Source organism: Ambystoma mexicanum, chromosome 2q (assembly GCF_040938575.1).
Source record: "Ambystoma mexicanum isolate Mex_15411 chromosome 2q, UKY_AmexF1_1, whole genome shotgun sequence".
Classification (NCBI taxonomy): Eukaryota; Metazoa; Chordata; class Amphibia; order Caudata; family Ambystomatidae; genus Ambystoma; species Ambystoma mexicanum.
Genome location: NC_090924.1, coordinates 1,444,088,832 through 1,444,160,920, shown reverse-complemented (window position 1 = coordinate 1,444,160,920; position 72,089 = coordinate 1,444,088,832).

Genomic DNA, 72,089 nt, shown 5'->3' with positions numbered 1-72,089 from the left:
AGTGCAACAGCCATTGATCAATCTTTGATTATCCTAGTGAACGGTGTATCTACAAAAGACAAAAGGATTTGGCAGCAACTCTTTGACTTATACAAAGTTAGAGAAGCCCTGCAATATCTTAAAGACAACAATGAATACTACAAAGAAATAAATATTGAAAAAAAACATGAGGGCAACCACTGAAATAATTCAGGATTCCTCACCAACTGGCCAATTTGAACTTCTAGATCCTACTACAGCCTCCAATATTTTAGACCACTATACAATTCAATGACTGCAGTCCAAAGACACCATAGACGATGCACTAGAAACATATGAAATGTGGCAAGCCAAAGGATCTCTAATCAGCATGTGGGAAAAAAGTGTAGAAGCACAAGCCTTTCCTCTACGTTTTCCTACTGGAAAAGGTAGAAGGTACGATGAAAGTTGCACACAAATAACAGCATAAGAATACCGATCTTTACAAATGTATTCTGAAGACCCCAGATTCAGACAAAACATTGAATACATATTCCACCTGCTCTTTGAAAGTGAACTAGCAACTCTATGTTACGGATGTGTACACACATTTGAAACAGGTTCCAATTTTCAAAACATGTCTGTTACGCAGCTACTTCAAAAAGTGCAAGGGAAAGATTAAGTTTTACAGTCAAGTATTACAAATCTCTTGGAAAACATGTGTGGTACGAAAGAATACAGATTCCGACATCACGCAGATGTATGGTATATGCTACGCAACCTTGGCTAACCCACATGGTTTGTCACTTTAAGTTGTACAGAGTATGCATGGGAAGACTTGCACGATTTCCTACGCATAGCAAATGAAAATGAAGCTGGAATAGACATGAAAACACCAGGATAACTCTACTCACTTGATCCTGTAAATGTATCAAGGTACTTCCATCATAGCTTTATTACAATGCTGCACTTCGTTTGTGATAAAACACTTTCTCCCCTTCTCACTTCTTTTGGAGAAAAGAATATCAAGCCAGAGGAGAACCACACATCCACATGATTTGGGGGATTAAACATGCTCTTAAATTTGGCCGGAACAGTGATACAACTGTTTTGCAGTTCATTCACAAATAGGTCACTTGTAAAATCCCTTCAGAAAGTTCTCATAGCGACCTACAAGCACACATTTTGCAGTTTCAAAGACAAAAGTGTGGCACGTATTGTCGGCGCAAATATAAAAATAAGGGCAAATACTACACCAGATGTCACTTTGGTTTCCTAGAGCAGTTTCAGCAACAGGACAATTAAACAGCTTCATGTCTTCTGTTAGGCACAGTGTGAAAGGCAAATCACCTAAGAACACATACTGCATACAAAGTACCAAAGCATCAAAGTACATCATTGATTACAATGCCCAATTACCCAAAGCAGAAAAAACAGAACTGAAAGACCTCTGGGATGACATATCATCTCACAAAACAATGTCACAAAAATTGTACATCTTTGGCATACAAATGCTCTCCCATAGGGAATGTGGCTTCAACGAATCCACAGACGGTTTAACCGGCACAGCCTTGCATGGGTAATCTGAAAACATAATCTGGCTAAGCCTTGGTCCTGCTGCATCCAGCAAAAGACTTCTCAAATCATACCAAGACTAGAAACAATAGCCAAAAACCATCCCAACAGCCAGGACATTGTGAAACTCAACTTATTGGACGGTGTGCAGTCAAAAAAGTCAAAACAATGAAGTCGAATGTCAAAAATGTCAAAAAAAAATGTAGAAAAAAAGTTGAATGTTTTATTTTTATTTATATGTATTTTTTGGGTTTAGTAAGTAAAAAAAGGGTAAAATAAAAAAAATACAAAAAAGGGTGTTGGGGAGGAACCCCCATTTAAAAAGAAAATGTAATAAAAAAGAAATTCGACTTTTTTTCCGACATTATTTTTTCTATATTTTGACTTTCGACATTATTGCTTTTGATGTAATGACTATAAACCTTATTGAACACATACTACCCAAACAGGAGTACTGCTTTGGAAGCCTTGTGCCAATACCACATATCCCAAAAATTCTCATACAAAAATAATATTAAACCAGATGAGAAACAAGGTAAATACATATCAAAGGTTGTGAGGGCAGCCTGGTTAAACTTACCAAACGCAGACTGATTAATCATATGAAGCTATCATTTAAAACTCCTCACCATAAAGAACTGTACCGCATAGCCCTACTGCAACTTTTCAAACCACGGAGAAAAGAAGATTTATTAGACACCCATGTCTCCTATGAAGATGTTTTCAATGCAAATGAAAGCACTATAACAGATATAAACTTTACGCAGTACAAAAACATGTTGGACAATGAACATCAACAAGAAGAACTTCAAGCCCATCTAAATATAGACACACCTGAGAGCAGTGAACCTTCTCTGACAGGAAGCCAAGAACCACTTGGACAGCTACTCATAGCAAATGAGGCAGAATTAGCCATGACTGAAGTAAAAAACACCATGTGTCAGAATGAGCAATCTGTAGAAGACTTTGCTCTACTGAAATCACAACTAAACAATGAGTAGCGTAACATTTTCTTAGAAGTAGCTAAAGACATTGAGCATGGTTTGCAACACGAAACTAAAACTTGTAGCTGTCAAAACCATAAACCTGTACTCCTATATGTAAGTCAAGCTGGTTCAGACAATGCATTCTTAATAAAAATCATCAGCAAGCTCCCTCAACAGTTGCCAAACAACAAGCTTTCAGCTGTTGTAACTGTCCCCACAGGTTTAGCTGTCTACAACTTATGTGTTGTCACTTTACACTGATTGCTACTCCTTCCAGTAGAATAGCAAAACAAATTACACTACTACAAACTTTCAGCAGAGGCTGCTATTGAGCTACGGAGAGTTTTGAAACAAATGAAAAGGCTCCTAATAGATGAGGTGAGCATGGTCTCCAACCTAATGTTGGCTTTGATTCACTGCAGATTGCAAGAGGTTCTTAAAACTGACTGTGACAAACTCTTTGGAGGAAACCATGTTATTGTTTTTAGAGATCTCCTTCAATTAACACCAGCGAAAGGTGAACCTATTTTTAAAACCTTAGGCCACAAACTGTGCCGTAAAACTCTTGGCAGCATAGGAAATGCAAATCTGTGGCAACATTTCCAATACAGAGAACTAACTGAAAACATGTGTCAGTCTGCAGACCTCACCTAAGACAACATTTAGAAAAGCATTTGGATTGGTGTACTATCTAAGGAGGCGCAGTCCATCTTAAATACCAGATGCATCCATAAGCATAACACATGTGCTACTGATGTCGTGGAACAATTAGCACACACACATGTAAACTGTGTCCTTAATGCCAACTCTAGCAAGTTGTGCACAATTCAATGAAACAATGCTGAAAATGGAAATGTAACTACTAGTGCAAATTTACTCCACAGACAAGCTGGATGTGCACGGATTGACAGTACCTATGTGTCAACAAGCCACCGAACAACGAAATAACTTTGAAAACTCTATCTCTAACACAGCTGGTTTGGAGAAAATGTTAACATTCTGTTTAAACTGTAGAGTAATGCTAAAGTGTAACCTTGACATGGAAAAAAGGTTTAGTTAATGAAGCTCTTAGTACAGTTGTTGGCTTCCAGACACACCCACGATGCAACAGCATTTAGTTTGTCATTATTCACTTTGACAAACTCTCAGAAGTTAAAAGGATAAGATGCTCAACAGCCCAATTCCTTCTTTTCAAAGACTTGTATGTACGCAGAGAAGAGTTATCTTTGTCTCTAGCATTTGTAGTCACTATTCACAAATCACAAGGTCTAACCCTAGATCAAGCATAGACTGATATTGGCAGCACAGTCTTTAAAGAAGGCTTGATTTATGTAGCACTGTCATGCCTACGTGCACTTAAAGGACTATTTCTAGTCAATGTTGATGCAAGTAAAGTCAATGCTGACATTCCTTGCTTCGTAGAATACAATAGACAACGTGCACTCACACCCATCTCAAAATGTACCTTGTTCTTCATAAAGACAAACTTTGTAAAAGAAAACTAGTGCAAATGCAACTTCTACATGATCTCCCAACAGTATCAGCAAAGAAAATGAAAGCAGCTGGTACTCCATCTATTACCACAACCACAGAAGGATGTACTGAAAAGGCAAATACATACCGATCTGCACAAAGAGAACAACCTCTTCAAAGAAACCACATGGACTTCCATCAAATGTCTCAGACACAGAACTTTCTGGTCCATTCAAATTTTCCAATACAACTGGTGTAAATTGCTATGCAAATGTAGCAATCAATGTTCTATTCCAATTTCCACCAATTGTTGAAAACATTTACTTAAATGGTGCAGACCAGTTGTGTTTGCACATGCTACTTCTTCACAGACATGCAACAAACAATCCTGACAACACTTACAGTGTTTCTGGAATAAGGCAGGAATTGGACTATTGTGCAGGAATGGTCAGATTCACTAAAAACACACAACAAGAAGATCCACAAAAATGTCTGATGTACTTACTGCAAGTACTGGAAAGTAAAAACATACCCGTAATGAAAACTTTCCGATGTCATACATCCAGAAATATACAGGCCCTCTCTGCAGCCATGTGATGCATGAACAAGTCCCTAACAAGCATAGTGTGTATGCATCTATACCTAAGCGTGAATCCATTCAATTTCCGCAACTCATACAAAATGCAAACCATAGAATAATATGTACTACTTGCAATTCTGATAATCATTCCACCTTACAGATACAATCACATAGCCAATACGTAATAGTAATACTGTTACAATACAATACATGGGCAAGTATCACTTGGCAAGAAAAACTTCACAACAGTAGGCATAATCTACCACACAGGTGCCACAACCAGTGCATGTCACTATACTGCGTATATTAAAAAGAAATGTGGATGGTTTGAATGCAATGATACTTCCATTACTCTGAAGCAAAGATTACCTGCAAATCTTGCAAATGCCTATTTAATATTAGTGAAACCAAAATGTACTCACAGATCTACAAAAGTAGAATACTCTACTGCCTAATACCCACATCACAAATTTAATTGGAAGTGGAAAATAACCTTCTTCCCTGTGAAACTGGAATAACAGCATACAACAACTACCCAAGAAAGACACCAATTGCGCTACTATACAGCCTTTTCCCCAATGACCCAATGATTATAGTCACAGAAACAACCTTCAGCAACCACAGTGCTACAATCATACCCTCAACAACTTCCAAACTATCATCAGTTAGAATAAGCCAACAGGTAGCTAACTGCCCCTAAAATTCTGTAATATTACTATGCAATACCACAGTACTTGGAAAAAATCAACAGCAACCAAACGCATAAAGAAATACTGCTAAAAATAGGAAACAGATAAACAGAATATGCCAACTGGTATCTAACTGCAACCATTGCACCACCACTTCCAAAAGGAAAATCATACACCATTTCAAGTCCTCCTTCTGCAACAGTTCACCGTAAATAATATTCCTGTAAATAGTGCACACATCACTAAAACAGACTATGCAACATAACAACAAATATATATATCACAGAAACAACAACAATAGAAACAACACACTAATATTGTTTCCTACATAGTACTTAAAAAGAAAAGTACTGAGTATGAGGGTCTACAAACTGTCCTCAATAAACTCTGAAACCACCAACTAGTAGAATAAGGCAACAGCTGTCTAACAATGCCCATACCAATGCAACAAATATGCAAATACATGTAAATACACCCATAGTGCTGCAAAGGCACTTCACAATAGTGAAAAATGTAAATCTTCCAACAAAAATGAACGTGCTTCAAAACATACCCTGCTAAACTGCAAAACTGAATATGCCAACTGGTATCTAACTGCAACCATAATACTTCAATACTATTTCCCATTCCTACACAATTTGAAATCCATCATCAAGAATGAATGTTTTTCTGAGGAAAACCTTCAACACTTGTTAAGTATAAACAACCAACATACACCAACTGTCATCTTACTGCACCCACAGTACTACAATATAACTTGCAGTGGTCAAACTGCCAAAATCAACCTTCAGCAACCACAGTGCTACAAACATACCCTCAACAACTTCCAAACTATCATCAGTTAGAATAAGCCAACAGGTAGCTAACTGCCCCTAAAATTCTGTAATATTACTGTGCAATACCACAGTACTTGGAAAAAATCAACAGCAACCAAACGCATAAAGAAATACTGCTAAAAATAGGAAACAGATAAGCAGTTAGAATACGCCAACTGGTATCTAACTGCATCCATGGCACCACCACTTCCAAAAGGAAAATCATACACCATTTCAAGTCCTCCTTCTGCAACAGTTCACCTTAAATAATATTCCTGTAAATAGTGCACACATCACTAAAACAGACTATGCAACATAACAACAAATAACCAGAGAAGGTGTTTTTTTTTAATCCTGCATGATTGTTTTTCCCCACAGACCCAATTATTAAGCGAACAAACAAAGGAACTGAGCACAGTACACATGTTTAAAGCATAGTACTTGTGATGTACTAATTATGAGGGTCCACAAAGTATACAAATGTCTGCAATGCAATTAAATACAGCATTATGAAGTACCTACCCTCGCATGTTATGTTTTCGTTTATCACAGAGAATGAAACGATTCCTCCTACATTTCCACATATCATACAACAAATCTGCATAGGGCCTTAACAGTACAAGCAGTGAGTATACAATTATTGGTGTCATACGTCTTTGTAATCTGCAAATTGCTTTCTGTACACATATTTTTGCAATCCATATACCAGTATCACAATGATGAGTGAATTGCTATATTATACTGGAGTGGTTGTGGCCATGGCCTAGACTCTTGGGTGCATGGCCTACACTATACAGCCTCCAGCCATGCACCCAGGACTCTAGGCCCTGGCCACAACCACCATGGCATAACACAGCCATGCATGCAAACATCTGTCCACTTACCACAAACATAACACAGCCACCTGAGCCATATCCACTTCAGTTCACATACTATTAGAGTACTTCCAGCTAATGAACAGACTCTCTGATGCATGGCCTCTGCACCAAAGACTCTACTAACTGCCCGCAACCAATACATGGTAAGACAGTAAACTACTGAACAATGTGTCCGGTGGCCACAACCCAAACACATAAGGCACCCACTTGAAACCCTGTCCATTTCTGTACACATAGTATTCCAGTATGTGCAACCAGTCAGCACACTCTTGAGTCAAATAAGCCAGTCTCCTGAGGCCCTGTCCACTTTTCTACACATACCAATACAGTACTTCAATCTGTGGGTACACTCTGGAACTCTGGAGTGCATCGACTCCGGCAATGTACCCAAGACTCTAGTAACTGGTGTAAAGGCTCACTCCCCGACTTATCAATACAAAATTATAAAGTATAACACATCCCAGTAGGGAATGGGACTAGGAGAACAGGATGCAAGATTAATAAGTCTTTATATAAAGTTGGCATCCAGAGAACTCTGCTGCCTCCAGAGCACTCTGTCAAACAATACACGCACATGGAATAATAAAGTAAAACAGCATCATTGATGAGGGTATTACATTAGACAGGATTGGTTGGGGAGCAATGTTACATACTTTTCCTGTAGGCGCTGCTTCTTCTGGATATGCTGCCCAGTTTGCGGGAGGGTAAGCTCCAGGAGGTCTAGCTGCCTGTGTCCAGGAGGGGTAAGGGTTAGGTCACGGGGAGGTAGAGTTGATACTAACTAAGCTGGAATGAGAAATTACCACTAGAAATGTAATGAATAACAATCCTTAAAAAACATTTGAGTAAATCTTTGCAAACCTATAAATTGCATTGACATGATTACATCGTCTTTCATTGAGACTTTTTTATGAGACACAGGGCTTAGAGGTCTTGGACCTCGTGATAACCTGGGAGCCTAGGTGGGTCTTAGCACATCAAGACAAGTGAGGAGTATAATGACATGTTAGTTTTAGGACACAATATACTGTGACAGAGGTCTGGGTTTAGTGGGGGCGCTCGAGGGTGGGCCCCACATCAGGGTCACACATCTGGTACATTAAGAGAATACCTTAGGAGGGCACAGGGTTACATTGACATTAATTTTCCAACAGCGGGGGTAAGAGGGTAGGAGCAGTTTTATGGTGATGGCTGAGTTACAAGTCATGGTTCGAGCCAGTTCACACACAGGACAGTGATCACAGAGGAAGAGTGAGGTGATACATTTCACTATTTGTTTCAATTATCCCCGGCGCATCCATGAGAAAGGGATTTGTGAAGCTTTCAGACAGTGAAAGAAAAGGTGGGGGCCATGAGCGCACTGTGCACGGCGCTGCAGAAGGGAGAGAAGCCTTTTTGTTGTATCAGAGTGCGGCCTAGTCCAAAGATGCAGTCAAGGGCACACAAAATAGAAGCCAAGTGTATCTCGCAATAGCCCCACCTATGCTGATGTTAGCATAAGAGCAATGGAGGCGTCCCCCACTAGTGTGTGAGCAAGTGGTCCATTTTGTGTAGAACGTATGAGGGGGGCCCAGACGGCCCTTCACTCCCACACACTAGTTACAATCACCACAGCATAACACAGCAATGCACCCAACAATCTGTATGCTGGCCACAACCCACAAACATAAGCCAGCCACCTCAGGCCCTGTCCACTTCTATACATACAGTATTCAAGTATGTGCAACCAGTCAGCACACTCTTGAGTTCAATAAGCCAGCCACCTTAGGCGCTTTCCACTTTTCAACACATACCATTACAGTACTTCAATCTGTGGTCACACTCTTTTTTTTTAAATAACACGGATTATTATTTTTCCAATAGCAATATACAACATACAAAATACAAGCCCTTACCACCCACCCACTCCCCCGTCCCTCCCGCTGACTTGTCTGGACCATATAGTTCTTTTTGTCGCTTCATTCGTCCACAACTGTGCACCTAACATTGCATCGTTGTGCGCACCAAATTTATTCCCATTTGTTTCTGCCCGTTGTCTGTCAGTCCATTTCCTCCTCCCACTTTCCCCATATCTTGCCAGCTTTGGCTGGGCATCCCCGTGCAGTGTATAGTCTATGTTCTTTCGCTGCACAGATGACCATTTCGGCAGCCCATTGTGTCAGGGTCGGAGGACCATTGTCCCTCTTAATTCACCCCAGTGTATTAGATTAAAAGATTCTTTACCACTTGTTCAGATCATTTTCATCCGTGACCCCTAGCAAAAGTTTCACAGGTATCAATGCTTCTGTGCGTCCCAGGACCCCAGACAGTTTACGACAGCATTGCGTCCAGAAGGTTTGTATCCGAGGACATTCCCAGATCAAATGGAAGAAAGTACCCTCCCCTTCCCGGCACCTCAAACAGTTGGGGTCCGAGGCTCGTCCCCATCCGAACATGGCAACACGTGGATATAGACTCGGTGTAGTATCTTAAGTTGTACCAGTCTGATTTTGGAGTCTATAGCAATCTTGCGTGGGTGCATGAGTACCTGGATCCAGTCCTCTGGTTCCATGAGGCCCACGTCCCTCTCCCACTCGGTCTTAAGGCTGGCCAGTTCCCGTGTGGCAAATGCATTTATAACTTTGTATAAGATTGATGTGACTTTGGTGGGAATGAATTGTGGAAAGAGGTTGCGTTCCACGGGGGAGCACTCTGGAGCATCGGCGAGTGCCAGTCTATGACCATTAAGGGCATGCCTAAATTGCAAGTAGTGGAAACGCTCATTTTCGGGAATTCCGAATTTTTCTTTCAGTGCTTCGAATGAAAGAATGGAGCCATCCTCTATTACATCCTCAACTGTGGTTATCCCTGCCGTGATCCAGCGGGTCTTTGTTGCAAGTTCCCGCACTTCGGTCAGCATAATTGTGCCATAGCGGTTGCTCTAAGGTTAGATTATTCCCTCAACCAATGTGTGTATATACCTGCCTCCAGATAGCTGCAGTGTGCACGGTTGTGGTTTACGAAGGGGTTCTGGGGAGGTTCTGATATAATATGGCGAGGGGCGGGGTATCCTGTGCGACGGACATTTGCACCCTGATATGTGGAAGTTCTTGGGTTCCATGGAGGAGGTTGTTCACTACCTGCAACTGTGTGGCCCAATAATAGGATCGGAGGTGTGGCAGTCTGATACCCCCTTCCCAGATGGATCTCTGTAGTGTTGCTAATGTGATGCAGGGTGGTCCACCCTGCCATATAATCCTCCTAAGGAGGCGTTCCACTCGGACGAACTCTGAGTCTGTTATTGCATATGGTGTATTCTGTAGTACATATATAAACCATTGAAGTGCCAACAACTTAAAAAGTGCTGCCCTGCCCAGTATTATGAGGGGAAGAAGCTTAAGAAGCTTCCAGTGCCTCACGTCCTCAGCAAAGCGATTGATCAATGGGTGTAAGTTGCTGGGCACATAGGTCGTGAGACTCCCGGAAATCCATATGCCCAAGTATTTGAATCCCTCGACAGGGGGTGCCCTGTGGGATTGCCCAGTCTCCTCCTTTAACTGGAAAGAGAACTGACTTGCCCCAGTTTACCTTTATACCACTAAACTCTCCGAAGGCTATCAGCATTCTGGTCACTATCAGACTTGCATGATCTAGATCGCTCAGGTAGAGCAGCAGGTCATCTGCATAGAGGTAAACCCTATCCTCTCACTCCTCCGGCCAATTATTTCAAATTCCCTGTCCTCCACCCAAACTACTGCTGCTCCTACATGTTTTTACATGTTTTTCTCCCATTTCACAATTTATGGAGGCAGACCCGTCTACGAAGTAGATTTCCCCTTCCCCTTTCATGTGCTTTGGGTGTGTCATCATAATCCCCTGTGTATGTGGTGCAGTCGTGCAGCTGCATGTCTTTAACTGTGCATGCCTCTGTGATGAATGTGGCCGGGTTTACACTTTTACACAGTATAATGTGAATGATAGCACTAGACATAATGAGCTCATTTGCTGTGGCCCTTTGAGTAGTCAATGTACTTTTTGTTCTTTCAAGGATGCAAACAGGCAGTGTTCTGCGTATAATGTGACAGAGCATCCCATCACAATCGTAGAGCTTTTTCCTATTGTGAAAGCGGTGGCTGCGAGAGCCTGTTTGCACGCAAAATGTCCCTGCCTTACTGCATTGGGTGTTCCACTGTAAAATGCCAATGGTTTGTGGCCCAAGGATGTCCTTTGCGTCAGTACGGCTGTCATGAGTGTGCCATTGCAATGCAAGAATAAATAAAATTCATGCTTATAATTGTAGGTCGCGAGAACTGGGTCAGTGGATATTAGTTCCTTGAGTGTGTCAAAAGCTGTGTGCATGTCCTGTGTCCATTTCAAATTGGTGTTTTCCCGCTGTGCTTCCTTTAGCGCTTGTAGCAGTGGTTTGGTGTATGATGCATAGTCAAGTATCCAAGCTTGGCAGTAGTTACACATGCCACAGTTTTTGTTCAATCTCTTTAACTGTATTGGGCTCTTTTACTGCTCTTTTTGCTGCTGCTCTGTCTACCTTGTACCCCTTCTGTGCAAGATGTGTTAACATGGTAATGGAGTGCACTCTGCACTCTTTCGCACCTCTCCCGCAGACTAACAAATTGTCTACGTATTGGATTATGGGACTCGTTGTGTGTATGTTTCCAAGGTCTTCATGCAATATTCTGTTAAAAATACTAGGGCTTTCACATTACCCTTAGGTCTGTCTGCAGTGCTCATATCTTTTTACCCGCCAGTATGAATGCTGTTAAGTACCATGAACCTTGATCGAGTGGGATTGAGAATCAAGCGTTTATTAGGTCCACTACCGTGAAATGACTGGCTTCTGTTGGAATACTACATAGGATTGATGCAGGATTTGGGACAAGAAGGAACACCTTCTGTACTATGTCATTGAGGGGGCGTAAGTCCTGGATCATCCTCCACCCCCCTCCCTCCACTTCTGTACACATAGTATTCCAGTACATGCAACCAGTCAGCACACTCTTCAATCCAATAAGCCAGGCACCTAAGGCCCTGTACACTTTTCTAGACATACTATTTCTGTACTTAAACCATTGGACAGACTCTCGGGTGCCTGAGTCTACTAGGTAGCCGCAAACCGCACAGCACAATACAGCCTACACAAATATCCTCATAGCTCCCTCAGTCCCCACAGGCCATCCCCACATCCTCTGATCCCCCATGATGTTCCCTTGTACCCCCTTCTCAAAAACAGGTGTTGCCTGTTTTGCTTGACTCTTCTACCATGCTCCCCCCAGCCTACTTCTACAGGAGTCTGTCCTGATACATTCTGGTTTCACCATCACTGTTGTGTGGCCATTGCTGGATTGACTTCTATGGATTTCATTGATTCATGGTGTGTCACCCTTTCTCAACTCTCATGCTGGACTTCTTTTGCATCGTGTACTTATTGTGCCCTGAATCATGCTGTTCCCATCTTCATCTTGTATCCTACTTGCAACAAGATGTGTTACTTCTGACTTCTACCATTGTATTTGCTCTCCCCTTTTGCTTCTCCACTCTTTTTGACTGCTTGCTCTCAGTTTACCCCTCCTCTCCCTTTCACCCTTTTCATATCTCCACCCCTACTCCCTTTACTTTCTTCTATGCACTTACTCTATCAGAATTGTCCCTGGACCTAATATGATAGCAACCTCCTCTGTCTCTTCCCCCTCTCCTTACTTGTTTTTTTTTTCCTCCCCCATCCAGCACTATCTGAAATGACATCAGGCCTATTACGATATTCACTTGTTTTTTTTCCTGCCTCCCTTTCTGCACCCCTCTCCCTAACCTTTTGTTTTTCTCTGGCTCTACCAGAAATGTTGTCAGGCCTAATATGGTATTCATTCTCACTCTCCTCCTCCCTTCCTTATCTATGGCTTAGCTCTTAGACTATCTTAAATGTCATCAGGCCAAGTGCAATAGTTAATTTCACATCCATACTGTTCATGGCCTGTAAGAATGTCAATGTATTTTCCCTTGTTCCCTCCCTTGCCTTGAAGTGCTTTGACACACAATGTGTATAGGTGCTATATAAATAAATGATCATATCATAAAACATCATCTACAATGCACTCCCCTACCCTAATGAAGCCTGCCTGCAGTCACCATATAAACTGCTGGCCCGTAATCCTACCCGTGAACTGCTGAAATATCCGCGGACACCGTGGACATGACACTGTATTCTTCAACCTAAACAAATACATCATATGAACCATCTTTCACTCATCCACCCTTTGCAGCCCCTCTTCCCACCACCAGATGCTCCAAAACTCTGCAGATACAAAATGGCAGGGTTTTCCAAAAATTATGACGCACATCACGCATCCCTCCAGCCAATCAGCAGGCATGTCGGGTGTCTGCAGACAACACGTCGCCCACTAGGCCATTCAGTTTCCTGTCTGCAGAGTGAACAGGGAAATGGGTCCGCGGACCGGACCCAGATATCACACATTTTTGGGGACCTACATTTTACCTGTTTTTAAAAAAACGCCTGGACGGATTTTCACCAAATTTACAAAAGCACACTTTCAGGACCAGGCTGCCACTCCTGCCGCAAATTTGGCCTAAATCCATCCAGCGGGTTGGGCTGTGGGCGTGAGCAAAGATTTTCTCCATTCAGTATATACAATAAAATGTTGGGACACCCATATAACTTTACCTCCCCTTGACAAAACCTCACCATACTTTTTTAAAGATTAGTGAGGATTCGTCCAGGAGGAGTGAAGTTTTAAGCTTACCGAAAAGTGGTGAACCACAGGCCGTATTATATATATTCAGTAAACAAACTTTGTTAAAGGGATGTTATGGTTAAGTTGTGCTACTAAAAACTTATGAAATTCAGTGAAAAAACTTTTTTCCAAATAAAACCGGAAACCCCTGAAATTCACCAGTTATGTTAAGTAAGCTAAGCAACCATAACTCGCGCCACCGCCATGCACTACTAAGACTAACACCCAGGACATCAAAGATGACATAAGAAATGTCATTGATGACATCACATGTCTGGCTCACTCTTTTTTCCTTTACTGACATATCTAGGCCACCTGTTTTTTTTCAGTAACAGTTAGGAACTAAACATTCAAAAAGTACTATATTTGTAGACTTAAACTTCAAATTTGTTCTTACAGTAATTCACTTAGGGTCCTCTCACATCATATGAAACATATACATAGTGGAAAACAAAGACCTGAATGCTTTGTGTGTATGAAGATAATCAGTAAGGTTATCAACACTTTCTTATAGTTTATTTTTATTTTTTTATTACTGTACTTTCACTGGACATATTTGTATGTGTTGTTGTCTGTTTGTGTTTTGTGTGCAATAATGTAATAATGTACTAAATTGTTTTTTTACGTACTTATTAAATGTTTACAGTATGTAAAACTCTAATAAGAAAGTATTTATAATTTTAATATTTAACATGGCAAGATTATTAATATTGAATCTCCATCATGTTTGCTGCACACTATGCCTATGTTAGTACATGTATACCCTATCATATTGGAAAAAACTTCATTATGCAATGCTATTTGGATTAATACATTGCTTAATGCACTACGTACCTCATGATATTTATTCCAATGATCATTGACACTTTTTTATTAACATTACAATAAGAATCCCTTGTACAGACTTTTCATGAAAAGTAAATGCACATGTGATGTAATCAGTGATTTCATCATTTGTGATGTCATCTTTGATGTCCTCGGTGTTAGTCATAGCAGTGCACGGCATACCATAACTTGAATTTCAGGGGGTTTTCGGTTTTACTTGGAACCATAACGTCCCTTTAACAAAATTTTTTACTGAATTTCATAGGTTTTTAATAGCGAAACTTAACCATAACGTCACTTTTACCAAGTGTTTTCACTGAATATAGATATACATAGTATGAATTTGATAGGTGTTTACTAGGATTCCCTTAGTTTATACACATGTAACATAGAACATGCTGAACCCCCAGCTAGTGATTTTGATGTCCGCGTACTTTGCGTATGTCCGCGGATGGACGCAGTCAACATCAACACTATCCAAAACTCAGGGGGTATCTTACATTGTTGTATCATGCAATAGAAACACTGAACAAGTACAAAAAGCAGCACATAAACACATTATATGTAATAATACATAAATAAGAAGCGGAACCTATATATGTAACACATCAACCGTCCATTTAAATAGCATATACACCAGAATGGAAGATACCAAAACAAAATATATATGCCTCCAACATAATTACCTCACAGAAACTGCACAGCAAAAAGCAACAGCAGACCTACACAACAGTAACAACAAAACTTACCAGAAACTAGTAAGTAAACTTCATGTTTCTTATATATTTCTAAACTTTCTGTATTAGGAACACTAAAAGTAATATTTTTTTTTTACACAGAAATGTCCAGTACTTTGGAATGGCTGGAAGAAAATTTCCCACGTGATGAAACGTGTGAAGACTGTGATACTAATGGTAGACACAACACTTCTCTATATAACCCAATTAATAACCATTACTTTATGTGTGCTTAACCCATTTTCACAAACAGTGAAAATAATATACCAAGAGGGACATTAGAAAATACTCTGCAGCGAATGGAACAAAAAATGGATATGATAATGAAAATTTCAATCATTTAAAACATTTTGTGGAGGATCACATAAAAGAAAACATTAAATATCACTGTCCCACATGTACCTGTTCCCACTCTCCAAGTCCCAGTCCACTATCCCCAAACCCTCCCCACCAAGAAAAACTTTATGATGAGACTTCCATCCGTTCATCCCCTCCCATCCATCATCTCCAAACCCCTAATTCCCCTGTATTTGTTCCAGTTTCTGCTTCCCCTCTCTTTCATACATTTTATATTTGTGTACAATAATAAAATATTATGTGTGTAGTTACTTTATTCCTATGTGTCGTATTTTTTTTAAAAAGGCAGTTAAAGGGTCCGCGGACAGTGCGGGTGTCTGAAATGTCTGCAATTAACCAAAATGGAGGTGTCCTAAGGACACTATACCTGTCCATACTGTCCGCAATCAAAATGGAACTGTTCTTAGAACACAACGAAATGTCTGCAATTAACCAAAATGGAGGTGTCCTAAGGGCACTATACCTGTCTGTACTGTCCGCAGTGAAAATGGAACTGTTCTTGGAACACACTCGATGTCCGGGATGTCCGTAATTAACCAAAACGGAGGTGTCCTAAGGACACTATACCTGTGCGTACTGTCCGCAGTCAAAATGGAACTGTTCTTAGAACACACTCAATGTCCGGGATGTCCATAATTAACCAAAATGGAGGTGTCCTAAGGACACTATACCTGTCTGTACTGTTCGTAATTAAAATGGCCGTGTCCGCAGGACACGACATCCATGTGCATGTCCATAATTATTTAAATTAAAGTGTCCTAAGAACATCCTCCTGTTCGCAATGTCCGCAACCAGAATGGATATGTCCATAGAACACTTATCCCGTCTGCCTGTCTGCAATATTATGACTCACCTTTATCTAATTCAGGGTCTTCGACACTGTCCGTAGAACATCTAGGCACATGCCCAGCACACCCATGAGTCCTACGAACACTGCGTCTGTCCGTAACTGTCCCTCACACATGTGTCGCACTTTGAATTAGTTCAGGGACTAGAACACTGTCCGTAGAACACCCGCACGCAGGCGCACAAATGATCATGCACACTTGTTGTCCTACGGACAGCCTTCCCATTCGCGAACGTGTCTGCGATGTCATCATGTGACCGCACCCATGCTGAGCTGTGTCCATATTTGCAGACACTGTCCATGCCCCCGAACATTTTAAAAGTTTTTTTTGGACAAGCTAAGGTATTTTACAGTAAAAGTTCACCATTGCACATGTACCAGACAATGTCCCTAGCGCACTACATACTTTTTGGAATTTTTTGAGCCCTTTCTTGATGTTCGATCTGTCCGCAGACAGCGTGGGTGACCGCGAAGTGCACACCTGCACCCCTATATAAGGCCATACCCCAGAGCTCATCCTCATTCTTTCTTTCTACTTCTGCAGATTGACCTGCTTTTGTTGCCTTTGCTGCTCTTGCTGCTTTTGCTTCAACTAACCTGATGGCATCCATGGCTGCTGCTGCTCCTGCTGGTGCTAATTATACCTCAGCACCACGCCCACCCCCTCCACCACCACCACCTCCCCAAGTGCCTGCAGAGGGGAACAGGCGTGAAGATGCAGAGGACAGGGATGAAGAGGATGAAGAGGATGAGGTAGTGGAAGTCCCTACTACCAGCACTCGCCGTGAGTTTTGGGTGTGGTGGTTATTTACCACTCTTGATGGAGTGCCAAAACCTTGTGCGAATAAGGTGGTCTGCAATCAGTGCCACATGGTGCTGAGTCGTGGAAGGCCTTGTTCGTATAGCTTTGGTACGGCATCAATGAAGCGACACCTAAGGTCGTTCCATGGTGGGGCTATTCGTAAGGTTGTACCTTGCGATAAACATAGTAGGTTGAGTTCCTCTACAGCATCCTCAGTGTCCGCTCCTGTCACCACAAGAGACACACCTGTGGGACAGCACATCCCTCCACCTGCCTTGCAGGCCATTCATGATGCTGTTGATCCTTACCTTTGAGGGGCACAATATTGTGTATGTACTGTGATGCAGTACTCTGCATGGGGAGAACATTCAGAGTGCTTTCGAGACTGCAGTCAAGGAGCATGAGAAGGTCTGTGACCTACCTTAATAAGGCCTACCCTACATCTTCCTCTCTGCACCTACCCTTCCTTACCCTACTGTCCCCTCCATTCCTTGTGTGTCGTATTTAAAAAACCCAAGAAAATAAAACAACAAAAAAACAAAACAAAAAGGCTCTTTTCAGAGCCGCCTTTCACATTTTAAAAATAGAAGTGACAAATAAATAGTCCAGGGCCCTGTGCTTTTTTTTTAGAAGTCAGTTGACCGTCCGCGGACATCTCTAATTTTTGAGAGGCTGCCCTATTAGAACTATTGCACTTTTTCTCTGAAAGGAAGTGGTGGCTCTGAAAATAACCTTTTGGTGGTGTTTTTTTTGTGTTTCAAAAACTTCAAATGATTAACACCTACTGCAAAATGTATTAATGTAATTCCAAAAAAGGTTACAATGCATTTTGTGTATTTCGCAGAAAAATCTGATTGCCAGCATAAGTAAGGGTACTTGATCTCTGTGAAAAATGTATGTGCTACGAAACATAATATTTTCATTATGAAAATAGCACATGCCAACATACTTAAAAAGGCACAAACAGCCTTGTTGACATTGCACCTCACTTTCTCCATTTGTGGACCAAATGAAGAAGAACGCAGCCACATTTGTCTCTGTGCAATACAGGGAAAAATTACTTGGGAATTTGGAAACATGTCCAAGACCTTCTCAAGTCCTTCATTCATTGCAAATTGCAAAGACATTGCAGTATCTGAACTACGAACAACAACTTAGAAGAAACCTAGTCTTCCATAAAAAAAAGTAAGTACAATACTACCATAATGTTCTAACTGTTACTCAAACACACTAGAATGTTAGTATTGCAGAACAAACAACTGTTTTAATTCTATACCATTAGATTTAGTATTAGTGCTTCCCCTCAACACTAGCTTACTTTGTATTGTCATCTGAACCCCAGTATAGTAACACACAAATACAAGAATAGCCTATCCAACTTGTTGTAGCTGGCCATTGCACAATCACACACCTCCAAATACATCCTTACCATCATACTCAGACATTCATGCACACAGCACACATACATTGCACAACAGCCCAACCCACACTTTCTTTTTTTCTCAAACCGACCCCAAAGAATGCCTACCAAAAAGCAACTCTGCAGCAGTCTGCATCGTTGTGTGAGACAAGCAGGAAGTGTCTCTAAACTCCTTGTGATACCGCAGAGCGGTGAGCGGAGCTGCGAGCCTAAGGTGCGAGCCAGTCTGCAGCAGCCGCATCGTTGCGTGAGACAAGCAGGAAGTGTCTCTAAACTCCTCATGATACCGCGGAGCGGTGAGCGGAGCTGCGAGCCTGAGGTACGAGCCAGTCTGCAACAGTCCGCTGCAGACGCTGAGCCGAACCCAAATGGAGCCAGAGGTCCGACCCTTGAAAGTTACGAACAACTGTAACAGCGTCCCGAAGGACTTACAGCCGTTAAAAATGGCAAAGTCGGGGGGAAAATGAGCCCGGGAAAAAGAAGGAGGAGGAGCAAATCAGACTCGGCATCAAGACCATCGGAAATCCCCTCGATTCTTGACCTCCTATCTGCCACCCCGGGGCCAACCCATTTAAGTTCCAACACATGGCCTGGCAAATAATTTGAGAGCAGAAAACACTACCAAACCTGAACTTCGTGGTCAAGCGCCCGATGCCATGTCCATGTCGGTGAAGGCACCGCATTTCTCGGCCGCGCTCCCCACATCGATGGAGGAAGAAGCAGACGAGCAGCTGGAGCGTAGTGATCTGGAGGACTGAAGGACAGGAAGCCGCTGGAAGGTTCGCTCGTCTTCCTACGCGCCTTCCTCCTCGCACCAGGCTGGAAAAGCCAGTTCGGCTCCTCGAGATGGAGCTGTGACATGCGCGATCGGAGGACGGGACTCGCCCGACCCATACCGCACGGCTTGCAGCGGGATCGCAAGTGCTCTTGATCCGGAGCAGGAGTGTGGCGAGGACAGGGTGGATATTTCTGACCCGCCCAACCCAGTTGTGGAAGTGCAGCTTAGCGAGGTCCAAAACAGTAACCGGGACAATGTGGGTGTTCGGGTGTCAAAAGAGACAGGTGAGGTCTATACGACAAATGTAATAACTGAAACAATTGATTTGTCACCCCACTGACCATTCTGTGAGGGGGACAGAGGACCTTTTTCCATAGAAGGGGATTTGGTGAAGAGACCTCTACCCTCAATTGAAAAGGGTGACCGTGACCCTAAGGTTTTTAGCGTGCAAGCTATGTTGTATGAATCAGACTACGAGCGTACCAATAACAGGAAAGGGCTGGGCAAGTGCAGTACAAGGCCCCCCCACCCTCGTAGAGAGTCTACCGACAGAGCAATTGTTGCGGATCCCGATGAAGACCCGGAATCAGACGAAGACGGCTTGGAGAGTGAAAATCAAACAGAAGAAGAGCCGGAGGACTCGAATAAGGAAACAGATGGCGAGCAACTCAGAAATGGATTTGGTGCAAAAAGAAAAAAGAGAAATAAAATTAACACCCCTGCTAAAGCCAGGCTACAGGGCCCAAACAAGAGGGTGAACTCGAGACCGTTAAAAGTTAAGCTCTCCCGGAAGAACAAAAAATAATAAAAAGTACCAGAAGAGGTGGAGCAAGGGCAAAAGGGCTCCCCAACCCACTGATGTCATGCTCAGCAGCAGAAAAGAAAACAGAGCACAGAGACAGAAATATCAGAAGCAAAAATGCTGGAAATAGCAATGGATACACAGCCCGCCCAACAAAGGAAAACTGATTCAGTTATAGCCGCAAGAGCCAATCAAGGGCCGCTTCAAGACACCTCTCAGGAAAAAGTCTTTATACCCATAAAGGAACCAGTGACGCTCACGGATAAATCAAAGGCAGAGGGGACTCCAGATTTTGGGCTATCTCACTTAAAGGGCCACCCCAGGGCCAAACTGTTCCAAAAGGGGTGCCAGCTACCATAGAGGAGATACTTGTGCTGGAAGATGAGCAAGAAGAGGGGGGAAACGGGCCCAAGGATCTGAGGACCCTAATCAAATGGCACAGCTTCACCTGGACAAAGAAGATCGTCTGGCCTGGACAAAGCCGCACCTGTCCATGGGTCTTTCCTCCTTAACCTCCACGACAAAAGGGGACTCTTCTAAATCAGACAAGGAAAACCCACCCACAAATTTTGGCTCACCAAGAACGGTGGCTAATCCAGATAGGATTCGAAGACTATCAGGGGACTGCCCAATCTTGGATGCATCAGCTTCACTGAGGAGAGCAGAAAAGAACCAAGCGTCGCCAAAAAAGTGACGCCTCAGTGACATTGCAGTGGCATTACAGAATGAGTCACCAAACAAGAAAGCCGAAATGATTGCAATTATGTCAGCTATCGTCTTAGCTCCATTCTGTAAACTGTATGAAGCGATTAAAGAAAACGTCCAAGATAATACTGCACTTCTATCGAACTTGATGGAGAAACTGGCCCAGATGGAAAGCCGTATACCAGCGACCATAGATAAAGCTTCAAATCAGAAAAGCCAGTGGGAACTTGCAATCCAAGCTTTGGAGAAAAAGATCGAGATGATCGAATCCCGGTCAGGAACTCCAACATTAAGAACAACATGCCCTGAGGTGGGACATAAAGTGTCCAACCGGAATACACAGTGGGAAAGAAAACTGGAAGCGTTGGAAAAAAAGATTGAATCCATCGAAACCCTGAACAGAATTATGCTCACTAAAACATTAGTGCCAGGAGGTGTGGTGGAAGAGGCACCAGCAAAGTCAAAGGGTAAAGAACAAACACTGTTGCGACTCGCACAAGAGAATACAGAAGGAGGCAACCGACCAATGTCCAAAAGACGCAGCCTCAAAAAATCGACCATATTGAAAGGAAATCAAACTTCAAGGTGGACCTCACCACGTCGGCGAAAGTGGCCGCGTGGGGGCCAAACCAGCATGGAGGTCAATCTAATGATAAAAGTTTAGACCCAAGGTCTCGACCAAAGGAGACCGGTTCACCGAGACCACCAAGACCAGTAGATGAATTCCTAGGCTACACAGATTTAATGAACATCTCTATACACTCAGAGAAGGGTCTTAAGGAGATAAGGAACCCGCTCATACAAGCGGATGAAACAGAAAAGTTTCTCGCAGAAGGAGACAAAAGGCCTACTGTCAGGCCCAAAATGGATAAAGGGGGGTCGGTCCAGAGTGAGAAGATTGCAACAAACCGGACTGTCTCACTCAGAGTCTCTTCCCAGTCGAGTGTAGAGGACGAGAGGATCGGGAGTCAAGATTCCAGGACAAGAAGAAGTCCATTTCACGACGTCCAACTGATAAGGCCATCAATCAAAGAAGCCCACGGAAATATGGTGTGGAAAAAGGTGATCATGCAAACAGAAAGAAAGCCATAGAAGAAATGCGTGTTTTTAAGCTTGAACAAATGGAAGCAGACAAAAACTTCCTAATTTTAAACAGACCGACGGTGCTCCAGATAACAAAGAAAATGAAAACTTTGAAAAAGATTAGATCAGAGGACCTCATGCTTGTGGAACCCTATCATAGGGAAAAGAAGGCCAATGCCTATCTACACTTAAAAGCAGTCGCCATTAAACATATAGATGACTCTGCCTATGAAGGATTTGACCAACTGGGTTTCCGCTTGTCGGAACAAAAAAAGGGGATGAGCAGACATGAGCGGGAAGAGGAAGAGGGGGCTAAGTCGAAACGCCAGTACTACTATCGATCAAAAACGGAGGATTTATCTCACCGAAGCCGAGGGGATAAGCGACAAGAGTGGCAGGAAAGACAAAGACGACCACAGTGGCAAGTTGGGGTAGTGAAATGGTCCATGGAATCACAGGTGAGAGATGACTCAAACTCCAGACACCACCAACGCATGAAAGATCAGCTTGATTTGAGTCGAAGATAAGCCCCAACCAATAACAGGAAATGAAAGACAACCAAGAGGCCCCTGGAAGTGGCTAACGGCAAGAGCGCTCTCGGAGGAAATAAGAGTGAATCAAGGTGTGAAGCAAGGCTGTCCTTTGGTGCCGGCTCTGTTTATGGCATTCCTAGGCGACTACCAAATATCGGAAAGCAACATTTGTTCATTCCCTCCTAAAATCGGGAAAACTGAGATCCCTCGTCTCTTGTATGCGGACGACGTCATCATAAATGATCAGACGAAAGTGGGCCTACAAAGAAAACTACGGAACTTGGAGAACTACATTGCGGACAACCACCTGGAGATCAATAAATCAAAGACAAAAATTCTGATGATTCAGAAAGGTCAAAGTAAAACAACGAAATACCCAAATGTGTTCCTGGATAATACCAAAATCGAAGTAGTGAACACCTTCTAATACCTGGGGATACAAATGGACAGTTCCAGACGGAAAAAAAGCCTTCAAAACCAAGTATGGGAAAAAGCGAAATGCCTGACAGCCCAAATGAGAGCAGTCGACCGCAAGTTCGGTACATTTTCCCTCATACCGGCAATAATCTTTTACAAAGCCAAAGTGGTACCGGCACTGATCTATGGAATAGAGGCTTCGTTACACTTCCCACCTAACATCTGTTCGAAAATCGAAGGTCATGTTTGGAAACCGGTGCTAGGCTTACCTAAATCTTCACCTATCCCGGCTATCAGAAGAGAGCTGGGGCTCATGTCTTTGGCATCAACGATAGACCAAAGTGCCATGCGTCTATATAGAAGAACCATCATGTCGGACACGCTACCCATCTACGATATCATACGGGATGAAATGGAAATTGGCAAATGTGTGGCTTTGAAAAATTGGGTACAAGCTAGAAAGGACGATTTGGCAAAAATTGAATGCTCTGAAAAAGACCTGAAAGAAAACCCGATCGCATCAAAAGAAAAATTGAAGAAATGTATTGGATTTGGACCACAGAGAAAGCGGCGGGGTACAAACTTTTAAGCCATCTGCCCCCTACATTTAACAAGGCAAAACAACCCTTGAAGTACTGTGCCAAGTTTCCGGATAAGAAACTAAGAAATGCTATCATGAGAGCAAGATTCAACTTGATACCAACAAGAGAGATCTTAAGGATCAGAGGAGATTTACCCGACAAGTGATGTTGCTTATGTAAATAGGACTCATCTATCGAAAAGTTGAAGCACCTTGTGACAGAGTCTGAAATCAGAAAGAAAAACAGAAACATCTACCTCCCACCGCTGGCAGAAAACCTTTGGATTTTTGAAACAGACAAGTTGTGGAAGAGACTGATATCTGGTGAGAACACGAGATGGACCCAAGCTCTGGCCAAACTTATCGAACTTGCATTTGAGCTGATAACCCGCACTCGGCCCAACGGCGAGAACGCTTTAAAATCTGAAGTACGTTAAAGCATAGAAGACGCCAGAAATTTGTTTTGGCCAGGTCAGCCGGGGTGAGGTCTTTGAACTTTGATGGTTATTGAATGTCGTTTCACGGCAGGACGATCTGGATGATGTTAATCTTTTGACAAAACTTAGTCGTAACTGAGTAAAGTTAAAAATAATTAAAAAAAAGCAACTCTGTAGAAAGCAACACAGATTTAGAGTAAATCAAAATAAAAGGGTCCAAAATAAGCATCCATCTCTAGCAGAATGTGTACAAAAATTTCAAACAAAACAGCTAATACAGTCATTAAATGAAACAAAACAAACTTCCAGAACAGAAACTTTGCCTCTTCTTTCAAAATGTAAAACGAAACAGAAAGTGATTAACACAAATTCAGCTATCACTACTGCTAACACTGCACCTATAAATCTTGATGTAGTGGCAAGTAACCATACCAAAAAAAGTATTTTACAAAAAATGTTCGTCCACAGAGTCCTTCAGAACCTTATAAAAACAGGAGACAAATCATGCACAACCCTTAAAACCTACAGTAGAAAATTAATCTTAGAAGCTCTCATAGACAGTTCAATCCTTCTAAAAAGGAAGTTATTTATTTTAATTTTAAACGAAAACTTCAGCCATGCACAGAACCACCGCAAGATAACATACCCATAGAATCAAACATTTTAACTGTGATATATGGGCTACTTATAGGGGATATTAATTATAATCAATGCTCTACCAACAACCCAAAACCAACATCATAATAAAGTAAAATAGCTAGTAGTGCATTTATTTTGTCCGTGGACAGCTGTGAAGACCGCAGACATCGCAAACACATCAGAGGCACCTACCACCTAAACACATACAGCATTTAACTCATATCTTACTCCCCACCCTCCCCAAGCACTATTACACATCAACACACCCCCCGAAATTGTAATTGTCCCCCGTTCGACACCGCGCTGTCCATGGATGTCCGTGGATCTAAGATGGCGGGTGCATCAAAACAATGTGATGCACCTCATGCTTCACCCCAGCCAATCAACGGACATATTGCATGTCCGCGGACATGACGCAAGCCGATTAGCCAATCTGTGGCCTGTCCGCGGAGCGAACAGGGAAATGTGTCCACGAAGCGGACATAGATATCACTAATTTATTTAGACCGACTTTTTGGTCATTTTGAAAAAAAAAAACCACTGGACTGATTTCCACCAAATTTACAAAAGCACAATTTCGGGACCAAACCGCTGCTCCTACCGCAAATGTGGTGCAAATCCGTCCAGCGGTTTGTGCTATAGGCGTGAGCAAAGTTTTTTCCCCATGCACTCTATGGGAAAAAAGAAATTTTGAGGACCCCTATTACTTTGCCTCCCCCCGGACCATACCTCACTAAACTTTTCAAAGAAATTCAGAGTGGGCCATATACTTTTTTTGCACAGTGTGGCGAGTATTCGTCCAGGGAGAGCGAAGTTATAAGCCAGCCAAAATGTGGTCTTCCTATGGGATTAGCAACTTAACCATAACTACATGGCCGCTACCGCAGACCATGTAATTCAGTGAAAAAACATTGTTAAAGTGACATTATGGTTAAGTTGCGCTAGTAAAAACCTATGAAATTCAGTGGAAAAACATTGTTACACGGACGTTATGGTTATAAGTAAAACCGAAAAAACCCTGAAATTCGCCAGTTATGGTAAGCAAAGCAACCATAACTCACGCCACCACCGTGCACTGCTAAGACTAACACCCACGACATCAAAGATTACATCACAAATGTCATTCATTACATGAAAAAATAAATAAGAACTGTATATGTAAGACATCTACAGTCCAATTACATAGCATATGAAACATATTGGAACATACCAAAACTGATATTTTACACAGAAACTGCACAACAAATATCAACAGCACACCTACAAAGCAGTAACAGGAACACTGAAAAAAACTGGTAAGTAGACTACATGAATTCCTACAGTTATAGACTTTCTTTAGTATGATACACTAAAATATAATGCATCTTTTTTTACACAGAAATGACTAGCACTCTGGAGTGGCTTGAAGAACATTTCCCTGGGACGAAATGAGTGAAAACAGTGACACTAATGGTAAGCCTAGTAATACACATCATTTTATATGTACCTAACACAATTTCTTCTCTTTAACAGAACGTACAAAAAATAAACATTATATCATGTGCTAATGGTACAACAAATAGACACATTGGAAAATCATCTGCAGTGTTTAGGACAAAAAAATGCATCAATTAATGTCAATTCCATTATTTTGAAGAACTTTGTAGAAAACCAAATCATGGAAAAAATTAAATATCACTGTCCCATGTGCACCTGTACCCCTTCTCCATGTCCCAGTCAACCATCCCCAAAAAATCCCCATCACCAAAAATGTTATTATGAGACCTCAATCCCTTCCTCCCCTACCCTACAATCCAACATGTAGAAAACCCTAATTGCCGTGTGTATGTCTTCATTTCTGCTTCCCCCTCTCTTTCATAATTTCTAAAATTTTGTACAATAATAAAGTATATGTATACTGTTCCTATATTTCTCTGTTTTTTTTAAGGCCGTTAGGACAGTGTCGTGGACCGGGATGTACGCAATTAACCAAAATGCGGGTATCATAAGGACTCTATGTCTGTTTGCACTGTCCGCAATCAAAATGGGGTTGTCGGTAGGACACATAACTCGTCCGCCTGTACGCAATTAGGCAAAGTGAAGGTGTCCTAAGGACACTCTCCTTGTCCGTATGGCCGCAATCAAAATGGAGGTGTCCGTAGAACAATCTGTCTGCACGTCCACAAAGTTGTGACACACCTTTAATTGGTTTGGGGACCTGAATTCTGTCTGGCAGACTCTTATGAGCATGTACATCTCACCCTCGGTGTCCTACGAACATCGCGCCTCTCCGTAACTGTCCACTGCACGTGTTTCGCACTTTTAATTAGTTTGGGGACCCAAACTCTGTCCGTGTCTGTGATGTCATCATGTGACTGCACCCACACTAAGGCATGGGGCCCCTGGACACACAAAAAAGTGATTTTTTGAGCAATCCAAAGTATTTCACTGTGAAACTTCATCCTTGCACTTGTGCCAGGCCATGTACCTGGCGATCTGGATACTTTTTGGAATTTTTTTAAATTTATTTGGTGTTCAAAGTGTTCGCGGACAGCACGGGTGTCCGCGTAGTGTGCACCAGTACCCCTATAAAAAAGCCAAACCCCAGAGCATTCTGTTTTTTGAATTCCAGGACAAACACTGTTCCACATTGCTGGATGGAACCTTTCTGCAGATTGCTGACTTTGCTGTTCTTCCTGAGATATTGAAGATGGCAACCATGGCTGCTGCTGCTGGTGCTAGTTCTGCCTCTGCCACACCCCCACCCCCTCCACGACCTCCACCTTCCCAAGGGCCTGGAGAGGTGAACAGTTGTGGAGATGAAGAGAGTGATGAAGAGGATGATGAGGTAGAGGTAGTGGAAGTCCCTACTACTACCAGCCACTGTGAATCCTGGGTCTGGAGGCCGTTTACCACCATTGGAGGGGAACCCAAGGCTCGTGCACACAAGGTGTGCTGCACTGAGTGCAACATTGAGCTCAGTCATAGGAAACCTGGTTTGTACAGTTATGGGACCCTTCCATGTGGCAACACCTAAGGTCATTCCACAAGGCGTCAATTCGGAGGGTCGTCCCCTGCAATAAAAATAGTAGGTTGAGTTGCTGTACAGCATCCTCCGTTTTTGCTCCTGCCACCACAAGTTACACTCCTGTGGGGCAGTGCATCTCTCAAGCTGCCTATCAGGCCATACACAAAACAGTAGATGCTCACCTTTCGAGGGTCACAGTATTGTGTATGTACTGCGATGCAGTACTCTGCAGGGGGGTGACTCTTTGAAGTGCTATCGAGGATGCAGTCTGGGAGCATGAGAAGGGCTGCCCATTACCTGTTTAAGGCCCACCTATATCTTCCTCTCTCCACCTGCCCTTTCTGATCCCTGTGGTTTGTGCCCCTTCCTTACTCTCTCTTCCCTTCCCTTCCCTTCCTTTCCTTATGTGTCTAGTAACAAACAAAAGGTACTTTTCAGAGCTACCTTTCATAGTTTAAAAATAGAAGTGGCAATGAAATGCTGCAGGACCCTGTGCATTTTTAGAAGTCTGCAGACAGTTCGAGGACATTGATATTTTTGGGGTACTGTGCTTTCAAAACCATTGCACTATTCTCCGGGAGGAAGTGGTGGCTCTGAAAAGAGTCTTTTTTCTGTTTTATTTAGGTACAAAAAGTTCAAGTAGTCAACATCTCCTGGAAAAAGGATTGCTATACTTCCAAAAAAGGTTGCAATACATTTTTTATATTTCGCTGAAGAATCTGATTCCCAGCATCAGTAAGATGGACTCCCTCTCAGCGAAAAATGTGTGTGCTACGAAATATAATATTTTCATTGTGAAATGAGGACATGCCAACATCTCTTAGAAAGGCATAAACAGCCTTATTAACATTGTGCCTTGCTTTCTCCATTTGTGGACCAAATGAAGAAGAACGCAGCCACATTTGTCTGCGCAATAAGAGAAAAAATTACTTGGGAATTTGGAAGCATGTCCATGACCTTCTCAAGTCCTTCTTTCATTGCAAATTGCAAATAAATTCCAGACACATGTCTTAAACTGTTCCCTCCACAATTAATTATAGTTAATTCAGGAAAACGCTCTGTCTGTAAAGTAGCACAGAGCGATACCAAGTCCAGCCACTTAATTCCACGCACCCCATACCAGTACACTTCCACATGAGGGAATCCAAGATCTGCAGATACACCAAAACGTTCTGCATGCACCTCCAACCAGTGTATCCATGAGTCTCCCAAAATCCAGATAATCTGTTTTTGAAAACACACAGCCATAGCTATCTCTTCTTCTCTCATGAAAAAGACGACCTTATTAAATCTCTTCTTACACAACACTCCCACTAAACCTTACTGACCAATCCCTAGCTCCGCTCATTCTCATGTGCATGCTTCTCCACCCCAGAATGCCCGTATGTAATACACGCTGCCCGCAGATTACCACCATGTCCGCAGACATGTAGTAGATCTGAGCGTGGTGAATATACATTTAAATAGTGTTCCCCATTTCCCCTTTAAGGTGGGCTCTGAAAAGAGCTGGGTTTTTTTTGCAGATGCCAGACAGACACCTGTTATTTTGTATTTTTTGGGGGGGTTTTTCTTCTTATTTCACAACTAAAATCTTCACATAACCTGTTCCAAAGCAACCCTTACATTCCAAAAGAACATGGCATTTCCAAAAAAAGATAAAGAAACACCATCTGCTTCAAAATAAGCAGCAGTCCTCGAAACAATATTCTCGTTGTTACAGAAAAACATACCAGCTCTTAGCATGAAAGCACACATGCCTCGATTGATTGCACACCTAGCAATGTTTTGCTGAGGACAAAAAACAGAACTGTTGTCCCATATTGCTCTAGGTAGTAATCCGGCAAACATTATTTTCGCATTTGGAAGGATGTTGATTACTGCTTGAATCAACTGTTCCAAATCTGCCAACAAAGTAGGGGAACTCACGTAGCCCAAATGGAAAGCACCATAGTGCAAAACTACCACATGGGGACTGTTCATTCTATGCATATCTCTACAAACTTGGAGAATTGCCTCTGCATTGCAGTCAGTCACATCGCTCCACATCACCTCCACTCCTCTAACATCAAAATTGTTTTCCACATGCCTGCATTGAGAATACTGCTGTAAACCATGGACAAACATTTCTCCGAGCACCAACAACCTGACTTTCTGCACCTCTGCCATCTTTACTACACACACTCTCTTTCTACACAAATCAACTCCATCAACATCGGATTGGATGATCCTTACAGTCCCCTTTCCATGCTGGATTTGCTGAAGAACTCTGTATGTGGCACGCCCTACCCGCAGACAGCTGCGGTGTCTGCGCAGCACATAACTCTTAGACAGCCCTTTTACCCTTTCCACATCACTCTCCGTTCCATTCCCTCATTGGATACAGCTAAGCAGTCACACAACCATTCACCAATGACATCCAAGACCTCTACATCTAACTCCATCATCAGAGTTCTGCACTTCAAATGTACTGTTCATCACTCTGAATACAAGTCTCATATCATTGGAATGTACCTATTACAAAAACTACTGTACAAGTATCGAAGATTTCTACTTACAGCTCTATGCATATCCACATGCATGATTACAAAGTACAGGTATGCATATTTTATTCAGAGTACATGTACAACTCTTATGATTCCATATAAACAAAGTAATGCCACTAAATCTGCATAGCCAATACATGCATGCCAACGCTCTCAATTTAAGTGCGATACTCCCGATTTTTCATTGAAAAATCGCACTATTTTTTACTGTCTCCCCCATAACCTATACATACATAGCAACCCTCCTGATTTACGCGCGAGACTCGATTTTTCATTTAAAAATCTCACCATTTTTTACTGTCTCCTGCCTCAATTAATGCTAATACCAATGCAATCGTATGAGAAAAATAAATGTTCCCAATTGCTGTGGTGAAATCTCCCTCTCAGGTGCTCCCGATTGTTCACATGGCTAGTTATAATATGAAATTATTCAAATTTTTCCGTTCTACTTTAATGAACTATCACTTCAGAACCTCTCTGTTATCTACAACACAGCTGTAAAAAAACAAGTGAATTTCGTGAACTTAAAATTCTACTCATTTGCAAAGTATGTTGAACTAACATACTGTAAATAACATATAAAGGCTACACATAGTGAAACGAAATAAATGCATACACTATATTCAGATATCAAACAAAAATACTACCGCAGAAACGTAAAAATCAACGTGTACATTAACATCAGTGCTATAAACACACAAAATTACTTCCTTTTACAATTGCAGTGAAGACCACTCTCCAGAAAATCAGCAGCGTCTAAACTACAAACAACATGCTCATTCCACAAAAAAAAAGTAAGTACAATACTACCTTTATATTCTTACTGTTCCTCAAAGACATTTTGTGGTTCATTCATGTAATTAGCGCACCAAAAAAACTGCGATTTCTGAACCATTCTGCCCACATATCCCCATTTATTAAACAGAGATTAGCAGGCAGAATTAGCAGTCAGAATGGCAGACAAATACCCGTTTTTTCGGAACACAAATAATATACTCAAACCTTAGAATGTTAGTACTACAAAACAAAGAACTGTTTTAATTTTACACCATTACGTTTACTATTAATGCTTCTCCTCACCACTAGCTCGCTTTCTACACTCATCCGAACCACAATGCAGTAACATACAAATAGAAGAATAGCCTTCCCAACTCATTGTAACCGCCCAATGCACAATCACACACTACCACATACATCTTCCCTATCAAACTCATACACGCATGCACACAGCACACATAGATTGCAAAACAGACCAACCCATACCTTCTTCTTTTTTCAACAAACCCCAAGGAGTGGCTACCAAAAAGCAAGTCATTAGAAAGCAACGCAGAAATAGAGCAAATGAAAATAAGTGTCCAAAATAAGCATTCATCTCAACCAGAGTTTGTACAAAACGTTCAAACAAAACAGCTAATGCAGTCATTTAGCGAAACAAAAGAAGCTTCTAGTACAGAAACTTTGCCTTCTCTATCAAAATGTAAAACAAAACAGAAAGTGATTAACAAGAATTCAGATACCACTACTGCTAACACTGCTCCTATAAATCTAGATGTAGTGGCAAGTAACCATACCAAAAAAAGTATTTTAGCAAAAATGTTCTGCCACAGAGTCCTTCAGAATCTTATAAAAATAGGAGCGAAATCATGCACAACCCTGAAAACCTACCGTAGAAAATAAATCCTAGAAGCTCTCCTAGACAGTGCAATCCTTCTCAAAAGGAAGTTATTTATTTTAGTTTCAAACTGGATGAAACCACTAACAAAACTAAGTACTAAACTAAAAAAAAACTTCTCAATAAAAAAAATAACTTCTTAAATATCTGTGGAGGTGAATGGAGTCACACCACGACCACCGAACCATATTTTAATGAAGAAGCATACAAACAAAACCAAACAAACACAATTGCCATCCATAGCAGTGGACAAGGTTATGAAAAAATGAAGAATACCATTATGGAACAAGAAACACTGCTTACAAAAGTATCCCCAGAAAACTCAGAATTACCTCTACATTTGACTGAAGCAGAACGTCCAGTATACAAATGGCCGTGTACGTCAATGTGTAACATTCCCAACAGTTCTTTCAAATCTTTACACCAGTTCCTCAATCAGTATGTGAAAGGTAAAGACAAAATCAAAATGAAAGTGCTGCAAAATATGGATACCTGTCCAGTGCGCAAATACACAGGACTACAAGGACATTCATTAGCCTGCATTTCAGGACCTATTTGCAAAAGCACCTTCCATGATATCAAAATGATATCAACACATCATTCAACTGTAAGAAAGCTAGTCTATAAACTGTACTATGCTAAACGTCCTGCTTTAGAACTAGCCAATTTAAATAACACTCGTCTACATGGTACACCCACAGACCTACAAGAAGAAATGAACCGTATCCAGAGAAAATATTTTGGAAGTGAAAGCCACTTACAAAATGCAATAGCTTTAGAACAGACTAGCAACAATTCTCCACATGGCAACCTTCTACTACATACATACAAAAAAGAAATACTAAAATTTAAAAGTACATCCGCTGTAGTACCAAACCATGTGTGTGTGTGTTGCCGCAGACATTTTTACAAAAGTAACACAAAAACTATAGACATAACATACAAAATAGAAGACAATGAAGATTCCAAATGGTTTGAATTAGCTCTCTACCTTTTAGCAGAGAACAAATACGAAATAAGTGACCCCTTAATACTTTGCAGTTACTGAATTACAAAACTTGACAACAACCAAACTCCTTCATGTGCTATCACAAATAACAAATAACCCCTGCAACAACCAAACTCCTTGACATGCTATCACAAATAACAAATAACACCTGCAACAACTCAATTTGTATGAGAGCATCATAATTCAAACCGTGCACCCATTTCAAGCAATAATACGCCTTCAACCAAAAACAGCAAAATTACCTCCCTCTGAATTGGTGAAAGGCATTCGTGGCAAAGTAGTTTATTTGCCATTAGATCTGAGAGAAAATGTGCACACTCTAGGAGTGCAATGTCCAATAGAGCAATCTTTAATTGTTAGTAAATGGTGTATGAACAAAAGACAAAAAAAATTGGCAACGACTCGTGGACTTACATAAAGTTAGACAAGCCTTGCAATATCTAAAAGACAATAATGAATACTACAAAGAAATAAATATTGAAGAAAACTTAAGGGAAACAACTGAAATAATTCAAGAGTCACCAGAAACTGGTCAATTTGAACAGCTGGATCCTGCTGCAGTATCCAGTATTTTAGACCATTATACAATTCATCCATTGCACTCCAATGACAGCATAGATGATGCACGAGAAACACACCAAATGTGACAAACCAACGGTTCTCCAATGAGCATATGGGAAAAAAGTATAGAAGCACATGCTTTTCCTGTACTATCTCCTACTGGCAAAGGAGGAAGGTACGATGATAGACCCATTCAGATAACAGCATCAGAATACCGCTCATTACAAAAGTATTCTGAAGATCCCAGATTTAGACAAAATGCGGAATACATACTCCACCTACTCTTTGAAAGTAAACTAGCAACTCTATGTTACGGAGTTGCACACATATTGAAATCGGGAACCCACTTTCAAAATATGTCAGCTACGCAATTAATACAAAAAGTGCAAGAAAAAGATGAGGTTTTACAATCAAGAATTACAAATCTGTTTGTAAACATGCGTGGTATGAAAGAATACTGGTTCCGACGTCATGGAGATGTACGTTGTATGATCAGAAACCTTGGACCACCCACTTGGTTTGTTACATTAAGTTGTGCAGAACATGCATGGGAAAATTAACATGATTTCCAATGCATATCAAACAAAAACAAAACAAACATAGAAATACTAACACCTGGAGATCTTTGCTCTCTAGATCCTGTTAATGTTTCAAGATATTTCCACCATCGTTTCATTGCTATGCTGCACTTTATTTGTAATAAAACTGTTCCTCCCCTCGGAGAAGTGCAACTACCAAGCCAGAGAAGCACCACATATCCACATGCTTTTATGGATTAAAGATGCCCCTAAATTTGGTCAGGACAGTGATGCCATCCAAAAATATGTCACTTGTGAAATCCCTTCATAAACAAGACATAGCGACCTTCATGCACAAATTGTGCAATTTCAAAGACACAAATGTGACAAATATTGTCGTCACAAATACAAAAACAAAGGGAAATACTACACCAAATGCTGCTTTGGTTTCCCTAGACCAGTTACAGAAACAGGTGAAGTCAACAACTTCATGTCTTCAGTTATACATAGTGCTAAAGGTAAATCACCTATAAACACGTATTACATAAAAAGAACAGAAGAATAAAAATATATCAATGATTACAATGCAATCATTGCCCTCTTATGGAATGCAAACATACATGTGCAGCACATTGCAGACAATTCCACTGCAGTTGCACAATATATTTCAGCCTACTTAACAAAAGCAGAAACAACAGAGCTTCAAGACCTCTGCAATGACCTATCATCAGACAAACTCTCAGAAATGGTACAGCCTAAGCATAAAAATGCGCGCTCATACAGAATGTGGTGCCTATGAAGCTGCAGATCGTTTAACCGGTACTGCTTTGTATGGAAAATCTGGAAATATAGTATGGCTAAGTCTTGGTCCTGCTAAATATAGAAAAAGAGTTCTCAAATCATATGAGAACATAGAAACTATAGCCAAAAATGATCCCAACAGCCAAGACATTTTGAAAAACAATTTACTAGACCCATACTACCCGAACAGGAGTACCACTTTGGAAACCATGCTTCTATACCACATAGCCCAAAACGTTGCATACAAAAATAATATAAAACCTGATGAAAACAAAGGTAGATGTAGAGTAACAGATTGTGAAGGCAGCTTAGTGAAACTTACCAAACGAAGCCTAATTAATCATATCACATTGTCATTAAAAACTCCTCAACAGAAAGTACTATATTACATGTCCCTGCTACAACTTTTTAAACCATGGAGAAAAGAAGAAGAGATACTAGATAACTATGATTGCTATGAAAACGCTGTCAAAGCAATTGAAAGCACTATCACCAATGTGAACTTTACACAGTACAAAACAATTTTGCACAATGAACATCAACACAAAGAAGAACACCAGGCAAAATTAGATAAGGACACTTCTGACAGTAGTCACCCTTCTGTAATAGGAAGCCAAGAACCACTGGGACAGCCACTAATAGCAAATGAGGCAGAATTAGCTATGACAGAAGTAGAAAACACCATGTGAAGAAGGTAAAGAAGACTTAACTGTAATACAATCAAAACTTAACAAAGACCAGCGCACCATTTTTGAAGAATTAACAAAAGAAATTGCACATGGTGTACAACACAAAAATAAAGAATAAACCTGCTAAATTTACAAACCTATACTGCTATACGTCAGTGGTGAAGCTGGTTCAGGCAAAGCATTCTTAATCAAAATCATCAGCAAGTTCCTTCAACAATTGACAAACAACAAACTGTCAGCTGTTGTAACTGCCCCCACAGGTTTAGCTGCCTACAACATAGATGGTGTCACTTTACACCAATTACTACTCCCTCTAGTAGAACACCAAAACAAATTAGACTATTACAACTTTCTACAGTAGCTGCAATGGAACTACGCAGAGTATTAAACCAAATGAAAGTGCTACTAATAGATGAAGTGAGCATGCTCTCCAACCTAATGTTGGCTTTGATTCACCTCAGATTGCAAGAAGTACTTAAAACAAACTACGAAGAACTCTTTGGAGGAAAACACATTATTGTTTTCGGAGATCTTTTTCAATTGACATCAGTGAAAGGTGAACCTATTTTTAAAACCTTAGGACACAAATTCTGCCGTAAAACTGTTGGCAGCATAGGAAATGTCAACCTTTGGCAACATTTCCAATACAGAGAACTAACAAGAAGCGTGTGCCAATCTGCAAACCTCACCTACGCCAACATTTTAAAAAATATTACAGTTGGTGTACTATCTCAAGAAGCACAAGCAATATTAAAAACCCGGCATATCCATGCACTTTATGGCGATAACTCAGGTGCTACTGATGCAACAAGCTGTTCCAAATTCAATGAAACCACATGGAAAAAACAAATGCTGTAGAGTAATGCTTAAATGTAACATTGACGTGGAACTAGGACTAGATAATGGAGCACTGGGTACAGTTGTTGGCTTTCAAACATGCCCATGTGACAACATTCAGTTTGTCAATATTCTCTTTGACAAACTTTCAGAAGTAAAAAGGATAGGGCGCTCAACAGCTCGATTACTTCTCTTCAAAGACATGTATGTACGCAGAGAACAATTTCCTCTAACTCTTGCATATACAGTCACCATTCATAAATCCCAAGGTTTTACCCTAGACAAAGCATTGATAGATATTGGTAACACAGTCTTTCAAAAAGCCATGAGCTACGTAGCACTATCACGCTTACGTACACTTCACGGTCTAGTTCTAGTCAACTATGATGCATGTAAAGTAAACGCTGATATTCCTTGCATTTTAGAATACAATCAACTATGTTCACTATATACCCCCATCTAAAATCATATCCTGTTCCACAAAAAGGAAAACATTATAAAAGAAAACTAATTCAAACTGAAATGCAACAGGATCTGACTGCAAATCCTCCAAAGAGAGTAAAAGAAACAAATAATTCATCAATTACCACAACCAAAGAAGAACCTATTAGTCAAAGTAACTCAGGTACTTCTTCAAAGAAGCAACACACACTCCGAAAAAATGAATTGGACACAGAACTATCTGGTCCGTTCAAATTTTCAAATGTAACTGGTCAAAGTTTCTATGCAAATGTAGCAATGAATTTTCTATTTCAATTGCCACCAATTGTTGACAACATTTACACACACAGTACAGACCAATTGTGTTTGCAAATGTTAGTCCTTCATAGAAACGCAACAAACAATCCTGACAACACGTATAGTGTTCACAGAATAAGACAAGAATTGGACTACTGTGCTGGAATGCTGAAATTCACTATAAACTCACAAGAAGATCCACAAGAATTTCTAATGTACTTACAATAAGTACTGGTAAACAAAAACATACCTATAAATGAAATCTTCCAGATTTCATATATGTGGAAACATACATGCACTCTCTGCAACAATGTGATACAGAACAAATCGCTAATGAGTGCTTCGTGTATGTATCCATACCTAATTGTGAATCCATTCCATTTCAGCAACTTGTACAAAATGCAAACCAGGGCAGATTATGTACTACCTGCAATTCAGATAATCACTCCACCTTACTAATACAAACACATAGTAACTACGTAATACTAATGCTTCTATGTTACAATGCAGATGGTACCAAAAACAACTGCAAGCTGACTGGATTCACACACAGTTAAGTAATACTTGGTAAGAAAACCTTCACAACAATAGGTATAATCTACCACGCAGTTTCATAAACAATGCAGGTCACTACACTGCATATATAACAAAGACATGTGGAAGGTTCGAATGTAATGATAGTACCATTACTCTAAAGCAGAGATTACCAGCAAATCTTACAAGCGCTTATTTAAACTTCTTAACACCAAAATTAATCTGTACTTAAACATTACCAAAACTTCAATAAAAAAATTGTAACCAGTTAGAATACGCCAACAGGTACCTAACTGCCCCAAGATTTTACAACAACCAAACAGATCAATCAATACCACTAAATTATAACAAAAAATAAACTGTTAGAATATGCCAACTGCTCCAAAAATCTTCAACAAGCCAACAGATAGAACATTAGCCAGAAAAAACAAGTGAACACTGAAAACAAACAAACAAATAGACTGTAACATAACAAAAAAAGGGTTTTTTTAATCCGACATGGATATTTTTTTTTCCCACAGACCCAATGATTTGAAAATAAACACAGAAACTGAGCAAATTGCACAGTACACTAGTTTGTAAACTAATAAATATGAGGGTAAAAAAAGCTGAAATGTCTATTATGCAATGTAATAAGTCTTTATGCACTAGCATGCTCTTTTCTTTTATCATAGAAATTTAAAAAGAATATGTACTCCAGTTACCCAACTCATGAAAAAAATATATTCAATCTCAAAAAATCAAACAGTAAGTATATTCTAATACAACACATAAATACTGCTGCATAACAGAACCATTGAAGCAAACATCTAACCATACACCACGATACAAAAGGTTTACTTACATGGATATGTTATACTGCAGTGCTTGTTACCAACCTCTACAATCCTAATGACATGACATAGCCAAAACATACAAACTATACAAATCAAACAGTACACAAAGTGTAGAGATGCAAATATTTGATAGATATTTGATTCTATAGGTGTGATCTATGGGTGTGATATGCTTTGGTGGTTGTGGCTAGGACCTAGAGTCTTGGGTGTATGGCCTACGGCCTGCAGCCGTGCACCCAAGACTCTAGGCCCTAGCCACAACCACCGCACCATATCACACCCATAGATCACACCCATAGAATCAAAAAATGTAACTATATGGGCCCACCCATATCACACTTTTTGCAAAGTTTGTTGAAAATTCATCCAGGGAGAGCGAAGATATAAGCCACCCATGGTGGCTTATAACTTCAGTGCATATAACTTCGGTCTTGAGTGCAAGACTCTAGGCCCTGGCCAAAACTACCACAGCATGTCACACCCATAGAATCAAACATTTTCACTGTCTATATGGGCCCACCCATATCACACTTTTGACAATGTTTAGTGAGGATTCATCCAGGGAGAGCAAAGTTATAAGCCACCCAGTGTGTCTTATAATTTAGATGCATATGACTTTCTTACTCCCCAAACCTCCCCAAACTCTAGGCCCTGGCCTCAACCACCGCAGCATATCACACCCATGGTGGCTTATAACTTCAGCGCTTATAACATCGGTCTTGGGTCACCAAGACTCTAGGCCCTGGCCACAACTACCGCAGCATAGCACACCCATAGGCATTTTTTACCACACGTGTCCTTAGAACAGTTCCAACTAGCCTGTGGACAGCACGGACGGGAATACTGTCCTTAGGACACCCCTCATTTTCAGTAATTACGCACATCCCAGACAGCGCGGGCATGGCAAATACATCAGTAGCACCTGTCATCTAAACAAGTACAGTATTTGACCAATCTCTTACTCCCCAAACCTCCCCAAGCACTCTTACACACCAAAACACTCCCCAAAATTACATTTCACCTCTGTTCGCTGCCGCGCTTCGGTGGATCCAAGATGGCGGGTGCATCGGAAAAAATCTGACGCACTTCATGCTCTTCATGCTCTTCACCATCCAATCAGCGAACACGTCACATGTCCGCGGACATGACTCGAGCCAATTAGCCAATCGATGTCCTGACCGTTAAGACCTACTTTTTGATCGTTTAAAAAAAAACTACTGGACAGGTTTTCACCAAATTTAGTGACAATCCATCCAGCTGTTTGGGCTGTAGGCATGCGCAAAGTTTTTTCCCCATTCAGTCTATGGGAAAAAAATACGTTTTGGGACCCCCCCTATAACTTTGCCACCTGGGCCAAACCTCACCAAACTTTGCAAAAAAATTCAGAGTGGGTCATATACTTTTATTTAGCAAAGTTTGGTGAGGCTTCGTCCAGGGAGAGCCAAGTTATAAGCCACCCAACAAGTGCTCTTCCTATGGGATTAGCAATTTAACCATAACTACACTACTGTGGCTGTGTTATATATATACATACATATGTATATATATATATATATATATATATATATATATATATATATATATATATATATATATATATATATATATATGAAACAACTTTGTTAAAGGGACATTATGGTTAAGTTGCGCTACTAAAAACCTATGAAATTTAGGGAAAAAACTTTGTTAAAGGAACGTTATGGTTGCAAGTAAAACCGAAAAACCCCTGAAATTCTCCAGTTATGGTAAGCTAAGCAACCATAACTCACTCCACCACGGTGCACTGCTAAGACTAACACCCAGGACATCAAAGATGACATCACAAATTTGTTCTCTTATTGTGCAGAGACAAATGTGGCTGTGATCTTCTTCTTCATTTGGTCCACAAATGGAGAAAGTGAGGCGCAATGTCAACAAGGCTGTTTGTGCCTTTTTGAGAGATGTTGGCATGTCCTCTTTTCACAATGAAAATATTATGTTTTGTAGTACACACATATTCTGCAGAGATGAAGTTCATCTTACTTATGCTGGCAATCAGATTTTTCTGTCTGTGAAATATCCAAAATGCATTGTGACCCTTTTTGGAATTATAGCAATCCATTCTTCAGTAGGTGTTGACCATTTGAAGTTTTTGAAACACAAAAAAACCACAGAAGGCTCTTTTCAGAGCCACCACTTCCTACTAGACAAAAGTGCAATGGTTCCGATACGGCAGCACCCCAAAAAGTTATAGGTCTGCAGACTGTCCGCAGACTTTTTAAAATGCACAGGGCCCCGCAGTATTTCATTGACACTTCTATTTTTGAACTGTTCAAGGCGGCTCTGAAACAGGCTTTTTTTTGGTTTGTATTTTTTGTATATTTTTTGGGTTTTTCAGACATAACACATAAGGAAAGGAAGAGAAGGCAGGGTAAGGAAGGAGCACTAACCACGGGAATAAGAAAGGGCAGAGAGAGGAAGATGTAGGGTGGGCCTTATTCAGGTAGTGGGCAGTCCTTCTCATGCTCACGGACCGCAGCCGCGAAAGCACTTCGAAGAGATAGAAGTAGCAGCTCAAGCAGACATGGATGCCATCAGGACAGCTGTCAGAAATTTTCCAAAAGTAGCAAAAGCAGGTCCACCAAGGATCAATGTCCAGCAATGATTTGTCTTGCTTGGAAAATCCAAAAGTAGAATGACGATCAACTCTGGGGTGTGGCCATTTATAGGGGTCATGGTGCGCGCTTCGCGGACAAACACAAATACAGGGTACCTTTAGGAGCCGTGTTTCAGAGTTTAGAGTCCACGGACAGGGCTGTAGTCCGCGGTCAAAAACAAATGTGTGTGGTGTTGGCACCAAAAACATTTAACTCTTTTGCATGGGAAAGTGGTAGCTCTGAAAATAACCTTTGTTTTGTTTTTTTTTTTTTTTTTTTAAAACTTTGGTTTTATTGGCATTTTAAAGAATATAACAAGCAGGCTACATATGTGATCACCAGTTGTACACGATGCACTTGCCCAACAAACTCCACCCCCACCCACCCTACCGCCCCCCCCTTTGAACCCCCCTCCCCCCACCCCTCGTTTTACCAACTCGAACCATGACATAGGGAGATTTGGACTTTTCTTTTGCGTCCATCACTTAGGTAGTGAGTGCGAGCGTCGGCGCTCTTTGGTGGCTGACGGTCGACCGAATGTCCCCGGGCCGTGGGCGCCCATTCCGTCCCTAGGGTCCCTGGTACTTTTTGGTACAATCTTTTGGCCCAGACCCACTGAGCCCCGCTCAGCACCCCATCAGGCATCAGTGCACATGCCTCCCTTACCCCCTGCCAATTTTCAAGGAATGACCCAGAATCATTGTTCACCATGGCCGTTAGTTTGTCCATTAAAAACAAGTTTTTCAATTTCTTTAGCCAGTCAGCCTTGGACGGGGTCTACGGGCTCTTCCATTTCTGTGCCAATGCCACTCTCCCCGCCCGTAGCATCGTTTCCCACATTCTGGGGTACCTGTAGAGGTCCGAGGTCTCTGGCGGGAGGCCCAACAACACCGTCAGGGGGTCCTGGGGAAGCAGTTCCTCTGTGACCTCAGCCATCCAACCCCTCACCTCTGCCCAGTACGCCTGCACTTTCGGGTAGTGCCACCACATGTGGCCTCGTGAGCCCCTCTGGCCGCAGCCCCTCGGGCAATCGGGGGACACCGCCGTAAACATTTTAGACAGTTTCACAGGGTCCCTGTGCCATCCCTGCAAAATCTTAAAGTTATGTTCCATATCTGCCGTAAACAAATTACCGTGGAAAGCAATTTTGAAGATCCGTGCCCAGGCGTCTTCCGAAATCACCTCCCCTGCGAGATCGTTCCAATATGAGCGGAAGCCCCTCCGTTCTACCAAATTCACAGTGTTGAGGATTCTATACATTCCGGAGACGGCTCCCTTTCTAGAGGTCGCCATATCAAGGAACATCTCAAAGGGGGTCAGCTGCCTCTTCAAGTTCTCTCCCCATGATTGGTCGCCGAGTATTCCCTTCAGGCGTAGATACTCAAACACGGAAAGAGACCCCCGCCCAATGGCGTCCCTTAGGTTCTCATACGGCAGGAATTCCCCCTCCCGGAACAGCTGTCCCGCCCATTCTAGACCCGAATCAGACCATGCCTGTGCCTCGGAAAAACCCCTGTTACCTAATCTGATTGGGTGTCCCCAGAGAGAGGACATTGGGGATGGCCACGTCGTAAGGTGCGCCGTCTGGGGGCCCTCCCTCCAGACTGCCCAAAGAATGCCCAAGGTGGGATGGGATTTCAATCTGTTCGGGATGAACCTGTGTGGTGCCCAGAGAAGATTGCGTACCTTGAGGAGGTGAGCGTCCATGTCTTCCAGGTAAGACCAGTAGGTGCCCATCCCCTCCCTCATGTGCTCCAGGAGGACTCGCAACTGGGCGGCCCGGAAATAGAGCTGGAAGTCAGGCAAGCCGAACCCCCCCTCCTCCCTCGGCAAGGTCAAAACCGCCCTCGCAGTCCTCGGGGTCCTGCCCTGCCAGATAAACTCTCGGACCGCATTCTGTAGTGTCCTCATGAGGTGGTCGGGAATGTTGGACGGGAGAGAGGTAAAGAGATACAGCAGGCGCGGCAGCACATTCATCTTCACTGCCGTCATGCGGCCATACCAAGACAAGATCATAGAGCCCCACCTCCTGAGGTCCCTGGTAATGCTTGCCAGGGCTGGGTCATAGTTGGCGGGGGACAATTGGGACAAGTCCCTGGTGAGGAGGACTCCCAGGTAGCGCATAGAAACCTTGCCCACTGTGATCCCATGAAATGTGCCCACGGGGTCCAGAGCCGGGTCATTTACCCGCATGGGGAGAAGGACCGATTTGGAAGCGTTTATCTTTAGCCCCGAGAAGTGCCCGAATGCGTTCACCAGGGACAGGAGGGGGGGAGGGAGGCGCCGGGGTCCACCAGGTATGCCAGGATGTCATCGGCGAATAGGGAGAGCTTAAATTCCACCTCGCCCCTCATTATCCCTCTGATCTCCGGGTGCGACCTCACCGCTATGGCCAAGGGTTCCATCGTAAGGATATACAACAGGGGGGACAGTGGACACCCCTGTCTCGTGCCCCGTGAGAGGGGGAAGGGGTCCGACAGCCTGCCGTTCACTTGTACCCTGGCCTTCGGGGCTCTATAAAGAGCCGTCACCCAACCCCTGATGTGTGCACCGAATCCCATTCTCTGGAGGAGAAGCTCCATATATCTCCATTCGACCCGGTCGAACGCTTTCTCCGAGTCCAGAGAGAGGAGGCTCACGTCAAGCTTGGAGTTCTGGGCGTGGTGGATTAAGTTTATAGTTTTACGGATGTTGTCCGAGCCCTGCCTACCCCTTACAAACCCCACCTGGTCCCCATGGATCAGTGCCGGCAGAATCTTCTCCATCCGTTTCCCAATGATTTTGGCAAGGACCTTGACATCAATGTTTAGTAGGGATATAGGGCGGTATGAGGAACATTCAGTGGGGTCCTTACCTTCCTTGGGAAGGACGACAATTATGGCCTCCATCATGGAGTCCGGAAGGGTCCCCCCTCTAATACCGCATTGAAAACCTTAGCTAAGTGTGGGGCCAGAGTAGAGCGGTACCGTTTGTAGAAGGACACTGTGAAGCCATCCTCCCCGGGGGAGGTCCCCGCCTTCATCCCGCTAATTGCGTTACCCACCTCCTCCTCGGTCACCGGCCCCTCCAGTCCCTCGGCCATCTCCCCGGACAGGGCTGGTATCTGGACCGAGTTGAGAAACCCCTCTATCTCCTCGTCCCGCCCGTCACATTCCGAGGTATAGAGTTTTTCATAATATCTCCGGAAGGCCTCTCCTATGTGGGGAGTGTCATGGCCCATGGTCCCCTCCTCACTCCTCACTGCCTTTACCATTCTTTCCCTCTGGACCTCCCTCAGTTTCCAGGCTAGGATTCTGTCCGCTTTGTCCCCCTTTTCGTAATACTTCTGCTTGACCAGTTGGAGGCTTCGCTCCGTTTTGTGCAGGAGGAGGTCTCGCAGCTGGAGCCGATAATCGGTCAGCGATTCGAGCTGACCGTGGTCCAAGGGGGCTGCTGAGGGTCCCACCGGTTGGAGTTGGGCAATTTTCCCCCTCAGGGCTTTCTCCTGGGCTTCCCTCACTCTTTTGTCCTGAGCGCTCATTTTAATGAGAAAGCCCCTTATTGTGGCCTTGAAGGCATCCCATAGAGTGTGTGGGCCCACCTCGCCATTGTCATTGAATTCGAAGAATTCCGTAATAGCCTCCAACACCTCCTGGGCACGGACCTCATCTTTCAGCAGGGAGTCGTTACATCTCCATCTCCCTCTGCGGTCGCTTAGCCCACCCCTTGCAATGGTGGTTCGAACCAGGTCATGGTCCGACCAGGGGACGGGGTCGACCTTGTGGCCCGAGACATACGAGTGCAGGGACTCGTCCACCAGGATGTAGTCAATTCTAGAAAAGGACGAGTGGGTGGACGAATAATATGTTTAGGAAGGAGTACCCGTTCCGGGGGAGGGGAGCGTGTCCACCAAGCCCAGCTCTGCGTTAACCATCTGGAAGGACCGGGCCATGTGGACATCCGTGGGCCTGGAAAGCTGAGTGCCAACACGCCTTCTGTCTAAGTCGGGGTCGATAACCATGTTGAAATCGCCTCCTACCACCAACCCCCCCCGGACAAAGAGCTTGAGTTTCTCAGCCACCCCCTCCCAAAACTGGGCCTGGCCCTCATTGGGACCGTATATCCCCGCCAGGGTAAGCGGGGAGCCCTGGAGGGATCCTCGTACCAGCAGGTATCGGCCTTCCGGGTCTTTCACTATTTCCTCTTTCACAAAGCCCACGTTTCTCCCCAGAAGGATAGCCACCCCCCTCTTCTTGGCCCTGTGGGATGCGCAGAACACCTCTCCTATACCTCCCCCCCTCATCGTGTGTTCCTTCCCTCTTGGCCAATGAGTCTCTTGCAGGAAGAGGATGTCAAGACCAGTCCTCCTGAATTCTCTAAAGACCAGGGACCTCTTCGTGGGGGTGTTCAGGCCCCGTACATTGAGAGTGCCCACTCCCAGGGCCGGCAGACCCTCAGCCGTCATCTAGCAACTTCACTCTCCGTGTCGACTCACCTACACTACCCTTGTTTGGATACTCCCATGGTTGGATCCTTTGCACCCCCCCCCCTTCCCCACCCCTCCAGGAGGGCCTGTAACTATGCCCCAACTGCCCCCCGGACCCTCCCCAAACTGAAACCCCCCAACTCCTGCGTTAACCCCCTCCCCCCTCCCCGGCGTCCAGCCAAATTGTCCCGCCATATCTGGCTTTTGGCCGAACCACCAGCCCGCTCCCCCAGCCGGGCCGATCTCTTTGGAAGCTGTTCCTCCTGAGCCCCCCGGGCCCCCCAGGGCCCCACCCCTTCAATACATCCCGTATACTTGCTGTTCGTCGGGGCGTAGGAATCGGTACAACCACACGCACCGAACCGAGTTGTCCCAACCTGTATGCTGCAACCCCTTTCTCAGTCATCCGGGTCTCTCCGTTCCCCGTCTTTAGCCGGTGATGGCGTATTCATTTTTCTGAACTTTCGTGCGCCGGTTCGCCTCCTCCTTTCCCCCGACGGGCCGGGGCCACTAGGTCCAGCCCTCTCCGGCCCCGACGGGCCCCTCCGGGCATTCGAGTCGTCGCATATTCCAGCAGGGCTCCCCGGATGTCCTCTTCCGTGACCAGGATGGTTCTTTGGCCCATGTATTCGAACGTCAGGGAGAAGGGGTAGCCCCATCTATATCGCACTCCCTTCTCCTTGAGTAGCTGCGTGAGCGGGCGACACATTCTCCGCTTGGCTAACGTGTAGGCGGAAAGGTCTTGGAATATTGAGACCTGGGCATTGTTGTAGGTGATATCTCTGGCCTTCCTGGCTTCCTCCAGCACCTTCGTTTTCTCTGAGTAGTAGTGGAACCGGACCAGTATCGACCGGGGGCCCCCCGGTCTGCCCCCCGCCCTGTGCACTCTGTCGAACGTAGGTTCCGTGGTCATCTCTTTGGCAAATAGGAGGGTAATAATGTCCCGCACTGCTCTGAGGACGTCCCTCTCTGTCTCTCCTTCCAGCTCCGGCACCCCGAAGATTCTGAGGTTATTCCTTCTCTCCCTGTTCTCAAAATCGTCCATCTGCCGGGCTCTCTCCTCGTCTCTCTTTTCCAGGGCCTCCAGCCTCAACTTAAATTGTATGTCTTGGGACACTGATGAGGATTGATTGGTCTCAACCTGAAGCAGTCTGTCCTCAACCTTTTCCACCCTCTGGTCCATTTTTTCGAGTTTCTGGGCTATGTCAGAGCGCATGTCCCTGATTTCTTGTAGGATCGAGGCGAAGCCCCTCTCCATAGCCGACGGGGGGGAGCCGTATCCTCCGACTGGGCCATGGATCTTTTGAGGCCCAAACCGTTGTTGCCCCTATTGGCTTCTTGAAAGCGGTACCCCTGCAAAGTCTCTCTCCAGCTCATCCGGTATATGTCCTGAGGGCAGGAGGTCCGCCTATCGCACCCCCGTCGGGGGGGGAGGGGGGCCTCCCCGGCACGGGCCTCAGGCGCACCCGTGAGATGGGCCCCGCGCCTCGGGGAGAAAGCTTCACCAAGCTGAGGGCGGGCACACGCCCCACCCTCGCCCGGCGAGGGCCTCACACCCTATGTCGAGGTCACTGTGGCCAGCCGGGGTCTGTCCTTGCTTTTTTTTTTTTTTTTTTCCCCCGGGGGGATCATGGGAGCGGCCGACCCTGCGGGACCCGGGCCCCGGGAGCCACGACGGGGGGGTCGCAGCTCTTCTCCCCTTACACTTAGAACAGATCCCCACAGTGGGCGGGGGGGGATCCTTCCGGGCGGGCACTCGCCCCACCGTCCCTCAGCAGGGGCCTCTCACCCGGGAAGCAGCTAGAGGCAGGAGGGGGGCCAGTGCTCGAGCGCGCCCCCTCACCGCCGATATCCGGCACGGGTCCAAAGACTCCCCATGGGGGCCCGCTCCCGCCGCGCTGCCCACGGGTCCTCAGCTCCGGCGGGGGAGGAGGGGCCCGTCCTCTGCAGTGGCCGGGCCAGAAGGCGCGAGAAGGCCTCCGACACGACCCGACGGGGGATTGCTCCGGGTCCACGCTGTCCCGTCTCCACTCCCTGCTCCCGGTGCTGGTCTCCGGCTCCAGTCAGGGCTGGCTTACGTTCCGCCCGCCTCTCGCCGCGTGTAGTCCGGAAATGCGCCGGAATGCTTTGCTGCCCTGCTGGTTCTGCGGCCGGGCGGGCCGCGTATCTTGACTTCCTGCGGCTCACGAGGGACTTGATCTCGGGCTTCCCGGGGTCTGCAGGCTCCGTTTTTTGGCTTCGGGGGTGCCCAGGGGGTTGATCGGCCGGAAAATGCTGGTGGGCCTCTGGGGGGATCTCAGGGGGGGGCTCAATACCCTCTGAAAGACCGGATCCGGCGGGAGCGATGCGATCAGGCAGCCATTGCCTGCGCCCCCTGGTGGCCTCCTTGTTTTTTGTTTTTAGAACACTAAAGAACATTATTTAAACTGAACTATTTCTTTAAAATTGCAAACAAGTAGGCATTTTGTTTTCCCTGTGTTTCCATGTATGTGTTTGCACCTACTGGAAAATACGTTGTATATTTAAAAGAACTGCTTCAAAGCATTTTGAATGCTTTGTAGAAAAAGTTGATTACCCACATCAGTAAGATGTACTCTATCTCTGCAGAAAATATTGGCAATGTCAAATTTTATATTTTCATTATGGAAAGATGCCAGGCCAACATCTCCCAAAAATGCACACACAGCCTCCCTTTCTCCATTTGTGGACCAAATGAACTCGAGCACATCACATCTGTCTCTGGACAATGCGCGAAAAAATCATTCTAGAGTTGAGGAACATTTCCTTCAATTTTCCAAATGTCTCCTTCATTGCAAACTGCAGTGACATTCCAGTGACATACCCTAAACTGTTCCCTCGACAATGAACCGTGATAATGTCAGGATGTTGCAGTGTGACCATATTTACAGAATATGGGAGCAAGTACACCCATTTCATGACATACACTCCATACCATTTGTTAGGGAGAATTTTCAGAAATGTGATAATTCTCTTCTTCCTTAGAGACCCCCAGCTCTTTTTCTGGATTTAAGGACTTTTAATGTTTATCCTGAAGAAAGTGAGACCTTTTTACCACACTCTCATGTGATATGATATGATATGATATGATATGGTATTTGTAACGCGCCTATACACAGGTGTTTCAAGGCGCGACGAGGCAGGGAGGGGAGGAACAAGGGGAGACAGACAACGATCCTACTAGGCCAGGTGTCATTCAGATCGCGCAAGTGCAGGGGTGAGGGAGGGGGAAAAGTGCAAGGGGAAGGGGAGGGGGGGAAGTGCAGTACAAGGTAAGTGGCGTAAAAGTAATAAATAAATAGGGCCAGCTGGTGGCAAGTGCAAGATAAGTGCAGAACAAGTGCTGGGGAAGGGGGGGGGGGGGCTGTAGGGATACAGAGACAGTCCCGCAGTGCAGAGGGGTTCCAGGGCAACAGTGCAAGTGGAGAGTGGCTGGGCCCAGGACCGAGGCCGTTTAGACTGGTCCAGTTGCAGGATCAGTGCAGTTTCAGTGAAGAATTAATTAGCTGTTCAGCAGGGGAGAGGGAGAGAGAAAGCAGAAGCAAAGAGGAAGGTTTTGAGGTGCTTCCGGAACCGGAGATGGTTCTCCTCAAGTTTCAGGGAGGCAGGAAGGCTGTTCCAGAGGGAGGCCCCTGCCGCGGAGAGAGATCTACCCCCAGCTCGTTGCTTCGAGAAGCGGCTAACCCTGAGGGAGTTGGAGGCGGATGAGCGAAGGGCTCGGGAAGGAAGATATTTGGGAAGAGAGAGTTGAAGGTATTTAGGACCCAGGCCCCAGAAGGCCTTGTGGACAATGCAGAGGGTTTTGAACTTTATCCTCGCAGCCACTGGGAGCTAGTGTAGAGATTTCAGTCCTGGAGAGATACGGTCCCTGGGCTTGAGGCCAAGGACAAGTCTTGCAGTTCTGTTCTGGATGAGTTGCAGAGGGCGGAGAGTGGACGCAGGCAGATTAAGACAGAGGCTGTTACAGTAGTCCAGCTTCGAGAGAACCAGGGCTCGGGAGACAGTGAGCTTCTGGGGGAAGGAGAGGAAGGGAAGAATACCTCTGAGGAGGTGCAGCTGGTAGTGTGACCTCTTGGCGACGTCAGAAATATGAGGAGAGAAGGAGAGTGTGGAGTCGAAGATGACCCCAAGGTTTTTTGCCTTGCAGGTAGGAGCAGGGCGGGGGCCAAGGGAGGAAGGCCAGAGAGCTGCAGGGAAGGAGGGAGTGGGAGTACCGATGAGTAGAATCTCAGTCTTACTGGCATTAAGGCAGAGGTCATTGGCGGCACACCATTCTTGGATAGCAGACAGACAGTCAGAGATGAGGGAAGGAGAGGGGGAGGCTGAGGGTAGCCTGAAAATGAGCTGGGTATCGTCCGCATAGCACTGGAAATTAGGGCAGAGAGCGGCGATGCGGTGGGCAAGGAGTGCCAGATACTGGTTGAACAGCCAGGGAGAGAGATTAGATCCCTGGGGGACACCACAGGTGGAGAAAAAGATGTCGGAGAGGAAGGACCCCAGTTGGACCTGGGAGGGTCGATTTGAAAGGAAAGAGGTCAGCCACGCCAGAGCCTGACCAGTGATACCCAGGTTTTCCCGGAGACGGTTGAGCAGGATGGCATGTTTGACAGTGTCAAAGGCAGAGGAGAGATCGAGCAGAATAAGAACACACGGAGTGTTGGAATCGAGGTTCAAGAGCAGGTCTTCACGGATGTTCAGGAGAGCAGTTTCCGTGCTTCTGGCAGCTCTGAAGCCAGATTGATGGTCGTGAAGACTACCAACAGATTCAGCATGGAGGTTAAGCTGGGAGATGGTCAGTTTCTCCAGGAGCTTGCCCAGGAAGGGAGTGATGGGGATAGGGCGATAGTTAGCCGGGCAGGAGGGGTCGGAAGAGGGTTTCTTGAGAAGAGGGTGCACAAGGGAGTGCTTGAGGGGGGAAGGGAAGACTCCAGAGGCGAAGGAGTGGTTGCAAAAGTCAGCCAGGGCAGGAGCCAGGGAGTCGATGTGGTCCTTGATAGTTTTGGAGGAACAGGGGTGAACCTGTTTAGACGAGACTTTCATTGATCAGACTTGTCTGGAAACCTCGTCAGCAGAGAAAGGTGGAAAGGCAGAGAAAGAGGGAGGAGGGGTGACCGCAGAAGGGCCAGAGGAAGGGCCGGGTAGGGAGGGAGGGAGGTGAAAGGAGGAGAGCGAGGACAGGATGTCCTGAGTTTTAGAGATGAAGTGAGAGGCCAGTGCAGTGCAGAGGGCCTGGGAGGGGACAGGAGAGGTAGAGACTGCAACAGGGTTGGCCAGCTCCTTGCAGATTTTAAAGAGTTCGGCGGAGTTGTTTGATGCCGGAGAGATGCGGGCTTGGATAAGGGCTCTCTTCTTGGTGAGAACGGAGAGCCGGTACTGCCTTTGGAGCAGGCGGCAGGCAAGTTTGTCAGAGGATGAACATGAAGCACGCCATTTCCTCTCTGCAACCCTGCACTTGCGTTGGGTTGCAGAGAGGAAATGAATTTTTCTGTGATTTCAACACTGTGTTTCTTTTGGTTTTGGAGTCTGACAAACTCCACAGTCATCATCTTTTTACATTGTGGCACACAGCACCTTCAGTGCAGTGGCACAGGGAGGGCTTTCAGATATCCCTAAATTTTAAATACATTCTCTTCATTAAACTACTGTTTCCAAGAGCAGTGAAGTGAAATTGACTTTACTTACATTTGTAACTTTCTAGACCCAGCACACACTATCTTGCAATAGGATGCTGGAGGGGTTACTTAGTTTTCCCTCTGTCTAGTTTCTCATGTAACGGTTTTATGTTACCCTTTCTACAATTAATGGCTGGTGGCTGTGGTTTACTTTTTTCTACCATTGAGTGTAAAATGGCCCTATCTTCTTTTTTCATCATTTCTTGTTGGAAGGGTCCTCTTTGAGATTTACTCTGCGTGCCAAACCAGCTTTGGTCCCTTTGTTAATTTTGTCTTTGGTGGGGTTCACTGGTGAAGCCCGCCTCTCGCTCCAGCATGTCTGGCAGGGCATGAAGCAAGGGCGGCTCCCAAAACTCCCTGTGCTTAGTCTCCTTGGTTACAGGAATGTATCCATAAGGTGATTGGCTGACTGGCTGTGCTTGGAGTACAGCCACCCTGCTGTGTGATTGACAGCTATGCTGTTAATGGATGGGAGAAACCTGCAGAAAAGGCAACATGTTTTCCTTGGAAGGCAGAGTCGACCATTGGAGAAGGAATCCAAAGAAGAACTTGGAAAAGACGCTTGCTGCAACTCCTGGACCGTTGGTTTGCCCGGTGAAGCCCTGCTGCAGTGCTAAAGCTCAGAATTCACCTTGACTAGAGAAGACCTCCAAAGGACGACTTCTCCCCTTGGGATTGTGGGACCAATCAACCCCAAGACAAACCCATCTGGAAATCCTCTTGGAGCTGGCTGTACTTCCATTGCTTCCGCAGGAACCGATTGCCAGGGAGAGGAACACCAGAATCAAGTGTATTGCTTTTATGTCAGACCCAAGCTCCAGGAAGATCCTCCGGACTCCCAAGAAGCAGGACTAACCAAGCCTGAGCCACCTCAACAGAGTGCTGGACCCCAGAAGCGAGGAAAACCCATAAGGTATCTGAGAACCGCGGTGGTGCTATTTGCGAGAAGCTGAAACCGTGAAGTGCCGCTGATTTGAAGTTTGGCCATTGCTGCTGCCGACCTTCAAACAGGAGTCCCCATACATCTTTCCTCTTGTCCCCACAACTGAGGCCCAGGAACAATAGGATCTGCCATGCTACAGCTGGACGGAAGCCAGCTGGACCCAATTTCTTCAGACAAAAGGTACAGTAAACTAAGGGGTACTTACCTCTTGTTGTGTAACTTACTAGCTCTCAGTTGAGACATGCATTTATTACCTTTGCAGAGTTGCTTGCAGCGTTGCCTTTCACAAGCCTCCCAGCTTGTATGCCAAAAGTGATTTCTTTTTTAACAAACACTGTAACATTGTGCACAACTTTTTACTTACATTCAAGAAGAACTTCAGCTCCCCTATACTTTTCTCCATAGACTTTTTCTGTCATGGCTCCCTGATAAACTCTTCTAACCTCTGACATTGTGTTTTGATCTGTACCTCCAAAAAGTCACACATTCTTTACTTGCATAGCTGGGAAAGGCTTAATCTTTTGAGAAATGTGTTAACCATTGAATCTCCCTCTAACTTTTCCCTTTTTGACACCAAACTCAGTATTGCTCTAAATGTACCAGTGATATATTGTCAACAGTGTTCTACTTATTTAAGTCACCTCAGGGTTTAGGAAGTGTCTGTGTGCAATCCCAAAAGGGTATCTACTGATTTATTGAAACTGAGAGGTTGTATTTTCTAGGTGTATTTTAAGTGTTATATATTTTCTCTCTTCTAAAGAAGGCTTAGTCAACTGACTGTTAAATTAATATATAATTGTTTAACCAAGAAACCTTCAGTATAAGTTTTATTTCAATCTTGTCACTGTGAAAATCTATTTTGCAACCCTATATCTCACATTGAGCCTTCTTGTGATAAACCTGTCTGCTCAGTCACTCTACCATCTTGAGTGTACAAGGCTAGTGCAGTCTCCCACAGGGTGCTGCATACAATCTTGCTTAACACCATTGCACAAGAGCATAATCAAATCCAAGTTTTTCCGCCACTCCACAGTGCTCTGCATACACCTTCAGCCAATGGATACACAAGTCCTCCAAAATCCATAAAGTCTGCCTCCTGAAATACATAGCCATTGCCACAGCCATCTGCTGCCCTCTCAGCAAACAAAGCTTCTGCCTGACTCTCCCCTTGTATATCACTCCCAGGAAACCTGACTGGCTTAACCCCTGGGCTGCACTGTGCCATTTCCATGCCTAGCATCCTCAAAAGACGTGGATGTGGCACATGCCATCCGCGGACGCCCACTCTGTCCACAGAAAGATCGTCCAATTAAAGGGGGTGTGGAGAGAAATTAAACAAAATGTACATTTTTTTTATCTGTAGTCAGGCTCTGAAAAGAGCCTCTTTTTCTTTTTTTTGTGCTTTTCTGTTGTTTTTCCTACAACTACTCACATGCACTCTACATCATTTTCACAGTATCTTTCTAAGTGCGTTTTGAATGTTTTGAAGAAAGATTGCAATACCAAATACAATGAAAGTCATGCCATCACTGAAAAAAAGACGTCAATCATCCGGCAGAATGTTCTCATTTGGAAAGGTGGTCATCCCAACACCATTCAAAAATGAACATACCCCTTTGTTCACAAGGCACCTTCCTGCATCTTGTTGGGGACAAAACACATCAGTTCATCTCCATTCTGCCCTAGGAGGTATGTGTCAAAGATTATCTTTCCATGTGAAATAGTTCCATTAGTGCTTTCAGCATATGTTTCAATGTAATCTGCAAAGATATTGTACTGATGTAACCCAAACCATGTCCTCCACAGTGGACCACAATGATATCTGGACATTGGAAATGAGACATGTTTTCGCAATGTGCAAATAAAGTCTGCCAGTTTTGGCCAGGCACACCATACCATGAACACCCCACTCCCTTCAATCCAATGTTAGCAGAAATGCCACTCATGTATGTGTACCTTTTCAGATTCACCATCCAAAAATCTCCCACCATCCACACAGTAAGCCTTCTCATCTCAACACTGAAAGCCATCTTCCCTACACACAGCAATGCAAACAACTGCTACCCTCTCTTCCTATAAACCACAACCAGAACACCACATTGGCTAATCCCCACAGTCCCCTTTCCATGCCAGGCATCCTTAAAAGACCCAGATGTAACACACCATGTCTGTGGACTACCGTGCTGTCTGCATACACCGTACCACAGAGCAGCCCTTCTTCCCTTTCAACATTAATCTCCCACATTGACTACTTTCAAGCAGTCACACACCAATCCACCAATCACATCCAAAAACTCTACCTCTAACTCTATCATCTTAGTTCAACACTTCAGATGTACTATTGAACTCAGAGTGTATGTCTCCTGTTACTCACTAGTACATGCCTCAGAAACTACTATAAAAGTCTCCAAGATTTCTCTTTGCAGATTCAAATCTGCTTCTATCAACACAAAATACAGGTATGCATATATTTTTAAAATTATATTTCCAAGTCTTTAACAAATGCATCTAAATAGGGTTCCTGCCACTTACCCTGCATTAACCTAACCAAAAGTCATACTCTCTTTTGTACCACAATGCTTTGTGGCCGTAACATTTTCTTTTAATTAGCATTTTCATAATAGTTTAAAAATACATATTTGCAATTCCAGCAGCACTGTCTGTGTCTGTTCTGTGAAAGAAATGAAAACCACATTTAAAACATGTATACAGCATGTTTAAATGACAGATCCTGTGTGAAAGTCCTTGCCAACATGACCCATTATAATCTATCTGCCACTTTTAATAGCACTTCTCCCACTAACAAAGTTACACTCAAACTCCCACAATGCAAAGTCAAAATGAAAACTGCATGTATGTTACTAAAGCATGGTATGTACATGGAATGACAAATGGGAAAATGCAATGTGTTTAAAAATATTTATTTCCGCACCTTTTCAAGTCAAACTAATGAATGCATGTATACTTTTACAACAGTAGTGTGTGTAATTGTTAACAAATAAAGGAAAGAAATGGAAACAATGTGTGCATTGTTTTTTGTACTCTCTTTTGCACTAAGCCAAGCCCTTTTGAAATAACACTGTGTTCAATTTTATTCACTTTGACACACATGCATACTTGCTAACATTCTCCTTTCTAATCTGTACGTGCTTATTGGTTCCTAAATTTTTCTCTGCATTCTGGCACTTGTAGCACCTTTTCTAATTCAAAAAGTGCAACCACAACTCCCACAATGCAAAAAAGTACCATCATTTAATAAGAAACTACATATTGGAATGCATCACATTCTCAAGTATGCATGTACTGACAACATGATAAATGGTCACACAAGTGGCACTGAAAAATGTTCTATAAATATTTTACATCTACATTTTTTTTTATTAAAAAAAGTTATGCACAGTGCTGCTATAAATCCACAAAACAATTGTTTTTACTTTCATGTACAGCCTCCCAAAAAGGACAGATTTTTAAATGCTCAGCATTTTCCATTTTGCATTGTATGAAAATGTCACACTTTCTTGCATTGTAAGTACGCATACCTATCATGGGACCAGCTTCCACATTAGCAACAGTGCCAGTGCTCCTGTGTCCCCATTCCCATTGAATCCTATGCGACTCCACGGGAATAGGGACTAACATTTTATGGCACTTGTAATGTCCTGGTGGCACCAGGAAACTAGGTGCAAAAACTTATTAGGAATCTGGTGGCAACCCATCTGCAGCACAGGCAAGGTTACCATCATACTCGTAATGAGGCTCAACGTTATGAACTCTTCTTCTCAACAACTCTTCCTACGTTCATAAATAATGTCTTCTTGTACTAAAAGTACTCCACCATTACCATATATACCCACTAATTTTCTTTTTTCACAACTGCAGTGAACAACAACCTCCTGGAAGACAACAATGTGAAGAAAACGACTCTTTACATCCTACACAGTAACTGCATTAGAGTAGTAGTATTATTTCTGTTACTCATACATTATAGTTCAGCCACATAGTAGCCTACAAAATTCCTTTCAAATCAACATTTATTTTGCTCTTACTCATTACACCACAACATATACACTTTTTGCATTGTCACCTAAACACCATTATTGTAACACCAAGAAAACATTGTAATGCCCTTACTTATTCATTCACACTACCACTCTCTTTTGCACTAAGCCAAGCCCTTCACACATCTACACACAGAGCTACTCTTATAACCATCCCAAACACAACTATCAGCCCATTGCACAATCACACAGCACTCTCTTTATGTCTGCCGTCATAGTCACACACTCATTCACAATACATGCAGATATATTCCACAACTTTCAAACCCACACTTTCCTTTTTTTACAACAGACAACACATAATGCCTACTAAAAAGCAACTCTGTAGAAAACAAAGAAGAAATAGAGCAGATAAAAATAAAAGCATGCCACATACTCATCCACCTCTAGCAGAATGTATAGCACATATTGAAACAAAACTGCTAATATAAACCAGCAAATACTAAAAAAAACTAGACCCCCTCTTCCAAAAACTAAAAATAAAGAAACTTGTATGAAGAAACAAAAGTGCTAGTGACCCTACCGCTATATCTAACAATGTTAACACAGCAACAGTTAAGCATTCCGAAAATGTAATTTTACAAAAGATGTTCCACCATAGAGTACTTCACAATCAATTGAAAACAGCTAAAAAGTCATGCTCTACCCTTCAAAATTACTGCAGAAGACTAATCCTGGAAGCTCTAAATGGCAGCGCAATTCTGCTAAAAGAAAATTGGTTATCTTAATTTTAAACAGAATGAAACCACTGACAGAACTAATCAGTAAATTACAATAAGTACATGAAGGTACATTTTCATACTTCTGTGAAGGTGAATGGATTAACACAAGCAGCACAGAAACATTTTTCAATGAAGAGGCTTATAAACAAGAACAAACAAACACTAATGGCCAAGGTATGAAATGGTAGAAAACACCATTATGGCACAAGCAACCCTTATCAAATAAACATCCCCAACAATCATTCAATCACCTGTTCCTTTCACCAAAGCAATCCATCCGGTCTACAAATGGCCATGCAGAACAATGTGTAACATACAGCAACAATCCTTCAAATCTTTACGACAATTCCTCAATCACAATGTGAAAGTAAAAGACAAAATTAGAATACAAACTTTACAAACCATGGACACCTGTCCAGAGAACAACTACACTGGACTGCGAGGACATTTATCAGCCTGCATTTCGGGAACTGCTTGCAAAAGCACCTTCTACCACATCTAAACAGAATCTTCTGCAGAACTGTACTATGCAAAAAGTCCTGCTTTACAACTGCAACATTTTAATCACATTTTCCTACATGGAACAGCCAAAGAACTCCTTCAACAAATCGACCACATCCAAAGTAATTATGAAGATGACTTAGAATATTTAGTAACTTTGGACAGCATTAGCAAAAACCTTACAAACACAAATCTTCTAACAAACACATACAAAAAAGAAATAGCAACGTTTAAAAGCATATCTGCTGAAGTAACAAACCAAGTGTGTGTGTGTTGTTGCAGAACTTTTTTATAAAAAGAGCACAACAATTGTAGATGTAACTTACAAAATAGAGGACAATGTGGAATCCCAATGGTTCCAATTAGTTTTATATCGTATAACAGAAAATAAATACAAAATAAGTGACACCTCAAAACATTGCACATACTGCAATACAAAGCTTTATAATAACCAAATTCCATCAGGTGATGTCACTAATAACTTGCAAATGTTCCCACTTCCAAAACCTCTCAAACAGCTTCATTTTTATGAGAGCATAATAATTGAAACAGTACGTCCATTTCAAGCTATAATACGCCTTCAACCCAAAACAGCCAAATTGTCTCCTTCTGAATTATTAAAAGGCTTTTGTAGCAAAGCAGTATATTTGCCATTAGATCTTGTAATGTAGAAACTCTAGGAGTGCAACGGCCAATAGGTAAATCTTTGATTATCCTTGTTAATGGTGTACCAACAAAATACAAAACAATTTGGCAACAACTCGTAGACTTAAACAATGTTAGAAAAGTCCTACAATATCTCAGTATTTCAAATATATAAACATTGAAGAGAACGTAAGAGAAAACACCCAAATAATTCAGGATTCATCACCAACTGGCCCATTTGAACATGTAGATCCTGTTACTGCAGCCAATATTTTGGACCAGTACACAATTCACCAGTACACAATTCTCCCACTACACTCCAAAGCCACATGATGCATTAGAAACATATCAAACTCATCAAGCTGAAGGATCGCCAATCAGCATATGGGAGAAAAGTGTAGAAGCACGTTCCTTTCCTCTCCTCTTTCTTACAGGAAAAGGAGGATGATATGACAAAAGATCCACACAGATAACAGCATCACTATATTGCTCTTTACACATGTTTTTTGAAGACCCCAGATTCAAACAGAATGTAGACCTCCTGTTTGAAAGTAAACTAGCAACTCTATGTTACAAAGTTGCACACATTAAAAACAGGCTCTAATTTATTAAACATGTCTGCTACCCAACCACTCAAAAGATAAAAGACAATGTTGAAGTTTTGCAGCCAAGTATCACAAATCACTTGCCAAACATGTGTGGTACAAAAGAATACTGTTTCAGAAGTTATTCTGATGAACAGTGTATGCTAAGGAACCTCGAACCACCCACATGGTTTGTGACTTTAAGTTGTGCAGAATATGCATGGGATGACATGCACAACTTCTAATGTATAGCTAACCAAAATAAAGAAGGAATAGACATAAAAACACCAGGAGAACTCTGTTCTCTTGATCCTTTAAATGTACCAAGATACTTTCACAACCACTTAATTGCTATGCTGCACTTCCTCTGTAATAAAAGTATCCCTCCCCTTGGGGAAGTGGAACACTTCTTTCGGCGACAAGAATATCCATCCAGAGGACTAATACACATCCCTTCAGAAACCACACATACTGAGCTACGTACACACATTTTACGCTTCCACTTCCAAAAACATAACTACTGACACAGATGTTAAAATAAAGGTAAATACTACACCAAATGTTGCTTTGGTTTACCTAGACCAGTTTCAGCAAAAGGCCAACAGTATAATGTCTTCGGTCATTCACAATGTGAAAGGCAAATCACCTAAAAACACATACAGCATTAAAATAAACAAAGTTTCAAAATACATCCATGGTTACAATGCAATCATTGCCCTCTTGTGGAATGCAAACATAAATATACAATATATTTTATATAATTCCACTGTTCCAAGATATGTCACAGCCTATCTCACCAAAGCTGAGAAAACAAAGCTAACAGACCTTTGGAATGACATATCATCTGACAAAAACACTGTCACAAAAAGAGAATGTGGGTGCTACAAAGCAGCCTTATATGGCAAATCTGAACACATATTCTGGCTAAGCCTCTGCATCTAGAAAAAGAGTGCTGAAATCCTACCAAGACATATAAACAATAGCCATAAATGATTCCTACAGCCAGGACATTTTAAAAACAATCTATTAGACACATACTACCCAAACAGAAGTACTACTCTGGAAAACATGTGACTGTACCAAATAGTCCAACACTTCTCATACAAAGATAATGTGAAACCAGATGAAAAAAAGTGGAAAATATGTGGTCTCAGCTTGTGAAGGAAGCCTTGTCAAACTTACCAAAGTCAACCTAATTAAACATATACAATTATCATTTAAAACTCCTCAACATAGAGAACTTTACTACATGACCCTACTGCAACTTTTTAAACCATGGAGAAGAGGGTTTATTAGGTAACCATGACTCATTTGAAGCTGCATTCAATGCAAATGAAAACAGTATAACAAATGTCAATTTCAAGCAATACAAAACCATGTTGGACAATGAACGCAACAAGAGGAAGAAGTTCAAGCACAACTAGATGACACTTTGAAGGCAGTCAACCTTCTCTTACAGGAAGTCAAGAACCACTTGGAGAGACACATTCTAAATGAAGCAGAAATAGCCATTACTGAAGGAGAAAACATACCATGTATCCATATTAATAATCAGAAGGAAAGTTGTCTGTGCTGAACAGCTAAATGATAAGCAACTTTTACCTAGAAGTGACTGGAGAAATTGAACGTGGTTTGAAGCATGAAAGTAAAACTTGTAGCTATCAAAATTGTAAACCTCTGCTCCTCTATGTAAGTGGTGAAGTTGGTTCTAGAAAAACATTCTTAATTAAAATCATCAGCAGATTTCTCCAAAACTTAACAAACAACAACCTTTCAGCTGTTGTAACAGCCCCCACAGGTTTAGCTGCCTACAACAAAGGAGGTGTTACTTTATACTGACTACTGTTCCTTCCAGTAGAACACCAAACCAAATTAGAGTACTACAAACCATCAGCAGAAGCTGCTACTGAAGTACACATAATTCTGAAACAAATGAAAATGCTCCTCATAGATGAGGTAAGCATGGTCTCCAACCTAACTCAGATTTCATAAAGTCCTTAAAACGGACTACAAATAAATCTTTGGAGGAAAACACATTATTGTTTTTGGAGATCTCCTACCATTAACAACAGTGAAAGGTGAATCTATTTAAAACCTTAGGACATAAACAGTGCCACAACACACTTAGCAGCATTATGTACTACTTTCAATTCAGACAATTGCTCCACCTTGCAGATACAGTCACATAGCCAATATGTAATAGTAATGCTTTTATGATACAATGCAGATGGTACCAAAAACATCTGCAAGCTTACTAGCTTCACACACGGGCAAGTATCACTTTGCAAGAAAACCTTCACAACAGTAGGCCTAATCTATCACATGGGTGACACAACCACTGCAGGTCACTATACTGCATATATTAAAAAGAAATATGGGTGATTTCAATGCAAAGATACGTCCATTACTCTGAAGCAGAGATTACGAGCACATCTCGCAAATGCCTACTTAATATTCTTTAAACCAAAATGTACTCACTGATCTACAAACGTAGCATAGCCTACTTCCCAATACCCACCAACAAATATGTAACTGCAAATGAAAAATAACCTTCTGCCCATGAGTTGCGCTGCTATACAGTTTTTTCCCCAATGAGCCAATGATTATAGTCACAGAAAAAACAACTGTGGAAAAAACACACACTAATATTGTTTCAGTATGAGGGTCCACAAACTGTCCTCAATGACCTGTAAAATGACCAGCTGTTAAAATAAGGCAACAGCTGTCTAACAATGCCCATACCACTGCAATAAATACAGAACTGCATGTAAATGCATCCATAATACTGCAATGGCACTTGGTAATAGTGGAATATGTAAATCCACCAACACGAATGAATGTGTCGAAGACAAACCCTGCAAAACTGTGAAACTGTTAACAGTTAGAATATGCCAACTGGTATCTAACTGCAACCATAATACTTCAATATTGCATCCCATTACTACACAATTTAAAATCCACCAGCAAAAATGAAAGTTCTTCTGCGGAAACCCTTCAAGATTTATTAAGTGTCAACAACCAAAACACAGCACTGGTATCTTACTACACCGCAGTACTACACTGTTACCTCCAACAGTCAAACTGCTAAAACCAACCTTCAGCAATCAAAGTGCTACAAAACATACCCTCAACAACTTTCAAACTACTAACAGTTAGAATACACCAACAGGTATATACCTACCCCCACAATACTCTAGTATTAGTTTGCAATAGTACAGTACTTAGAAAACACCACAGTAATCAAACACCATAAACGGATCCTGTTAAGAAGAGGAAACAGATAAACAGTTAGATTAAGCCAACTAGTATCTAACTGCAACCATAGCACCACCACTTCCAAAAAGCAAAACACATAAACCATTTTGATTCCTCCTACTGCAACAGTGCTTATATGAACAAGACCACATAGATGTGCACCTTAAACATTCCTGTAAGTAGTGCACACGTCAATGAAACAGAGTGTGCCATATAACATCAAATGAATGTAGACTTTTTTTGTTAATCCTGCATGGATTTATTTTCCCACAGACCCAAAAATTATGCAACCGAACACAGGAACTGAGCACATTGCACAGTACACTTGTTTGAATCATAGTACTTTTAGGGGCCGATTCATGGAACAAACGTGCGCCGAAAATCCATGCGCAAGCAGGCGCAAGGGAGCGCAAGTGTGAGAAACGCAGCACACGCGCACGTGTACGATTCAAGGAAGACGCTGCACGTGCTTCCCGCTGTCCGTGCGCCCCTATTCCAGCCATGGCGCACGCAGGAATACACGGCGTGCGCTACGCGCACAGCAAAAGCGCACATAGCGCTGCGCACACAACCAAAATGGGCGGAACAGTGGGCGGGCATAACACGCGGAATGGGGAACAACGCGTGAAAAAGAAGGCGTAACTGGGGAAGTACTGTAGGGAACTACACGGAACGCCCACACGCACGCGAACAACCCGTATTCATGGATCCGAAAAAGGGAAACCTGCGCACGGCAAAAGACGCACACAGGTGGTATGCGATGCAAAGGGAATCATCACCTCTGTCTATGCAAACTACCCTGGCTCCACCCATGACAGTTTCATATACAGAATGTCCGCCCTGAGCCGGGACCTGGAAGCTGGGCAGCATAGCGACACATGGCTCCTAGGTGAGTACAAATGCCCTTGCACATGCATGCAAGTCACACACAGACAAATACCCAAACCCTAATAATCTCAACTATTATCACCTCCCCAGGGGACAGTGCCTACCCTCTGAGCAACCACATGATGACGCCAATCTGGAACCCCACCACACCACCCCAGGTAAGATACAACGCCGCCCATATTGCAACCAGGGACATAGTGGAGCGCACATTCGGAGTGCCTAAGTCACGTTTCCGCTCCCTTGACCGCTCTGGCGGGCAGCTACTCTATGCACCACCAGTAGTGTGCAGGATCATTGTGGCAGCATGTGTCCTGCACAATGTTGCAACACGGCAGGGCGTCCCGGTGGACATGGTGGTGCCCCCACATCCCCAACCACAGGCACAGGCGCTGCCCATGGGAGGGGACAGGGCACGTGGCGAGGAAGCCCGGACCCAGCTTGTGGCCACATTTTTCACCTAAACTCCCACCCCTGCAGAGTGCACACAGGCCTGGCACATACCAGGTGACAATCGATGATGACAAAGAGACAGTCAACTGTCACAACCCTACCACCCTGAGATAGTTGCCATGGAAGTGCCACATCGTCTGCATCCCTAGCTACTTAAACACAAGCTATCCTGTGTGACCAAAAGGCAAATACATGTCATATGACATGATATGGCCTATACACAAGTATTTCAAGGTGCGATGAGGCAGGGAGGGGGGTACAAGGGAAGACAGACAACGGTACTACTAGGCCAGGTGTCATTTAGATTGTGCAAGTGCAGGGGTAGGGGGAAGGGAAAAGTGCAAGGGGAGGGGGGGAGTGCAGTACAGGAGAAGTAGACCAAAAAACAAATACATAGGTCAGCTGGTGGCAACTGCAAAGGTAAGTGCAGACAAGTGCAGGGAAGGGGGGGCTGTAGGGGTAGAGAGACAGTACTGCAGTGCAGGGGTTGCCAGGGAGGCAGTGCAAGTGGAGAGTGGCTGGGCCAGGGACCGAGGTCAGTGAGAGTGGCCCAGTTGCAGGTCCAGTGCAGTTCCAGTGAAGAATTCCGCAAGGGAGAGGCAGAGAGAAAGCAGAAGCAAAGAGGAAGGTCTTGAGGTGCTTCCGAACCGGAGATGGTTCCCCTCAAGTTCAAGTGAGGCAGGAAGGCTGTTCCAGAGGGAGGGCCCTGCCGCGGAGAGAGATCTACCCCCAGCTAGTTGCTCTGAGAAGCGAATGACCCTGACATGCAAGGTGTGCATCACACACACCTGCAAAACAGGCCATGGCCATCACTGTTATGTCACTCAAACCCTCCCAAACCACAACATGACATGGCAAGCAATACCCATACACCAACACAGTAACAATAAGGTACACATTGCCATGTCCAAAATGTACAGTGGCATCAGACAATGATGCCTGACCTGGAATCAGATGAAATGACTGACCAACAACCTCCCACCCAAAATAAGCCATTTCCAAATGCATTACAAGAGTTGTAGACGTAAAATAACAATGAATGCCTGTCTGCATGCACATTGTGCATTGCAAAATCAACACTGCAGCTTCTGTGTGCTGTGTCCTACTCCTGCAACACACTGCTCAGCGCACATCACAGTGAACAGCCATTGTGTGTGATGCACACCCTGAGCATCACATCTAAGCGATAGAAAACATCAAAAAGCAAATTAGGTATGTATAGGATCCATAATTGGTCACAGAATATGTGCTGCAGGGACACAGTGGCCACCAGAAGGCAAAAGGTGTACACGTGGATATGCAAGGGTGGGAGTACATGTAGTGCATCAGAGTGCAAGTGTGTGGGTCTGCAAGGACATGCACTCAACATATGCATGTGCACTCAAGTGACCATCAGTGTTCTCTACACATTACATGTGAACATTCACCATGTGTACACCCCAGCATGTCAAACCCCAACTATCCCCTCGCACCTGAAAGGTAAACACAACACATGAACAGGCATTGATCAGCACAACACAACATGTACATAGGATACCACTATTACAATGTCAGAGTTCCCATCACACTGCAGGGCAAGGCAACTATCAAAAACAACCCCCCCCTCCCTCACAAATGACCATGACCCACTGAACATCTGCACCTGGGTCATGGAGCCTTCAACCCTCAATTCCACCTGGCCATAAGATCACCTTTACCCTTCGTCACCATCTCCCACCTTGTGTGTAAAAAGGTGCCTGCACCCTCAGAATCCACACTCATTTCCAAAATCACAAAATCCAAGCCATAAAAACGAACCCGAACACCCTCCAGTAGATGACTTGACGTAGCAGTACCTCACAAAGGCCAAGTACTACCACAATGATGCAACAACCAAGGTAGCACAGTAAAACAATGTCAAAACAGGATGTGAACCATGTGTGGTACATAACATAGGATGATGCACCATGAACGGATGTGTACTTTCACAGGTCCCGTGTACAGGCGCGGGAGTGTCACGAAACAACCACCCCCACTGTGTCCCGGGTGCCTGCAAGGTCAAACTCACACAGGCCCCTGAGACCCTGGTGGGGAAGGAGGTTCAGGGATATGCAGTCGGGACAGGTGTTGGCACACTGGATAACTGGAATGAGTGGCAGGAGAGGGGAGGAGGAATGGCACATGAAAGTAGGGAATGCACGAATATGTACTACCTGCATGAACACATACACAATCCAAACAAACTTGGACATCATTGTCATGGCCTTCTGTAGTCCAGGCTTAGAAGTGGTACGAACCATCCACCCCCTCTAGGGTTTTGGCGCCTGAAAGTTCGGGGCTTACACAGGCATCCGCAACCCCAGCGGGGAAAGAGGGTTAGGGAACGTTGCTTGGATATGTACGGGAAGCAGGAACACCGGTTAGAGGGCACAGGGTTCAAAATTGCATAGGATTCCAGGTGATTAGGGTGAAAAAACATAACAAATTGAATCACTCATACATTCATGCACTAGTGCACCCCCCAGCAAGCCTATGCAGAGCAGTTTGAAAGAAAAACAACAAGACACTTAGCTCTGGTTTTGAGTGCTGGCCTCCTGCCTGCACACTCTCAGGTTTGGTTACAGGAGCACTGCAATGCTGCAAAGAGAGCCACAGTCAACAACCTGTACGTGCCAATTACACAAAAACACACCACCAAACATGCCCCATAGCAACAAACTACTCTATGTTAATGTTAATGTTAATGTTAATGTTAAAGGTCATTTGTACCGCGCACTATCACCACCGGAGTGGTCCCCTGGCGCTCTGGCGGCTCTGAAAGAGGGAGGGAGGGGTGGGTTAGTGGGTGGAGGCTGGAAAAGTGCAAGATTGCAGTGATGTGCTGTTGGCAGCCTCAGCCCGGTGGTTCCGTCGGCTGGGCCTGGGGTGTATGCGGCCGGTAGTCGTCGTGTGCTGATGTGCGAGTCTATGTGTGTTTTTGTTTTGTTGTTGCAGTGTAGTGAAGTTCGTGCGGTTTGCTGTGCTGGAGGTTTGTGGTTGTGTTTGGTTTGGAGTTTGAGAGGTGTATGCAGAGAAGGAAGTTGTTAGTGGTATTGGTTAGTTGGCATCTCTATCCTGGATTGAGCCGGTTGGGCTTGTGTAATCTTACACGACGGGATGCTTGTACACCCTGTGCTTCAGGAGGTACGTGCTCGTTTTTTTTTTTTTTTCTCCATTCGAGGCCGTTTGAGGATTTAGCTGTCTCCTCCGCCCGCTCCCTTAATAACTTTGCATGCTCCTCACCCCCCCACATGACTAGCGCAGCTGCTAGTGTCCATACTTCCGTTTGTGTGGTGATTAGTTGTGTCTTGTCCGTTCCACAGCTCGTGGTACCTAGTTGTGGCTGTACGGGTGATGGGGGATGGTGAGGGTTGGCTGGAGTCGTTGCCTCCGTCTCCCTGGGTCTCGCAGGTGGACCCCTGTGTCAAGGTCCTTTTTGTTGAGTCATTTGTCTTATTGTTGTTTCGGTTTTAGTCTCTGGTTTTGAAGAGCTACAAACAGATAATCTGGTGTAGATGCTTCGTACCCATAAATAACATTACCCCTGTGACGGGTCATACACAGTCAATGCAGTAAGTCAGCCGCCGGTGGGTGTGTGGCAAATGGAACACCAATGTGTCACAATTCACACAACATGCAATGTTCCCTGGGTAATCAGACAGACCCATATAGCAAGCCATGACTTCAGAGCAAGTTGCGTACCACCATGAACGAAACAAAGTTGGCAGTGCATTTATCATAAAGTACATGGAAATGAAATGCACTGAACCCGAGTATGTCCCTTGCTGTATGTCCCTGTGAGCTGCCCCTTTCCATGTCTCGGAAGGCTACATGGTTGATACAAGTGCCTCAATGGACCTTGGTGTACCGTAGGGCATGTGCCACTGCCCCTGCAGGTGTCCCAGACAACCTTACAATTAACAGCCATCAGTCCACCAACACATCTGAGCTGCATTGTGTGCTTCAACACCAAGATTCGTCCAAGCTCACCCTCAGTGCTGTGACTAAGCCTGCATGTGCAACTCGCCTGGTGCAAGCTTTGCTGTGTTGTGGCCCCCCTGTGCTGCTCACCTTGCCTGGAGTTCCTTGGAACACGTCAGCAGTTCTAGGATGTAGGTCTGCAATCCCTGTGCCTCTGCTTGTGCACACATGTGCATGTGGGCACCAACAAATGTGTCCAGAATTCCGTCGTCCAATGGGCCATGTCTGCTGGCAAAGGTGCTCTGGAGGTTCATCCCCCTGCAGAAAGGGCATGAAACACATGATTAATGCTTCAAAGTCATCTGTGTGTGTCTCTTCAGGCATCTCATTACTTGACCATGTCAGAGAGTCACATCATAAATCACACCAGCAGTCCGTCTTTCACATCCAAAGTGTGGAACACTATCTACAGCATGAATTGCAACAAGCACGTGTACAGTAAAGATAAGAAACATACTACACAATGCATAGCAATTAATGTACACATTAATCATGAAACACCCCATCTAGCAAAAGCTGAACAGTGGACAATAACACCAAAATCATCCCCACTAGGGGTGTAAACACAAGTCAAACAGCACCAGACATGCCACAGATATGACAGTCCAAAGCCCTTGTGTAAAAGTTTGTGACACCGAACCATCCTTGCGAGCCCATGGATAAGGGAGGCAGGAGTGGCATATGTGAGTCAAGGACCCCAAGCAGCAAACACATACACAAGACAAGCCTGAAGGGCCCAGCTGGAACAGACAGTGGATGCCTTCAAAAGCCACAAAGCACCGCACCGTCACATGAAAGCACAATAGACAAGCAATTTTAAACTATAGTAACTATTAACTAATTACACTAACTATGGAAAACCTACATTACCTAATTAAACTAAATATCAAACAGAAACTTAACTAACTAAACTAAAAGAAAAATCAAAAATGGCCACATACAATCCGGGGGGGAGGGGAGGCACCCAGGAGGGGGGAGGTACAGGGTGCTGCTCAACTTTCACATGCGATGATGCTGAGCCAAAAAAAAAACCTCCATGGGCTCAACGCCTGCACAGCCCGACCTATGTGGGAGATAGATGGTCATCCGAGTCTGGTGCATCCTGTAAAAGAGGCAGCAAGTCTGCCGGACGGGTGAGCCTGGTTCTGTGTGGCGATGCGATGTGATGTAGGTCTGCATGCAGAACCTCACGTGATACACGTGCTTCCTCTTGCAAGGTAGCACGTGTAACACAGAGTTCCTCCTGCAAGGCCTGGCTGGACAACCGCTGCACCTCCCGGCAAGCCTGTAGCTCAGCCGAGATGGTACGCTCAAGCTGTGCAAACCTCTCCTCTGCCTGCTGCCTCTGGGACATCATAAGGACACCCAGAGTGAATCTGAGGGAAGCATACTCCTCCCTCAGGGCATCCATGCGCACCTCTGCGTGAGCAGCAATTGCTTGATACAGAGATGACATTTCAGCCTGGCCTGCCTTGTCTGAGGCCGCCATGCCCAGCCTGAGCGAGCGGGCCGTGGACTGTGCCGCCTGCTGCTGGAGAAACACCTGCCTAGCAGGGGGGAGCACAGATCGGGCCACACGCTCCATGCTCTCAGCGATGTTCTCTATTGCTGCCCCCTGCCATTCTGAATTGGCAGTCATGTCTTGCTCCAACTCAGTATACTGCGTTTATGCGCGGCGACCGCGTTGCCGGGCTTGACCCCTGCGGGACCCAAGGACCGGGGGTCCTCGCTGTGTTGGCACCGCCCGTGGCTGCACGACTACATGCCCCCGTCGACGTGATGTCCCAGGCACATCAGTGACTGGTGTGGAGGGTGACCCTGCGTCCCGATCCACCACGGGCGGAGGAACCAAGACTGTCTGATCCCTCAGTGCAGGGGTCGCAGACAGAGGAGAATCACTCACCCCTGACACATGGACTTGATGCTCATCCAACTCAACATGGACGTCAGAGTCGTCATCAAGGCTGGACTCATAGGCAGCCAGAGACAAGATGGACTGTAGCACTTGGGGGTTTTCGTGGCCTACCACCCCACGACCCCCACTAGTGCCGGGTTGATGTAGTGGTAACAACCCTGTGTCTGGCATGACAACACCATCCTCCGCCTCCATTGCGTCATCACCTGAAAAATAGAGAGAAAAAAGGTCACTACACATGTCAGAAGCACACAACACACACACACCGACAGCAAACGCATCAGGCAGACATGTGACACACAACATATAACCTGCCATGCATGCTGGGTCAACTATGAAGTGCTTCTGTAATCAGACCTGTTGAAAGGTGGCAGTTTCCATGGAAGTGGGTCTATGCAGTGCAGAAAATGTTTACGCCACTCACTACCTACATGTACAAGGACTCCATGGTGTGTGCCAGGAAATGTGAAGGCAGTGCAATGTCAAATTCAAACATCACGTGCATTGTGCATTCAATGTGTACCATATCTAGAAGCCAAGCACCCCTCCTCCCCAGTACCAAAGCAGGGATGCCTAGCATGGTATCAAAAGGCTGACCATACACCTGTGTATTGACAGGCAGTGTTGACTGGCATCAACAGCTGAATGTGATTCAACTGACAACACTGCAAATGATGCAGAGACAGTAAGCAGGACACATGATGAAAACTCTGGATTCCGCCCATGTGTGAAGAAGACACAACAACAGTTGGACAGAGTCATTGGCCATTGAACAGGCTGAGGCCTGTGAGCCACACAGATTGTCAGACCCTAAACATGTGTGCAACGCAGGACTGAGCCACAGTTGACATGGGAAGGCTGATGAGATGGCAGGCAATGTATGTAACCAAGGACTTGTATTACAGTGATCATCCAGTCAAGGACACATAGGGGCATGTGTGCAATGCACATGGAGCATGAATGGGCACTCATGTCCCTGCGGGACATCTGACCTATGCACAGTACAAGTGAGATACGCTGCATCAAGTACTAAGGCTGTACCACACGGCATATGTTTGGCAGATTCTACGCTGGAAGTTAGCATCTACACAGGATGCATGAACAAGAAAGTACACATTGGCAAGATTGAAGAACACCAGTGCAAAGGTGGAACTGGGGTTCAGAGTGGCGGAGGAGGGGCAAGGGAGCATGCCTACATGGAGTCCCCGCATGCAGGCAGAGGAAACATGCATGACGGAAGCATTCCATTACTTACACATCAGAACCATGTGCACGTCACATGTAGCGGCAATCATGCACACCACATCCCACTAGTGAAACACACACGTCCTCAACAAACACGCGTCAACACTCACTGGACTGGGCATCAAAGTCCAGCATCTCTCCCACTCCTTCGACCAATTCAGGTGATATGAACTCTGCAACGAGTGCCTCATGCGGAGTGAGCTCTTCCTCCTCTGGTACAGGCCCACCGCCAGTCACCAGAGTCAAGTTGTAATTAGAGGCACGCCTTAGTGCTGCGTTTGATGTCATTCCAACGCTTTTTGCACTCTTGCGCCGTGCGCACCTCATGCCCGAATAAACTGATATGTTCCGCAACATGCTTCCAGTGGGTGTCACGTTGGGCAGCCGTTGTCTGACTATTGGCACCCACTAGCATGTCACGACTGTGGCCCCGCACGTAGTCCACGAGGAAGTCCAGTTCCTGCTTACAGAAAGGCTGCTTCCTCGATGTGCAGGAGGTCGTGGCTGTTTGTGAGGTCCCAGCCTGTGCTGCAGGTGCAACCTTACTCCTCTTGGACTGTGGCGCAGACTCTGGCTGGTTAATGCCGCCCTGGCCAGTATGGCCAGTGGGTTCGGTGGATTGAGCCAAGGTAGTGGCAGGTGGAGGGATGACCAAAGGCCTGACTTGTGTCAGTGGCAGCTGGATGCCCACTAATAGACCCTGCGCAGCAACATCAGCTGTGGCAGGGTCATTGACCGCAACGGTCCTGGTTGGCAGACTCCCAACCGGGGTGCTGTTGGGTGCATCTGCCCCTGCACTTGCCAACACCCAGCTGTTCGGGGCAGCAGATGACATGACTGCCCCAGGGACATTTGTCTTGGTCTGAGCAGCCTGGCCTGCCCCTATGGTGTCCCCCCTAGCCTGTTGGAGATCTACCGAGGGCTCTTCAAGTGCCAACGCAGCCTGCGCTGGCAGACCCCGAGCCTGGGTGGCGGTGTCCACAGCTGCACCTGCAGCTACCACTACCCTTGGGCCCGTGGCAGTCGATGGAACGGATTGCCGGGTCACAAAGGCGCCAGTGCCAGATGCAGAAGCTGCATCCCCCGGAAACACAGGGGGTGGTGGCATGACTGCACCGACACATTGCACAACATTGTGCTCAAGTGGCCCATCCCTGCCTCTTCCCCCTCTGTGGCCGCCCTGGACACCCTGGAGTCCCCCTACTACCTGGTCACCACGGCCACGTCCCCGACCACGCCCGCCACGAGGAGGACGCCCAGCTGAGGCGCCCCTCACCTTTGGTAGCCTCCCAACCATGGCACAGATGTAGTACTGCCGGCACAGATGGAGTGGTGCCAATGGGAGGTGTACACCACAATTGACCTGGGCAATTGGGGTGAAGGGGGTGGGAAGCAAGATGTTAACAGCCCCCCTGTACCTGCAAGGCTGTATGTGACACCGGTGATGTAGTGACGGGTCACGCAACGCTCAGGCACCCCAAAACTGCAGTAAAACCGTGCATGCAACCCTGCAGCCTACGTGCGTGGATTCAACCTCCCGCAGTACGCAGTGGCACCCAGTAACACGAATAACGCGTACGCGTGGGACACGCAGGCTACTATGACATCGAAAATAGGTGCGATACACAGGGGCACCCGCAGTGGGAAAAAGAGCGTGTGCGATTCACCCTCTGACTAGCGCGATGCAGA